At 43.5% G+C, this 72,089-nt stretch overlaps 2 protein-coding genes across 3 annotated transcripts; both read left to right on the top strand.

Annotated features, from left to right (window-relative positions):
* Window positions 1-8,597: 8,597 nt before the first annotated feature.
* On the top strand, window positions 8,598-45,798 carry LOC311227045 (synaptic vesicle glycoprotein 2A-like; the record flags this gene model as incomplete). Its single annotated transcript, XM_084312560.1, has 12 exons — window positions 8,598-9,204; window positions 20,371-20,551; window positions 25,519-25,670; window positions 26,479-26,612; window positions 27,040-27,129; window positions 27,875-27,982; window positions 35,854-35,942; window positions 37,203-37,367; window positions 38,518-38,651; window positions 41,380-41,583; window positions 42,764-42,923; window positions 45,615-45,798. The coding sequence occupies 12 exons, from the start codon at window positions 8,598-8,600 to the stop codon at window positions 45,796-45,798; spliced, it is 2,208 nt and encodes a 735-aa protein (XP_084168686.1).
* A 9,696-nt stretch (window positions 45,799-55,494) lies between these two features.
* On the top strand, window positions 55,495-61,398 carry LOC311227483 (cathepsin S-like). Of its 2 annotated transcripts, none has more exons than XM_084313161.1 (8): window positions 55,495-55,813; window positions 56,034-56,205; window positions 57,382-57,501; window positions 58,325-58,474; window positions 59,167-59,391; window positions 59,711-59,876; window positions 60,662-60,764; window positions 61,225-61,398. In XM_084313161.1, exons 2-8 carry the CDS (start codon window positions 56,086-56,088, stop codon window positions 61,322-61,324), a joined length of 984 nt encoding a protein of 327 aa, XP_084169287.1. In that variant the 5' UTR covers window positions 55,495-55,813; window positions 56,034-56,085; the 3' UTR covers window positions 61,325-61,398. The 2 variants fall into 2 exon arrangements, with proteins under 2 accessions (XP_084169287.1, XP_084169286.1); XM_084313160.1 differs by having other exon boundaries at window positions 55,495-55,802.
* Window positions 61,399-72,089: the final 10,691 nt, after the last annotated feature.

Here is a 72,089-nt window from a genome sequence, read left to right on the forward strand (position 1 = left end):
GGCACAGTACTCTGCTGCCGAGAAGACCAGGGCTTGGGTGGATATCCGAAGGGTCTTGGCAGTGGCTCCCCAGGTTGTACCTGCGAGGCGTCGGATCAGCGCGTATCGGCCACAATTTTCACATCGGTGCATCACTAGTCCTCTCCTCTGATTATTTCCTTTCAATGAAACGTCCAGATTATAAACTCATATCTCTTCACTCATGGAAGTAGGGAAGCCCCGCCACCTGCTTTCTTTCTTAACAGTAGTCACTGAAACGATTGTAACGAAATATTGTGACATGGAACTTAATTTCATTTTAAACCTTTATTTAGACTGGTGGGCGGCTGATTGGCGCAGTGGGCAAGGCGCTCGCCTCTAACGCAGGAGACGCTGGCTCGAGCCCAGCTCTCGGCGTTGCTACCGGCTGGCCGATCGTTCATACTAACACAATTGGCAAGTGTTAGAGGGTGGGAAAGCCGGTGGGTGGGGATTTGACGTTGTGGACAGCGACTCCTACAGGTCAGTTTGGTGACGCCGGTGCGACGGAAGCAGGAAGTAGCGGGGGCAGCGTGAGCCTCCCACGCGTTACTCCTCGCCACTGAGAGCTCGAGCTGCTGCGGTGAAAAGATGGCTGCCTCCTCGTGTACCGGAGGGGACACGTGATGCAAGGCTTCTGTCCTCACTACAGCCGACCTGTAGGAGGCATAGTCTAGCAACGATCAAGACAGGGGAGGGATGAATTGGATAATACGAAATTGGGATGGGAGAAAAATTTTAAAATGGGGAGAAAAAGTGGACACAATCTTTTTATTTAGACTGAGGTTTCCCTCATTTAAAGTGATGACGGGTTACATACATAAATTAACTTACATAATAATAAGATACATACATACAGTTATTACAGTATATACATACATAAATAGCAGCATTTCAAATCACACAGTGGTTAGAGATCAAGGTCCTAAACTCTGCAACAGAGGGGAGAATGTCAACATTTAGAGTGCATTGGAGATCATTCCATGAGCTATAGGGGCACCAAAGGAAAATGCAGATTTTCCAAGTTCAGAGGCAAACTTGGGGGACCTTAAGAACTAGCCAGTCACTGGTCACAGGTTCAATTCCATTCCAACAATGTTGTGATATTAGGAGGTAGCTTACCAATAAGGGCTTTGAAAATAAACAAAAAACAATGTTTGCTGGGCCTCTGTCTCAGCTAGAGAGGGCCAACCAACTTTATCATAAAGGATGCAATGGTGAGTATCATATCTATCACCAGTAATGAATCTGAGGGCAGAGTGATAGACCGAGTCCAGGGGTTTAAGAGTTGAATCTGCAGCAGGCCTATAAACAACATCACCATAGTCCAAAACTGATAGGAACACTGCTCCGCCAATCCTCCTCCTATTAACCAGAGGAAAGCTGGTTCTCATTCTGTACAGGAAGACAATTTTCTGTTGCAAACCCGGAGGCGGACTTCACAATACAAAAGAAAATATCGATATGCATCGTGGAGATGAAAGAAAGTTGGCAGAGTCATTTAGCTGCCATCTGTTTCCCCTCAACGCCTCAGCCTAATATCTACAACATGTCATCATTCTTTCAAAGACAAGATTTGGTATCTTTACTATATTTCCATGGGCCGCCACAGTCTAGGTAATTAATGGGAAACCCTGGAAGGGGAATGCATGGGCGTTATGTCACATAAGCAAATAAGCAAATAATATTTTTTTAGACGTACTTTTTCTATATTCAGATTTTGTTCGAAACACATTGGTGTATTGAGCCGAACCCTGAGCCCAGAGTGTATAGTTACATTCACGTAGGAAAATTTTATTAAACCTTGAAATTACAGTATGTCTCATCTCCTCTCTGGCTATAACTGAATGCTTTCTGTCTCAGGGGACTGGTTGCAAGTTACTCACCAGGGAGTGGCACAGTGTTCTGTGAATCTATTGAAGCCAGTCATTCCTTTCTGAGTCCAACATTCCACCACTAGATAACCGTCTCATTACAGTAGCCAAGTTGTCCAGCAGGAGGGATGCTTCTCGTACGGTTTATCCACAGATAAATCACTGTATTAATACAATGAAGAATAATGTAAATGTTTTTGTATCCATTCCTTTGGTCAGTTTAAATCCTTGATCACCAACCATTCCACCATAATCTGTAATTGTTGTGTGATTGTACACTTTTGTATTATGATTGCACTTATTGTATATTGTATATTATATAGTTTATTGTATTTTCCATTGTATTTATCATGTCTTTATTATGTTTGTATGTTCAATGTCATTGGAAATGAGGGATTGATTGATTGATTGATTGAAAATGTTATTAACAGATTGCAGAATGGGTACAATACAGCAGCTCAATACACACAATTGTTAAGGGGATGCAGACCAGAGAAAGACTTTCGTCTTGTTTACATCGGGGTCCCCCATTTTCAATTCATCATAACATAAATGACATACATGACACAGATAGACAGTACTTGTAGCTAAGGGGCTACACAACCTGACTGTATTGAAATGCTAGATTAAACCACTACTAAAGAATATTAATTAGCCAGACAGTATAGGTACACAAAATGGCGGACACTCTATTAATTGCGAGGGGACAGTGATACAAAGTTGAATAATCACTTTAATAGTAATAGAAAGATACATATTGACCATAACTGTAGATTTCAGGGGAGAGAGGGCGGAGCTAGGCGATCATGGAGTAGACGTGTTTCACGTGAGCTCCCTTCTATCGTGCGAAATATACTTTTCTCCCCATTAGTCTTTATTTTATTTGTTATTTGTCTGCTTGTTGAGTCGTCGAGTTTCAACTACTGTCGTCGACTTTTTTCAACTTTCTGCGATGTCGGTGGTGGAGACCAGATCCATGAGCACCCCAGCCGGCAAACTGCCTCCGGGCATAACCGCGCCGTCGCCCGGTATCAGTGAGATAAGCGAAGCTGTACTCTCGGTCATGACCAAACTCCATGCAGACTTTGAGACACGCTTCGCTGAAACACAAAGAAAAGTGCAGGCGGAATTTTTAAAGCGTCTTAAAGCGCCAGACGAGGCCCAGAGTCATCTCTTGCGCTTCGCCTGGGGTGTGCGCCATCCAGGTCTCGCTGCAAGCGGCCTTAGTCTCTGGAGGGAGGTGCAGGAGAACTTGAGGGTCGCTACTGGCCCACTGTCGGAGGTCGAATCCACCTTTGGCTAACGAAGCCCGTAGCTTCATTAGGATGCTCTCTGCTTCTTCTGGCGTTGATACGCTCTGTAGACAGTTGTCCACGTAGAAACTTCGTTCAACGCTGTGTCGGACATCATCGTCAGCTCCGGGGTCTTCGGCCACGTGCTTCTGTAACGCGAACGTGGCGCAGCACGGGCTGCAGGTGGTGCCGAAGGGGAGTACCTCCCATTGGTATATCGAGGGTTGTTCGTCGTCGAGCCTCTCCCTCCACAGAAACCTCAGTAAAGGCTTGTCTTCCTCCATCAGGTCGAACTTGTAGGAACATCCCCTTGATGTCGCCGCTGATGGCCACTTTGTCCTGACGAAAGCGTATCAGGACGCCGAGGAGGGAGGGTCCAAGTGTAGGACCGGGCAGGAGTAGGTTATTCAGATTCTGCTGTCCAATCTGATGACTGCAATTGAACACAATGCGGTTCTTTCCGTTGTGGGTGACCTTGTGGTGGGGCACGTACCAGGACTCTGTCGTCCCTTCTGCCTCGTGGTCATCGATTTTCTTTATGTGGCCGGCCGTTACCAGCTTCTCGATCTCGGCGCGATAGATCGTTGCTTGTGGGGGATTCTTGGCGAGGCGCCGCTCAGTGCTCTGTAGGTAGTGGTGCGTCGCTCCCTTAGGCACGTGCAGCGTGGGCATCCCTTCCCGCCTCAAGAGTGGGGTTGCGTATCTTAGCGCTCCGTCGACCTCGACCCTCGTAGTCTTCTGCTCTAGTAGAGCGATGGCATACTTGTCCTCCTTGGACCGAACCATCTTGCGTTCGTTCTTGAATGGCAGCGCGTCTAGTGTCCATAGCCTCTCAACGTGCTGTAGGAGAGTGTTGTCTGTGTCGCTCGCCTTGGTGTAAAGGCAGCATGTGGACGTTGGTCGGCTGGAAGGCCCAGAGAGGGGGCCCTGGAGCGTCCACCCCAGTCGGGTCTTAACCGCGGCTGGGCATCCTCTAGGTCCGATGTGGACCGCATCATTTGGGACAATGAGGTCCGCGTGGTCGGAGCCAATGAGTATGGTCGGTGTAGCGCCGCTGATGAGCGGTATGGGCAGTTGCCGTAGGTGGTCGTACTTTTCCCTCAGCTGTGGGATGGGGTAATCGTAGCGTGACAAACCTATGTCATAGCTTGTGAACGCCTTGCTGATGGCGTACCGCTTCTCGGGCTGGTCGATTGCTGCAATGGTGAACGAGACGTTTTCACCTTTGATTGTCTTTAAGTCTCAACGAATGGTACGGAGGGTCATGGTTTCCTCTGGGCCCTGCAGGTCCAATTGAGTCGCGGCGGAGGCGAGGAGGAGTGTCTTCTCCGACCCGTCGTCGAGGAAGGCGTAGGTGTCGAGTACCTTGTCCCCGTGACTGAGGAGTACTCGTACCACTTTGAGGAGCACTCTGGAGCTCCCACTCTTCGCGGGGTCGATGTAGAGTACTTCTGCTCTCGAGTTGCTTTGTGGAGCTGGGTTTCGCTTGTTGCTCTCGTGCAGTGCTTCGAGGTGAGCGCCGTCACACTTGCCACACTTCTTCTTAAGGCGGCATTCTGCTGCCATGTGGCCGCGCGTGCAGCGGAAGCAGCGGCGGTTAGCTTTAATCCACTGACTTACTTCGGCGGTGGTCAGTTTCTTGAATGCGTCGCACTGTGACAGCCAGTGTTCGCTGTCGCAGTATTGACATGCGATCTTCCATTTCCCCTTGGCGGGGGGGTTGTGACTCTTCTGCCGTGACACCGACTCGGCCTGGTGCATCACTGTGATGGGCCTGCTTTGGTCTTTAAACCTCCTCGGTCCCTCTTTACAGTTCGAGCCACCCCATGCGAAGGTGTCAATCCTTAGGCTGCTAACATCCCTCCAGCAGTGACTGTTCTGGGGCATTCGGGTCACGGTAGTTTCGTTGCCGCCGAAAACGTTCTTGGCGGAATGGGGGGAGCTTCTCTAATATGCGCTCCACGTTGGAGTTGGCGTACAGCTCGTACATCCCCTTCTCTCGTTGGGACCCGAGCATCCCTACTAGGGACTGTACCTTGACGGATAAGTCATCCAGGGCTCGGTTGTCTTTAGCTGGGGGGAGGCGTTCGATCTCACGTATCTCCTGAATGACATAATCCCACGTACGTCCGTAACGTCCGTCGAGGGCAGCTAGGGCGTCAGAATAGGGAGTTTGTGAATTGGAGTAGGCCAGCGCAATGTTGTGCGCTCTAGTTACCTTGAGATGCTTAAGGAGAATGGCGTACTTGTATGGCTCGTCCTGTACTCCTGACATGATTGTCTCTAGGCACATACGCAGCTTGGTATACTGCGCTCGGTCTTCTCTTGTGAAGTCTGGGAATATGGGGCTCCCAATGTAGGGTGCCATAGAGGGCTGTGACACTGACACACGTGGGGGGAGAGGCATCCTCAGCGAGTCTCCCTGTGCGTTGGGTCGTTGGTTCGTGCTGGGCGGGAACCAGGGGCTGGGTTGCCAGACGCTAGTCTTCAGTACTGTCTGGTGCTCGAACTCTCCCCTGGGGCGTGTTGGGGGTTCATGACGCAGCGTGTCGTGACTGAGCCCGGGGCTGCGCTGAGCCTCCTGGTCTGAGATGGAGTAGTGCGGGTGGGCTTTCTGTCCTCCCTCGTCCTCGGTCAGGCTTTGTAGTCGCTCGGCTAGCTGCTCTGCAACGTAGGCAGGTTCTTCCCTTAGGCGGGTTCCCGTGTAGCTTCGTCGGGTCGGTGAGGGTGCCCTTGACCCTTGGCGTGATGATCTCCGGGAGCTCCGGGTGGAAGAATGGGGAGTTACATTCTGGAGTGCTTGCGCCATCATTTGGGCTTGTAGGCGGTCTCGCTCCATGGTTTCTTCAGCCTGGAGGCGCCTCTCTTCCAGTCTGAGATCAGCCTGGAGGCGTCTCTCTTCCAGTCTGAGGTGTTCGCGCTCACTCTCTCGTTGCGCCTGGAGGCGGTCCCTTTCGGCCGAGGCGGTTATCGTGGCGATCAGGACTTGCGCTAGCCTCCTATCGGCTCCGCTTGGGGATGACGCTGATGATGGTGATTTGGAGCTGACTGGGCTTGGCGGTGACCTGGTCTTCTCACGCGCTCCGAGGTCCATCTCGGAGGCGCTGTACTCTGTCTTCTCTCGCGCTCCGAGGTCCATCTCGGGGGCGCGGTACTCTTTCCTTTCATGCGCTCCGAGGTCCATCTCGGGGGCGCGATGCTTTCTTCTTTCGTGCGCTCCGAGGTCCATCTCGGGGGCGCTGTGTTCTGTGGGTATAGTCAAGTCATGCCCCGCTTGTCCCCCCCTGTAAGCTAAGTCAGTTTCACTTAAACTAGCTTGGGTCTCTACATCTAGGGTTGACTCCTCTGTAAGGTTGGGCATGCTTGAGCTACCAAGGCTATCCCTGCTTAGCATCCTCTTGGATAAGCTATGAGGTAAATCTACAGCGTAGCCCTCCAAGTAGGGAGGGGGCTGACGCTGGCGCCTAGGGCGCGCTAATGGGGGAGAGCTGGTTGGAGAGTGTCCGCCGCTGGCCATATTATCACTAATATTATTATTATTACTGATACCCTCCGGCTCGAAGGACCAATTGTAGCTAAGGGGCTACACAACCCTGACTGTATTGAAATGCTAGATTAAACCACTACTAAAGAATATTAATTAGCCAGACAGTATAGGTACACAAAATGGCGGACACTCTATTAACTGCGAGGGGACAGTGATACAAAGTTGAATAATCACTTTAATAGTAATAGAAAGCATACATATTATACATAGCGCAGATCTCCTTTAATACGATAATGTCAATGCAACAATGTCAGAAGTAACAATAGTCCTGAACTACGAGTACTCGACCATTGATGCTTGGAATGGAGTGAGAAGAAGCGAGCAGCACGGGGAAAGCAAGATGGCGGGTGGAGACGGTAATTCTCTGGAGCTCCTACTCCAGAGAGCCGCAGACAAACTTGGGATAATCCTGTCGTCGCTGGTGAGGAGGGTCTCGTACGAACCGGGTTCCTGTATTCCTAGCGCCCGATGGCAGGATTAATAGCTATTAGTCCAAAAAGCCTGTTGGCATGGTTGCTAGCTAGTTAGCCCTTGTACACTTAGGCCAACCCGCATGTCGTCTTCAATAGGTAGTTAAATCCAGAACGCCGCTGGGTTCAGCTATAAGTCTCTCAACGTTACTTCGCTCGAACAAGTCACTATACTGTGCCAATAATGGCTCGACAATATTATGTGGTATCTAATTAGCTGTACAGCTCTCTGTCAAGATACGTTGCTTGCCGTCCTGTTACTGCTGCCAAACATTTCTTCTATAACACACACTCTGTCCAGGCATGTCCCAAGCACCCCGCGCATGCGCTCACGCTGTCTACGGCGTTAAGAGTGGAACATATACAAATAAGGGGGGGAACTGTACATAGGAGGTGTTGGGTGGGTGGGGGGGGGGGGGTTGGGTAGGCGGGGTGGGCATTGGATTATCGACGAAACCTTACTTGGTCCCAAGAAGAGGGTCTTGTGTATTATTGGGTTAGGACATTTACTGTAGCCTACATTGGAGGGGGTTGGGTTATGACATTTACAGGGGCCAGTTTCGAATTGCAGTCTCCCGTAGGTGCTCTTTGAGAGAGGTTTTGAAAGTGGGTAGTGACTTTCATTCCTTTACAGCTGTGGGTAGTGTGTTCCACATTGATGTGGCATAATTGCGAAACCTGTTTAGTCCCTTGTTTGAGCCGAATCTGGGCGTGCCCTCAATGATTTTTTCGAGTTGAGATAAAGATTGAAAACGTATATATTTTACATTCATACAGTATACAGTGTATACAGTGAGTATATATCACACACACACACACACACACACACACACACATACACATACACATACACACACACACACACACACACACACACACACACACACACACACACACACACACACACACACACACACACACACACACACACACACATACAAACACACACACACAAACACACACACAAATGGCCCATGGTCACACAAGCTTCATTTTTCTCAAAGTAATTTAAAAGGTTAATATGGAAGAAAGGGAGATTTTATGAAATTTAGAAGAATTTGCAAAACATTGTTTTATTGTTTGCAGCATATTCCATTTTATTGTTAGCAGCATGCACTGCTCTTGGTTATGTTAATTTAATCAAATGTATCCATTCATGAAAAAATTTAATCTGAAATATTACTCCTATTTATAGCTGTATGTTTGTTTTGTTTTAGGTTTCCTCCTAGACACGAGAGGGGAACTTCTCATCGGTTAAGTGAATGAAATTCAACCCTTCAAATCTCCAAGGGACGCCCTGAACATCCTGAAACCTCACACCAACCACTCCAGATTCAGGGGGCTTTTCCGCTAACCCCTTTGACCCTCCAGCGTCTCCCAACAACCACCCGGAAAAATGGAGGAAGGCTACCAAAACCGGACTGCTTTCATAAAAGGTGCCAAAGACATCGCCAAAGAGGTAAAGCGGCAAGCCTCCAAGAAGGTGGGCCGCGGAGTCGACAAGGTGACGGACGAGTACAGCAAGCGCTCCTACAGCCGCTTTGAGGAGGACGATGACGACGAGTACCCCGTGCAGGGCAGCCAGGACGGAGGCTACTACCGCGGGGACAGCCAGGCCGCTAACGACGAGGAGGGCGGCCACAGTGACTCCACGGAGGGTCACGACGAGGACGATGAGATATACGAGGGGGAATATCAGGGAATCCCCAGGGCCGACTCGGGCAAGGACAGTCTGGCGGGGGGTCCGGGCTCGGTCAGGGCGGGTGGGCAGCAGCAAGATGTCGGGGTCTCTGAGGCGGAGAGGAGGAAGGACCAGGAGGAGCTGGCCCAGCAGTACGAGACCATTCTTCAGGAGTGCGGCCACGGGAAGTTCCAGTGGAGCCTGTACTTCGTGCTGGGGCTGGCGCTCATGGCCGACGGTGTGGAGATCTTCGTGGTGGGCTTCGTCCTCCCCAGCGCCGAGAAGGACATGTGTCTCTCCGAACCAAACAAGAGCATGCTGGGTAAGTGACTCCAGACAACTCAACGTTCTAAATGATGCCTAGAACGAGCTAACCAACCTTTACCCTGAAACCCGTTGACTTTCTCAATATGTTTCTGATAGAACAGGGGAAAAGCTTAAAGGAACACACCAACGTTATGGGAAATGCACTTACCGTCTTCTCCAGAGTCAAGACAAGAAGATAGATCCCAATCTTCTCTTTGTGCGTTCAGTAGAAAGTAGGGGTGTAACAATGCTACGGTCGAATTGCATAGAATCGAATCGTGGTCAAATTAATATTGAATCGTTGCCTGAAGAATCGTAATCTAATCGTAATCTAATCGAATTGAATTGAATCGTTGTGGGGTCAAATATTTACACCCCTATTATTGACCTATAGTCCATTCATGCTGAGTGAATCAGTTGCAAGCTAGCCTACCTTAACACAAATTAATGGAAGCGAATACGGACCACTAACCTAGCTTAAAACCATGCATGCAGTGCTCATGGGACGGGGTTGCACAGCGTACCAAACTTCTTTGAGCAGGAGCGTGCGCACGCACAAGAATGCGTTCCACTCGACTCGTGCGCCAAGTACCCACCTGGCACTTTGCATATCAATAGCTCAGGTCGCACCTTCTCCTGCTCAGGAAACATGGGGGGTTGATAGCCATATTGGCACTGAAAAGGGGACATTGATTGGTTGATTGAAAATTGTATTAACAGATTGCAGAATGGGTACAATACAGTACAGCTCAATACACACAATTGTTAAGGGGATGCAGACCAGAGAAAGACTTTCGTCTAGTTTACATCAGGGTCCCCCATTTTCAATTCATCATAACATATATGACATACATGACATACAGACAGTACTGCTACATCTATACATTTATGACATACCAGATTTACAAATACAGTACTGTTTGTGATACAAAAAGAGTTTAAAAAAGAGAGTATACATTTGACGAAGAAACTGTACATTAGATGAGGTGGGGTGGGGGGGGGTGGGGTAGGTGGGGTGGGGGAACTGTACATAGGATGTGGTTGGGTGGGTGGGGTGGGGGGGGGACTGTACATTGGATTATCGACGAAACCTTACTTGGTTCCAAGAAGAGGGTCTTGTGTATTATTGGGTTAGGACATTTACTGTACATTGGAGGGGGTTGGGTTAGGACATTTACAGGGGCCAGTTTCGAATTGCAGTCTCCCGTAGGTGCTCCTTGAGAGTGGTTTTTAAAGTGGGTAGCGATTCACATTCCTTTACAGCTGTGGGTAGGGCGTTCCACATTGATGTGGCATAATTGCGAAACGTGTTTAGTCCCTTGTTTGAGCCGAATCTGGGTTTTAACATGATCCCTCTGGTGTTGTGGTCGTGGTATTCACTGACCTTTGGGAAGTATTTTGACATGTACATGGGTACCTTAGTCGTGTAGTGTATCTTGTAGACCAGGCCCATTGCAAGTTGCTGTACTCTTTCGTCTACTCTAAGCCATCCTAGGTTGTCAAAGTGGGCAGGGGTGAGGTGGGTTCTAGGAGTAAGGTCAAGCAGTAGTCTGACCAGTTTGTTTTGTGATGTTTGTAATTTTGTTTTTAGCGCCTTTGAGGTGCTTTGGTACCATGAGGTGCAAGCATAGTTGTAGTACCCTTGAATGAGTGCCCCTGCCAGAGTCTTCAGGGTATTCTTGTTTACCAGAGAGGAGATCCGGTACAAGAATCTAGTTTGTTGGTTGACTTTTTTTTATTACATTGGATGCCATTTTGTCACAGGAAAGATTAGCCTCTAGGATGGAACCTAGATGGACAGGCCAGTAGACGAACACAGGAGGGTATTATGAGCATACTCTGCCCACACTACCTTTTTCAGCTTCTCTATTTCAAGGCAATATTTACAAAAACTAAACTAAAACTAGTAATTTCCTATACAAACATGCTTCCTACTATTTATGCACATAATAATCATTATAATCATAATGCTGGTCGGAACTGTTCTGTGCGCACGCGAGGGAACGTCCGCACACGTGATGTCATTAAAACATAGTAGTAGTAGTAGTAGTAGTAGTAGTAGTAGTAGTAGTAGTAGTAGTAGTAGTAGTAGTAGTAGTAGTAGTAGTAGTAGTAGTAGTAGTAGTAGTAGTAGTAGTAGTAGTAGTAGTAGTAGTAGTAGTAGTAGTAGTAGTAGTAGTATTAGTTTATTCAATCATCATCTCACACAATGCCCAATCATTTAACAATATTTGATTTTACAGTGACTGAAAAGGTACAGACTGAAGCATAATGCTTATACATGCCTGTCCTATATTGTTAACAAAATTAAGACTCAAACAGTATTCTAAAAGAAAATAGCAAAAAAGAAACAGTATTATTCACCCTTGTAGTGTTCTGAAATAGCTTTACAAACCATTTTCTTAAAAACCAAAAGCGAATTACTCATTCTTAACTGTATATTTGTTCCACAAGTTAACCCCAGTAATAGAAATACACCTCATTTTAATCCCTTTCTTAGCTTTTTCAACAGTAAATTTACAAATATCTCTCAAATCATATTTTCTTTCATATATTGAACAAAACCTTTGCACTCTGTCCGGGAGTAACTTTGCTTTAGCTCTGTACATTATTTGCATAATTTTATAATAAACCAAATCATTAAATTACATAACATGAGACTTTATAAACAATGGATTTATGTGGTCACAGTAACCAGCCTTAAAAAGGTTCAGAATGGCCTGCTTTTGCAGTAAGACTATTGGATTTACAGTATTTTTAAATGTCGACCCCAAAGATAAAATCACCACTGCACCACTGCTTAAAACTCTGTTGGCCAACAGCTAGGCTAGCTGGTCCATATCCGCTTCCATTTATTTGCTCTTAAACACTTAAACATACTGGAAAGCAGTAGGGCTGACCTTCGATTATTTTTTTAGGAATTCGAAGCTTCGGGCCGAGATTCGATTTTAATTCGAAGCTTCGAGAAAAAAAAATAAAAAAGATATATATATATATTTTTTTTTAATGTTGTGGGACTTGTACAGCATTTTGTTCAACTTTGTCAGTGCTGTAAAGTTTAAACCTTTTTAAATCTTAGACAAACAAAACACTTTGCTTTCATGAAATATTGTAAGCCGTCATTTGAGGCTTTATAAAAGCAGCACAATGAACACAAATCTGTCAGTGCCGAGTCCGACCTCATCTTAAATAACAAACAGTATTGCTTGTTGTAGTTAACAAAGAGAGGCAGAGTTGATTTTGCACACAAAAAAAATCAAATTTTTTTTAATTTTATTTTTTTATAATAGAATTTTATTTTCATATTCGAATCCCATGCCCATCGAACGAAGCTTCGAAGCTTCGAAGTATTTAAGACAGCCCTAGAAAGCATTGCTTTGGGTTCACTGTGGAGCAGATTTCAGTATTCCAGGGCTCATGGTGGCACAGGAAGAACATAATGTGAATTTTCTTTAATGTCCAGTATGTGATTGTTTTGTGAAAAAGTTGTATTGCACAATGTGAATATTAGGCTATACTGTATAAAGTTGAGACCCATGGCATGAAATACATTTTAGATGGTATTACTGTCCAAAATGCGAAATAGCATACCATGATATCAAATTGAGGTCGTATTGCTAGTTCAGAATATGAGTAAACTCTCTCCAGTAAAAATAAATAAATAAATAAAAAGTAAAAAGGATACTTCTTTATATTAAAGCTTCATAATGAAATCAGCAGTGATAAAGTAAGGATTTGAATACAAATATAAATGATTTCTAAGCTCATTTGATAATAATAGCATGTTGTTTTTAATTGTATCTGTCATTGCATTTGTCATTTTATACTCAACCATGGGTAGTATAAACCACCGCAACACTTCCGGTATTCTGAAATCATGGGAGAGAGAGCGGGGGCCGGGGGGAGAAAATGAATGAATGTGGATGAGAGCCTTGACGTAAGTGGTTGTAGGTTTTTTTTTTACATATTTGTTTCACATGTATGTGTAAGATTATAACTGTTTGTTGGTTTCCTTAAACATATACGTGAATGAACAAAATTAAGTAAAAAAATAAATATATATATTCAAAAAATTATTTGATTCCTATCAATCGATCTGGATTCTTCTTAAAAATGCCCATCCCTAGTAGCTACGGCTGTGGGAGTGCTGGAGACATGATTCAAATAGACTTTTATACACTAGAGTCTCCTGAACACGGAGATACCAATCCCAAGTCAATCGTAACTTTCGGAGTCTCCCTGGATTGTCCAGAGATCTAGGTTTATCAATCTGCGCATGCAGAGTTTGGGGAGTAGGTGCTAAAAAGTGATGGCACCCCGCTTCTGTCTCTTTCTTTCTATTTCACCCCGACGTTCGTTTTCATCCATTCTAGAGCTATCCAAACGATCTAAATCTCCCTGGTTTTGGCACCAAAATGTAGAATAACTACTTTCCAAAATAATACATTGTCCAAACGTCAGGTTCCAATACGATGTCCTTTATATCGAAGCTTTCGGCGCACGTTACAAATACAATACAGTTCTTGTCATCAGTTCATTCACAAAAAACGCTCGCTCCAGTCTGCAACTTAATCACTATAAATGGACACAGCTGGTTACTAGGTTACTAGGCGCAAGGCATTCTGGGACTTGTATTTCTACCAACTAATGTCAATAGACCACTACACTTCCGCGTTACATTGAAATCGGGGAGGAGATTGCGGGGGGGGCAAATGAATGAATGTGGACGAGAGCCTTGACATTAAGTGATTGCAGATACGGCTGTGGGGGTGCTGGAGACATGATCGAATAGACTTGTATGCGCCTGACTCTCCTGAACACGGCGCGAGACATTCCTAATCGATCAGAACTAAATTGGCAGCGAAAAAGACCGTTTTTAAGCATCGATTCCCCATGCACATGCGCAGATTGGCCACAGAGTGTGACGCAATGCACATCCACCATGGAATGTTCCATTAGAGGGGCATTAGAGGGGGTGTTGTGTTGTGAGAATGATAAGATAGAATTAAATATACAGTAAAAGGAATACAGTACAAATATACAGAATTCTACAGTAAGTGTAATATTGCACAGTGTTGTGCATTTATAATCAGTAGCTTAGGCTACATAGTAGGCTAATGACAGCCTATTCTAGTCTAGCAGGTGCTGGTATAGACGTATAATATATGACATATATGACATATATGACATTTTTTGCCTAGATATACGGTATATCTAGGCAAAAAATGTCATAGATGACTGAAAATCAACATTACTAGTCTATACCAGCACCTGCTAGACTAGAATAGGCTGTCATTAGCCTACTATGTAGCCTAAGCTACTGATTATAAATGCACAACACTGTGCAATATTACACTTACTGTAGACTTCTGTATATTTGTACTGTATTCCCTTTTTTTTTTCTTTTTTTTTTTCTTTTTTCCCCCTCCATTTTCCTCCGATTTTCTCCCATCCCAATGTTAGTCGTATGCCAATTCCCAGTCCCTTCCTGGTCGCTGCGCTTTACCCCCCACAGTCAGATCATTTGGGAGAGTGGAGGCTACCACGTGCTTCCTCCGACACACGTCCAGCCAATCACCGCTTCTTTTCACCTGGCAGCGCGGATTCTCATTGAGAGGGCGTAGCGTGTGGGAGGACCACACTATCCCCCTCACGTCCAATCCGCGCTTAGCAGGCGCCCCGACCGAACTGTAGGAGTCGCTGTTTACAACGACCCGGACCCACCCCGCCAGCTTCTCCCACCCTCTGATACAGCCAATTGTATCAGTGCAGACTGGCCAAGCTGGTGACAACCCCGGAGCTGTGAGCTGGATTCGAACAGGCGAACCAAGCTCACAGCTCCGGGGCTGGTGACGAACGCAATCTCCGCTCGACCACCTAACCGCCCCGTACTGTATTCCTTTTAATGTATATTTAATTCTATCTTAGCATTCTCACAACACAACACCCCCTCTAATGCCCCTCTAATGGAACATTCCAGTGTGGATGTGCATTGCGTCACACTCTGTGGCCAATCTGCGCATGTGCATGGGGAATCGATGCTTAAAAATGGTCTTTTTCGCTGCCAATTTAGTTCTGATCGATTAGGAATGTCTCGCGCCGTGTTCAGGAGAGTCAGGCGCATACAAGTCTATTCGATCATGTCTCTAGCACCCCCACAGCTGTATCTGCAATCACTTAATGTCAAGGCTCTCGTCCACATTCATTCATTTGCCCCCCCCCCCGCAATCTCCTCCCCGATTTCAGAATCCCGGAAGTGTTGCGGTGGTCTATAATAGTATCTCTGACTATAATAAACAAACACTCTTCCAACCTTGCTTTCAAATATATATATATATTTAACATATATGAAATATAACATAATATTAATCATGTAACCTGACCTGTTAACTCAATCAGCGCCAGGGGTCGGGGCGCCATGGGGCGCTAGAACGCCATCGCTTTAATCAATGGGGAGACTGCGAAATTTGCGAGTGCTTAAAATATAGCGACAGTGGCTCGGGAGGTAGAGCAGTCGTCTGGCAATCCAGAGGTTCCCGGTTCGATTCCCGCTCCTCCTGGGCAGTGTGTCGATGTGTCCTTGAGCAAGACACTTAACCCCTAATTGCGCCCGATGAGCAGGTTGGCACCTTGCATGGTTGCCTCCGCCATGTGTGTGTGAGTGAATGGGTAAAATGTGAGTAACAAATTGTAAAGCGCTTTGGATAAAAACGCTATATAAAAAAGCAGCCAAAAAAGCACCCATATATCTTATATTATAGCTATGGGTCTAATACACCCGTCGATTGTCAGTGAGTTGCTTCCAGTCAACATGCACAAAACAGATTGTTTTTTCATCTGTACATTTCCGTTTTATACCGTTTTGAATATGAGTATAGTTTTGGTGATTCTTAGTAATCCCAGGAAAAGATGCGACAATAGCGTTTTAGTGGAATACTTGGGATTGATCTCTCCGTGTTCAAGAGACTTGGGCATATAAAAGTCTATTGGATCATGTCTCCAGCACCCCACAGCTTTAGCTACAACCACCTACAGTAATGTCAAGGCTCTCATCCACATTCATTAATTTTCTCTCCCCACTCTCTCTCCCATGAGCTCAATGTAATGCGGAAGTGCAGTGGTCTATTGTGCTACTTGCTTGCCATCTTTCTTGACCAATGACAAGCTTGACATCATGCACTTGTTATGATTGGCAACTGCTTTACCTCTGATGATGGCGCTGCTCCGACCGGCTGCCTCTCTGTTCGCTCCGTCGAGACTGTGTTTACTTTTGTTAATATTTATAGTTTTTAGAGTTTTGTTCGTACCAACTGTTGGTGCATTTAATGTATATGACCGTCAGTCACTCATAGACATTGGATTATGGGAAACTTATCAACTGGATTACTCACTGGATCAGCTTTCCGAACCGCATCAATGGCCTGAAGAAATTCTCCGGAGATCAGGACCAGATCCTTTGTTCCTAGACCCCAGGAACAGAGGAACCAGACGGCGAGGGAAGAGGGCTGGGATCCGTAACAGGCTGAGATCCAGACGCCACCGTACACCACTGCCCAGTATATTGCTAGCCAATGTACAATCAATTGACAATAAACTGGATGACATCCGAGCAAGGATTCAATATCAAAGAGACGTTAGGGACTGCAACGTCCTCTGCTTCACCGAGACGTGGTTGACGCCGGACTTCCCAGACCACGCAATTCAACCGGCTGATCACTTCTTTATCCATCGCAAGGATCGGACATCATCAGAGTCCGGTAAACAACGTGGAGGAGGTATTGCCTTCATGTTTAACAAAAATTGGAGCGACCCAACTAACGTGAAGGAATTATCCAACCACTGCTCCCCAGAACTGGAATATATAACCATCAAGTGTCGTCCTTTCTTCCTCCCGAGGGAGTTAACGGCGATCGTCCTGGTCGGAGTGTATATTCCACCGCAAGCCAGCAACAAGGTTGCGCTCTCCAGACTACACGACGAGGTAAATAGAATCCAAGTGGCGAATGTTAACGCCGCCATTTTAGTTCTGGGAGATTTCAATAGCGCCAATCTGAGAAAGGTATTGCCTGACTTCTATCAGCATGTGACTTGCAACACCAGAGGCGGTAACATCCTAGATCACTGTTACACGCAATTTAAAGGTGGCTACAAGGCTCATTCTGATAGTGGCTTTGGTAAGTCAGATCACGCATCCATTTTTCTTTCACCAAAGTACAGACAGAGAATTAAAAGTACTCCCGTAGTCTCGCGAGAGGTGCAGAAATGGGATGTGACGTCAGAGGAGACGATCCGGTCAGTGTTTCACCACACAGACTGGATTGTGTTCCGCGACACAGATAACATTAATGCCTACACGGAGACAGTGCTGGACTATGTTTGTACTAGGGTGAAAGAAACAATCCCCACTACCAAAATGAAAGTTTACCCAAATCAAAAACCCTGGGTAGACAAATCTGTCCGTGAAGCTCTGAGAGAGCGCACCAAAGCATACAACGATGGCCTAGAGGCAGGAAACATGAATGACCACAAGGTGGCGCGATACAACGTAAGGAGGACAGTGTCAGAGGCCAAACGACGCTACAGGGATAAAATTGAACTCCAGTTTGAACAAGCTGACTCTAGAGCTATGTGGCAGGGGCTCAAAACGATGACAGACTACAAAGGCGCCTCCCTCAAACTGAACAGTGACATCTCCTTAGCAAATGACCTCAATACCTTCTATGCGAGGTTTGATGCTGGTAATAACAACACCAGCTCACAAGCCTCGGCAATGGGGGGGGGGGGGTCGGCTGCTGATGGAGGCGCAGTGTTCAGGGTAACAGAGCATGAGGTGAGGCGGACCTTTAAAAAAGTGAATATCAGGAAGGCAGCAGGTCCAGACGGCATCCCCGGCCGCGTCCTAAAAGTCTGTGCCGACCAACTGGCCCCAGTATTCACTGACATATTTAACCTGTCCTTAGAACAGGCTGTCATCCCCACCTGCCTGAAGAAGTCCACTATTATCCCTGTACCCAAAAAATCCAAGCCTGCTTGCCTCAACGACTACCGCCCTGTAGCTCTCACCTCCATAGCCATGAAGTGCTTCGAGAAGCTAGTAAAGGGCTACATCTGCTCCTCCCTCCCCATCAACATGGACCCCCTGCAATTTGCATACCGCCCCAACAGGTCCACGGAGGACGCCATATCCCATGTGCTGCACACAGCAGCATCACACCTGGACAAGAGGCAGGGGAACTATGTGAGAATGCTATTCATCGACTACAGCTCGGCATTCAATACCATAGTCCCCTCCATACTCATAGCCAAGCTCAGGGACCTGGGCTTGGGCTATGACCTCTGCCAGTGGGTCTTGGACTTCCTGACTGGCAGACCCCAGGTGGTGAGAGCAGGCAACTGCACCTCCTCATCCATCACCCTCAACATAGGGGCCCCCCAGGGCTGTGTTCTGAGTCCCCTCCTCTACTCCCTGTACACACACGACTGTGTGGCTCAGCGGAGTAGCAATACAATCGTCAAATTTGCTGACGACACAGTGGTGGTGGGCCTGATCTCTGCCAACGATGAGAGGGCCTACCTGGAAGAGGTCAAGGTCCTGGCGGGATGGTGCCAGGAAAACAGCCTCTCCCTGAACGTCAGCAAAACAAAGGAGATGATTGTGGACTTCAGGAGGTCGGGGGTCAAGGACTACAGCCCCCTCAGCATCGACGGGGCACCGGTTGAGAGAGTCAACAGCTTTAAGTACCTCGGAGCCTACATATCCGAGGACTTGACATGGACCACACACATTAACAGTGTTGTGAAGAAGGCACGACAACGCCTCTACTTCCTCAGGCGCCTAAGGAAGTTCCAAGTCAGCCAGAAGATCCTTAAGAACTTCTACTCATGTACAATAGAGAGCATCTTGACCGGCAACATCACCTCCTGGTTTGGGAATAGCACTGCACAAGACCAAAGCAGACTACAAAGAGTGACACGTTCAGCCGAACGCACAATTGGAGGGGGGCTCCCCACCCTCCAGAACATTTACTACAAGCGTTGCAAGGGCAAGGCTAAGAGAATCATTAAAGACTCCAGTCACCCGAACAACTGCCTCTTTGAACTGCTGCGGTCAGGCAAGCGATACAGGAGTCTCAAGGCGAGCACAGAAAGACTCAGAAGAAGCTTCTATCCCCAGGCCATCAGGCTGCTAAACGAACAATGAATGAACACTACACAACAACAACCACCAAACGCACATAGCACACACATCCACACGCACACACTCACTTTAAACAAACACACTGTAGCACCCACTCCACACACTTATAGCACACACCCACTTTAAACAAACACACTGTAGCACCCACTCCCCACACTTTATATTTATGGATGAAGGATTGCACTACAACTCGTACACCTTACTGTAAATTGTACCTAAAATTGTACCTCATCCCATTTCTGCTTTGCACTAGATAGTACTGTACATTAGTACACTGCATAGTATTGTGTATTGTATATTATATGGTAACTCAGAACATTGTACATATGTCTATACCGAACACTGTGACCTCATTTTCTTCTTCTAAATTCATGCTATATTATGTTATTATGTTATTTGATACTATCTTGTCTAGCACAGTCTCTGGAGCGTAACAGTAAGAAGCATTTTGTATGAAAGTATTCTGTACTTCTGTATGACAACTATTAAAGAACTTGAACTTGAACTTGAACAAGTGATGATTCTTTTTAAAAGCATACGTAGGAAATTAATTCATATTGAATTCTAAATGCAAATAAATTTGGGTTAGAATAGCATTCCATTCCAAAGCGGTAGAATTTCTCTATATTACATTTTTTACTGGAATGGAACATTCCTTTGTGGAACATGGTGAAAATCATATGCTCTAGCTTCATGTGATGCTGCCATTTTGTTTTATGTTTTATGTTTTACGTGTGTGTGTGTGTGTGTGTGTGTGTGTGTGTGTGTGTGTGTGTGTGTGTGTGTGTGTGTGTGTGTGTGTGTGTGTGTGTGTGTGTGTGTGTGTGTGTGTGTGTGTGTGTGTGTGTGTGTGTGTGTGTGTGTGTGTGTGTGTGTGTGTGTGTGCGTGCGTGCGTGCGTGCGTGCGTGCGTGCGTGCGTGCGTGCGTGCGTGCGTGTGTGTAAGTATGTCAGTGACTCACAGTGTGTTCTCTCCCCCCCACAGGCTTGATTGTATATTTGGGGATGATGGTCGGGGCCTTCCTGTGGGGTGCTCTAGCGGACAGGATCGGTCGTCGGCAGTCTCTCCTCATCTCTCTCTCCATCAACAGCGTCTTCTCCTTCTTCTCCTCCTTCGTCCAAGGCTACAGCACGTTCCTCTTTTGCCGTCTCCTCTCGGGCGTCGGGTAAGTCAAGACAAAACTAAGAAATTACATGTTCATCACAGACCCATCGTGTTGTTATTGGTAAGTCCTATATGCCACTTGTTGATTTTGGTTTCCAAGGCCACTATATACTCGTCAATGTAAAGCTTAGCACGGCAGCGCTCCAAATTAGCACTGGGCAATAATTCAATGTTATCGTTTAGTCTTCTTGTATAGATCTCACGGGTGAGGTATTTCTGGCTGCTCCAGCATCTCCTGCAGCTTTGGGGAAATTAATGGTCTATTAATAGATTGCTCATAGCTTCCTCTGTGTTCACGCAGGCTGTGGTTCTGTGAACAAGGCCTTCTAATATACATTCTCTCTCTAATAAGGCATGAGATTAGGCAGTTAAAAGCACTAGCCAGAACTAGCTCAGCATTAACAAAGAAACAAAACTGTACATTGGAATATTGACAAGACCATACTTGGTAATTTACTGTACATTGGAGGGGGTTGTGTTAGGACATTTACAGGGGCCAGTTTCGAATTGAAGTCTCCCGTAGGTGTTTTTTGAGAGTGTTTTTGAAAGTGGGTAGTGATTCACATTCCTTTACAATGATAACATCAGGCTGGATGGATGGAAAATGAATGGATATAGCGAATAAAATAAATAACGATTAAAACCAGACTTTTCTCGTGATTGGCGCTCAACGTATGCCGAGTTAACCTGACTTTTCTCGTGAATGGCGCTGAATGAGTTAAGCACCCCCCACAGCCCAAATGGAATGATAAAAAAATATATATGTATACTGTATATATATATATATATATATTTATTTTTTCGACTGGGAGATTGCCAGTTGACTACGGCTCCTTTCGATCGTTTAGTCAACTATTCGTCTAGTCGAGGTCAGCCCTAGGAATGAGACTGTGATATTTAGGTAGACACATTTTGTTGTCTCTAAATGGATGACAACAAGCACCTACTACCTCAAACTTCTCACTAGATATGAAATATTATATAAATATAAATATAAAAATTGTTCAGCTGCTGGGATTCAGCGCTGCAGTTTACTGACATTATACAGAAGTGTCTGGGGAAGCAATTCATGGGCATTGAGCCTGAAATAGCAGAGAGGACAACCTAAAGTGTTATAGAATGCAGCTTTAATCCATGGAGGGAATAATGACAACCAGTGTAACTGAGGGGTACAATTCCCTGACTGTATTGATAAGTATGGTATCATTAAACCACTACCGCTTTATGTACTTTAACTACTGGCCATACAGTACACAATATATGAATATGATGAACACTTCCCACAATGAAATCGGTTCCAGTCAAAGGTATTAATCACGTATTTAATGGAGCAAAAGGTACATATGATACTTATATTACATTTGATTGCACTTGTAAGGCAAATGAGTATTCGTAGGCAAATCAACACTGAATGTCCATTCTCTGGTTACGCAGGAGGCAAGTATACAACCTGGCTCTTAGGGAATTATATCTATGGTACACTTAATGATATAGCGGGATATACTGGAAGGGGTCCTCCCGGTTGTAAGCCGGCAGGGGGGGTAGGAGAGCTGTCGGTAGTAGAATGTCTGGTCAACGATATCTAGGGAGACTTCGAGTACAGAAGACAGTGCGATAGACTCTTGATCCGCAGACGAATACAGCTTGGTTCTCTTGTAGGCTGTAGCTCCACAGTGAAGAAAGCTAGGCGGCCTCAGGCTCTCTGAGCGCCGACTCGACCTTGACTCCTCTCGGGGGTAAATCCAACACTCACAGGCGTCGGCGATTATCCGCTCCACAAATCACAGTACCAAAGCAAATATATATTCCAGCCGCACAGGGCTATGCAGACGTCGGGTAGGTAATCCAGTGTACATGTCCATTCGGTCCTCGCCTAGATCTCCTCGGATGAAAGCGCCATGTGGTCGGCCCAGCCTGGATAAGAATCTAGCTAACACGAGGAAGCGTTGGAGATGCTGGTCACTTTAGAACTCTAACCGCACGATGCACCATACACAATAGACTATTATTAACTTAATAGAAATACGTCGCACTCGACGGTACAGTGCCAAACTCTGACAATTCAGTTATTAATTCGCACGCGGTCTCAATGCTATTCTGGGGCCAAACAGGCCATACTTCACCGCACGTCGTATCGTGGGTGAGGCTTCACGTTGGTTACTAAGTTTCTGACTAAGTGCCTCTGTATTCACTTGCGCCATATTTATATGCACGGTGAACAAATAGTGCCACTCTCATTTCTGTCGCCGTATCCCTGGGCAGGGCCGGGGCTAGTACAGACATGTCTTGTCGGTAACTTTGAACTTGACTCCGGGGGCTGGTCCCCTGGCGCCTGGTCCTTTGTCCAATAGGAGAATGAACTATTATGGGCTATAGTAGGCTAAAGGGATATTCCGTGTATATGTACAAGGAATATACAAGGGATATCAAACGATATACAAATACTATTCAATATATATCAACAAATAAATATATATACTCGGTTTAATCTGATCCTTCGTAACAACCAGCATATATAACGTATTGCAGGATCTGTCAGTCAACATTAACAATATAATATGGACAGTTCATCTAGGGCTGGAATGTGTGTATTTTTACTATACCGTCGTCCACAATATATATATATATATATATATATATATATATATATTGTAAAAAAAAATGAAAATATATATAATAATAATAATAATAATAATAATAATAATAATAATAATAATAATAATAATAATAATAATAATAATAATAATAATAATAATAATAATAATAATAATAATAATAATAATAATAATAATAAAGAATATATTTATATATACAAACTGTATATTTTTAAGAAAAGATTCCTTGCCGCAGTATTAAATGTAAAAGAAAATAGAGCATTTTGAATGAAATAGGACCACGACAATTGCATTACAAGATAAAGACGTAAAAAATAAAAATAAATATGTCATATCCCGATGTCATTTGCACTGGAAAACTATACAGTCACATACTGTTATACCATCAAAACTAAGAAAAATATTGTGATATTAAAGGGGACATGCATTGCTATTCCTAGCACTATTTGGGCAACTTTACACAATTCCTGTGAGTCTATTGAAGACATCTGTAAGCTTTTATTCAAGAAAATGCATTGTTTTATATTTCTAATCAAATCAAATCAAATTTATTTGTAAGGCCCGACAACACACGGTAATGTCCCCATGGGCCGTACACTTCTTCTTTAAACAAGTCAAGAAGAAACATCACAATAAGTCAAGAACAAAACAAGAACCATAAGGTCCAATTTCTTTTTAAATAAATGCAAAATAAATAAATGCAACACTCCCAGACATACCCCACGCGAAGGTAAGGAAAGACTCACTAAAACCTAGCAATAGGAGGGGGTTAGAGAGTTCCCATGTTTGTAGTGGGCGGAGATGGAGCAATAAATACATGTAGTGAGCACATGCATACATGGTGACAGTAGAATCATATATATAAGAAAATTGTGAAATAGAGTAATAGATAGAACTACTGCAAGCATATGGATACAGGATGAGATACAAGACAATAGCTCAGGGCCGTATGCCCCGTGGGGGCAGGATAAGTCACTCAGAGGGTTCAGCACTGCAGGCCAGACAGAAGACGGTATGAAGCTGTTCCATGGGACCGGTTGAGACAGAGACAGAGGTTACAAGGTTCTCCTATGTCTGCAGAAATGCAGACAAGGGAGCAAATAGACATCCTAACTAAACTAGACAGATTAATCTAAGGGTCAGTCCCCAACCAGGTGAGATCAGGGTAGGTTGAGGGAGAGAGAGAAAAGATGGGTCTTAAGCAGGGATTTAAAAGCTTCGACAGAGCAGGCGCCCCTGACGCCCCTAATCAAGTACTCAAAAGCCACATTTTTCTCACTTTGGATTTCAGGCTGTGTTGGCAGGGCTCCGCCCATAAGCACTGTGTAAATGAGTATGTGCTACTGCTGCTTCCCCGCAAGGTCCAGGTTGTGTGTAAATGAGTATGTGCTACTGCTGCTTCCCCGCGAGGTCCAGGTTGTGTGTAAATAAGTATGAGCTACTGCTGCTTCCCCGCGAGGTCCAGGTTGTGTGTAAATAAGTATGAGCTACTGCTGCTTCCCCGCGAGGTCCAGGTTGTGTGTAAATAAGTATGAGCTACTGCTGCTTCCCCGCGAGGTCCAGGTTGTGTGTAAATAAGTATGAGCTACTGCTGCTTCCCCGCGAGGTCCAGGTTGTGTGTAAATAAGTATGAGCTACTGCTGCTTCCCCGCGAGGTCCAGGTTGTGTGTAAATAAGTATGAGCTACTGCTGCTTCCCCGCGAGGTCCAGGTTGTGTGTAAATAAGTATGAGCTACTGCTGCTTCCCCGTGCGAGGTCCAGTCCAGGTTGTGTGTAAATGAGTATGTGCTACTGATGCTTCCCCGCGCGAGGTCCAGCCCAGGTTGTGTGTAAATGAGTATGTGCTACTGCTGCTTCCTCACGCGCGGTTTGTTTCCCCGACAGAAGCTCCTCTCTCTCTCTCTCTCTCTCTCTCTCTCTCTCTCTCTCTCTCTCTCTCTCTCTCTCTCTCTCTCTCTCTCTCTCTCCCTCTCTCCCTCTCTCTCTCACTCGCTCGTTGTCTGCCTCGCACTGAGGAAATGTCGGGTTACACTATCTGCCTGCTCTGTTTGCTGTCGCTGTCAACCATAGAGGGGGCGTTAGTTATGCAAATCAGTGCTATATTAACGTCACAGAAACCATCAAATCAGAACAGTTTAGTTGAGTGAGGGAGGATCTCGTGAACTCGAGACTAGACTGATGAGTCAATATGGTAATTAGAGACACAGACCCATTGATACTAACCTGTATTACTATAAAACCATGCTAAACACAGAAAAAGGCATTTATAATGCATGTCCGCTTTAAATTCTGGTCATATCGAGTCAAGTTCGAAAAGTTCACCCTGGACTCTGTTGGTCTCTGGTCTCTGCAGGATCGGGGGCTCCATCCCAATAGTGTTCTCCTACTATTCTGAGTTCCTGTCTCAAGAGAAGCGTGGAGAGCACCTCAGCTGGCTGTGTATGTTCTGGATGATAGGAGGAATATATGCATCTGCTATGGCTTGGGCCATAATCCCTCACTATGGTAGGTACAATACTCACTATGGTAGGTACAATACTCACTATGGTAGGTACAATACTCACTATGGTAGGTACAATACTCACTATGGTAGGTACAATACTCACTATGGTACAACAGCCCACTCACCTAAACGAACATGTTACCATTGTTTCTACCTGGCCGATTGGCACTTACTTGGCCTCTTGGTGCACCTAAAAAGCATGCAATATTTTATACTGATTTAAATTAAATGAACTTACCCAATCACGCATTTGGTTTGATTCAAGAACTGTCTTAAAGGAACCCGCCAACATTTTGGGAAATTAGCTTACCGTCTTCCCCAGAGAGAGACAAGAAGATAAATACTAGTTTCCTCTCTGTGTGTTCAGTAGAAAGCTATCTGGCTATACGTTAGCCTAGCTTAGCACAATGAATGGAAGCGGACAGTGCCAGTTAGCCTAGGCATTGTCCAACTAACACCTCTCCCGAAGGCTAACCTGCACTGTCCACTTCCATTCATTGTGCTAAGCTAGGCTAACGTGCAGCCAGATAGCTTTCTACTGAACGCACAGAGAGGAAACTGGTATCTATCTTCTTGTCTCTCTCTGGAGAAGACAGTAAGCTAATTTCCCAAAATGTTGGTGTGTTCCTTTAGTAAGATGACACGTAACACATGATCGAAGGGAAATATGTGTTTATGTCCAGGTTGGAGTTTCCTATTGAAATGTAATATGTGTTTATGTCCAGGTTGGAGTTTCTTATTGGAATGGAATAATGTGTTTATGCCCAGGATGGAGTTTCTTATTGAAAGAGAACATGTGTTTATGTCCAGGTTGGAGTTTCCAGATGGGCTCTGCGTACCAGTTTCACAGCTGGCGTGTGTTTGTGCTTGTTTGTGCGTTTCCGTCTGTTGCTGCCATCTGTTGCTTGAGTGCCATGCCCGAGAGCCCCCGCTTCTACCTAGAGGTGAGCAGGTGTTCCCATTACACTGCTTGTTGTCTGAAGTATGATCACTGTCCACAATTGGAAGAAAAAGAACATCTGCACACAGGGAGTACAATGTCAACTCCCAATACTTTTATTTGTATGAAGTGCCTGCAATTAATTATTTCATTCATTTCTGGTAATTTTGCTGTCCTAGTGGTTGATATTTGCACCCATGTGTTTCATTCTCCTTAATGTATACAGTATTTGTAATGTGCACGTATTTGTAATAAGTGCGCTCAATTCTCATATCACATCATCAGCTCATGATGTGTGGTGGAGAGGATCAATATTTATTTTTGTTTAATTTATTTTCTACAAAAAAGCAGTTAATGAATAAACATCTGGGAAATACGGAGAAATCTTGTATGTGACACGATATGTACGTACACTCGTTCTCTCAAAACAGAATGGCAAGCATGACGAAGGCTGGATGATTCTGAAGCAGGTTCACGACACCAACATGAGAGCCAAGGGATACCCAGAGCGGGTGTTTTCCGTGAGTATCTCTCGAGACCCAAAGCACTGCTGGCCGCTGTGTTTTCACCTGAAAGCAGACATTCAAACACACAGTACACGGTTTAGTGAAGTCATTGTCGAGAAGTCAATACTCCCTGTCGCCAAGTGAAGGGATGATGGTTAGTGATGTGCGATTTGCCGTTTATTTGAGTCGGGCACTAGTAGCGATTCTTTGGATTTGGATTAGGCGGGGTCCGTTGAGTCCCTTCACTTCATTAGCTAGCCGCGAATAGAAACTGGATCGATTTTCCACTCATTTAATCAAGTGAAGGGAGTCAACGGGCTTCACTTTCCCCGGATCACCTCAAAGAATGACTACTAGCGCCAAGGAAATTACAGTTTAAAAGGTGATTCGAACTAATCCACTCTTTACTGTCAAGCACGTGCACACATAGAGCCCAAGGGGTGCTTGAGCACCTGCCTTTTTGAGCCTCATAAAAAAGTGCCATTTTTGGAAAAGAAATTATGAAAAAAGAAGTTAATTTTAAATTTTAAATTTTTTTACCATTACGCATATAGACTGCCCTTCCAACTGAAAAATGTCAGGATAGAATCAAAATATTAGGTAAAGAGAGAGAGATGCCCCATTGACACTTGGAATGCAGCTGAGGGGAGACGATGAAACGGGGGGGGGGTTGTAGAAATGTGCATCAGTGTTAATGATAACGCTTCATTTGACTGTGACATTTTCCACTTCAAAAGGAAACATGCGTTTGTCCTCACAGGTCACCACTATCAAGACTGTGAAGCAGATGGATGATCTGGTTGACACAGGGACGGACACGCCCGTCTGGCAGCGCTATAAGCTGAGGATCATAAGCCTGTCGCAACAGGTGAGCATCGTTAAGAGCGGGTGGGGGGTGGCGTGGTGCTGGTGTGTGTGTGTGTGTCAATAAACACATCATTCATGTTAGCCACAGTGGGGTGAGGGGTCTAGACCTCTCACGACTCCGAGTGACGTATTTCCGGCTGCTCCCATCCCATGGATCTCCTGCAGCTATAGGAGAATGAATGGACTATTAATAGACCCCTTCTAGCTTCGTCTGTGGTTCATGCAGCCTGTGGTTCCTGTGAACAAGGCCTTCTGATGTACATTTCTTTCTCCCTGATAAGGCAGGGGATTTAGAATTTCGAAGTGGCTATTAAGATCGTCGGCCATACATAGCTTAGCATCGCAGAGCAGGTCACCCGACGTCACCAGCGTCAGTGCATTCTCGGTAATATTCGGTCTTTTAGGGTTAGCAATTTGGCTTTTGGAAATTGGAATGTTAACAACATAAAATCATTTGGTGAAATGCAATATCCTGATTAACCCCACATGCAGCATCAAGGACAACATTACCGGTAAACAGGAAAGGAAAATAACATTCATTGTTCGCCATAGGTGGGAAAGAAGGAACCGGGGGCTTGTTAAGATAAGATAAGATAAGATAAGTTAAGATAAGATAAGATATTCCTTTATTGATCCCCTTGAGGAAATTCAGGAATGACAAAAGATGATGACAAAGATGACAAAGATGACTAAACATGTCTGTAGGTAGTTTGGCTGTTTACTTGTACATATATTTCTGACAAAAGTAAGAAGACTGCTTGCAAGTATCCCTTCTACTTTCAGCCACGATAGACTGGCATGTACTGTATGTTATCTACACTACTAAACACGATATAGTCTAGATGGAAACATAGGTCCACCTACATGGTCTGGATATTTTTTTCGCCACCTGTTTTTTCTTAATCCTTGAAGTGTCTATTTTAAGATTTTAACAGGTAACAGGTTGAAATAATGTCCCATGGGGTTTATTTTTAACCCTTTATTACACATATCCTGAACAAAAACCTGAAAAAGAAGAAAAAGAAAACAGCATAACTTTTGAAGTTAACAACATATAGAGACAAATTCAAACATTTCCCCAAACAATATTGACCCAAGGAATTCAGTAAAATTGTTATTTTTAAGATTCAAACACATCTTGATTCTATTTCAGGACAAGAAAATCCAAAAAAAGATGAAAATGTTTCCCACTTTACTCAAATGTAGTCCCATCAGATGAGATCAATTTGAGGTTAATATTGGAAATACAATGTTAATAAAGATTGTATCATGCTGTTATGCCCTACATATTGTAGATTTTGTGTAAATAAGGCCAAAAGTGGAAGACTAATGTGAAAAGACTAATTTGTCCTACATAGACAAATTAACACATTTTCCTATACAATTTGAAATCCAGTGAAATATGTTTTGTTAAGGTTCAATCAAAGTACTATTACAGTACATCTTCTCTGTTGGCACAACATTAAAACCTAAACTACTAATCATCATCATCATCATCATCATCATCATCATCATCATCATCATCATCATCATCATCAAAGAGATCGTCAAAGTCTATCTCTCCAATCTCCTTCCTCATCACACTCGTACTCTCCATCCTCCTCATCCACTTTATATTTTGCATAATCTGCCTCCTTATTAGCACTTTCAGTGCCAGCGACAAGAAATCTCGTTAGTTCATGCCAACCGTTGAGTGCCAGCGACAAGAAATCTCGTCGTTTAATCGTTATTTTTTTTATTATCGATTTCCATTCATTTTACATTTTTCATCAATCTAGCCTCACGTTACCATTGGGGATATGTCTGAGCTTGAACAGGGAAAATACCGCCCTCTATCGTCTCTCCGGATGGTACTGCACCCCATTGGATTGCACTGAATGAAACGCATGGGGAAAAAAGAGTCCGGAATCCACATTTTACTTGTCAGGCAAGTAACCGGAGACGATCCCAGTCATCGCCCACCATCAGAACAGCGTGGAATATGTCTTTCGACCACCCAGCGTTGGATCAATAAACGCGATCGATATTTGGAATGGCGATCAGGAATTGGAATAATCTTTTTGGAGAACATGTATGTAGTATATGTATATATTTACAGATAATTGAAGGTACCTCAAAACATGAAACCAAGCCATGTCACACATATTGTGTGTGTGTGTGTGTGTGTGTGTGTGTGTGTGTGTGTGTGTGTGTGTGTGTGTGTGTGTGTGTGTGTGTGTGTGTGTGTGTGTGTGTGTGTGTGTGTGTGTGTGTGTGTGTGTGTGTGTGTGTGTGTGTGTGTGTGCGTGCGTGCGTGCGTGCGTGCGTGTGTGTGTGCATGTACTAGTCTATATGCATGAAATGTGCATCTCTATGGCATCTCTAGCCTTTACAAGTCAGGTTCCTTTCTCCACAAGTGTACACAAGTATACCCACATACCCCCCTCCCACGACATAAGGTTAACCTTTCACTACCACACTACAGAAGGTTAACCTTTCACTACCACACTACAGAAGGTTAACCCTTTCACTACCACACTACAGAAGGTTAACCCTTTCACTACCAGACTACATACGGTTAACACTTTCACTACCACACACACACAGAAGGTTAACTTTTCACTACCACACTAAAGAAGGTTAACCTTTCACTACCACACTAAATTAAATAAATTATCATGACTTTTCCTTCATGGTGTTGTGTTTACAGTGCCACAAGACAGAATCATTGACATAACAAAAGAGCCTGACTAGAACGCAGCAAGGTGTTAATTGCCCCCAGAGAGAGAGGGGGCCATGGAATACAATGCATTCTGGGTAGGGTTGTAGTTTTTTAACACTGTAAGTGTAAAAACTTCAAGGCCATTTTCTCTGATTAGGTTTTGTGATAATCACCATGATTCATAGGAAGTAGCTTGAAAATAATCCCACCAAAATGTTCAAGTGATGGCTTATTTTGAAGGTATGAATCTGTACTTTCATAATATGTAAAAAAAAAGATTTGAAGAGGCCTCAACAAGTCCCTACTGTCTACGGCTAGTCACAGCACATGCGTGGGAGCGCGCGCAGCACGTGCACGTGGCGTCATTAAAACATAGTGCAACCAGTCGTCCCATGAGCAACGCATGCCTGGCTGCGTGTATCACTTCCGCAATGGATTTTGTCGGATTTCGGTTTCCGGGTTCGCCTGATTGGCCGCGACGGCCACGTGACACGCCGTGGCACCGCCCCGCGGCAGCGGCAGACTTCACTGCCGCTTTCCCACTTCAACGCCAGAGCAATATTGTCGCGCCATCTTCTGAGTGCAGACGCGCTGCTGTGCTGTTTAATAATATTGTCGCGTTGTGGAAAGCAGGATGAGAGAGCGTAGATTTCAGTGTGTATCATTTAATCATTTATCATTTAACATTTGAAAGGCATACATTGTTGTCATACAGAAGTACAGAATACTTTTATCCAAAATGCTTCTTACTGTTAGACTGTGCTAGACAAGATAAGTATGAAATAAAATAGTATAGCATAAAATCTACGCTCTCTCATCCTGCTTTCCACAACGCGACAATATTATTAAACAGCAGCTCTGTCATTGAAGTGGGAAAAGTGAGCCGTATTGTATATTAGTACATTGCATAGTATATTGTATATTGTATGGTAACTCAGTTACTTCTATTCTGCATCGAACATTGTACATATGTCTATACTGAACAGCGTGACCTCTATTTTTACTTCTATTTTACATGCTATACTATTTTATTTCATACTTATAGCACAGTCTCTAACAGTAACAGTAAGAAGCATTTTGGATAAAAGTATTCTGTACTTCTGTATGACAACAATGTATGCCTTTCAAATGTTAAATGATAAATGATTAAATGATACACACTGAAATCTACGCTCTCTCATCCTGCTTTCCACAACGCGACAATATTATTAAACAGCACAGCAGCGCGTCTGCACTCAGAAGATGGCGTGACAATATTGCTCTGGCGTTGAAGTGGGAAAGCGGCAGTGAAGTCTGCCGCTGCCGCGGGGCGGTGCCACGGCGTGTCACGTGGCCGTCGCGGCCAATCAGGCGAACCCGGAAACCGAAATCCGACTAAATCCGTTGCGGAAGTGATACACGCTGCCTGGCTATAATGTTAAGAAGTGTAACTTAATGTTACATGCATGCATTTTTCCGTTCTCTCTGCGATGATGAAAACAGAGCCGTGTGTGTTTCAACACCTCTCTCAAGTACCTGTAATGAATGAATGCCAAGCCATTCAATTTCACGCCAGACCACACCTCACTACAGCCCGGCGCTGTAGTTCTTTTGGGGAGCATTGGGACACAATACTGTCGGACAAATAACAATAATTAACTCATTTACAAGTTGTATTAAGTTTAGCAAATAAGGGAACAGATAAGTAACATTTCAAAGTAGTCAAAAAAGCAATATTTCGATTTTTACATATTTCTGAAGTGCGAGAAATTTTCGCGATTTCTGATGCTTGTACAGTATCTCGCTGCCACAAGTCAGGTTTGGCCACGTCGGGTCACAGATAAGATATTCCTTTATTGATCCCCTTGGGGATCAATACTGTTGGAGGCTGTTTCACTTTGCATAAATTCAAGACTACATGGTTTCAACGTACAGTGATATACAGAGCAATGCTAAAATGCACCGGGAGGCACAGTGGTGTAGTGGTTAACACTGTCGCCTCACAGCTAAAAGGTTCGATTCCCGCTTGGGGACCAGGTTGCCGCGTTGCCAGGTACCCAGGTGGGGTATCTCCCGGGCCTTTCTGTGTGGAGTTTGCATGTTCTCCCCGTGCTCACAAGGGAGCAGCGGTCTGCTCCCGGCTGCCCTTGGGGGGAAGGACGATGGGATGGGTCAAGCGTAGATTGTTTAATTGTAGATTGTTCAATCAATTTAATCTTAATCTTTAATCTTAATCTTAATCTTAATCTTTAATCTCAATTAATCTTAATATTCAAAAGGAATTTACTTCCAAATCATATTACGCAACATAATAATATACATGGTTTTAAGAAAAAAGATTAGGGCTCTACCGAATATAATTTTCTGGGTTTCTCACATTTGAATGTTCTGTTGAGGTTTTCCGCAGGTGTTCGAATGTTTGCTGTGGCATCATCCTTGGGGAGTAAGGTTACATGGGCTATCTATGTTGAATTCTATTTATCTATTAATTAGTTCATGATGGATTCAGTCGGAGCCTGTCTATTTGCTTTGTCTAATTGCAGTGTGTTTGTTTTGTTTAGGTGTGTTATTTAATATGTTTTGTAAATATATGGTGATGAGTGTGATTGTATATTTTTGTGTTGTCACCATGTAAGTTATTGGACCCCAGGAATAATAGCTGCTGCTATGCAAAAGCTAATGGGGATCTGAATAAAAGAAACAAACACTAATGTAGATCTTGTAATGTAGATGGGCAATTTAAGGCAAGCCTTGCTGCTTTATTCTGTGTTCATTTATCATTTGTACAGGTCTTTTTTTTGCTACGCCAGACCATTTAGCTGGATAGCTGGACAATTAGTCAAGGTGTGACAGAGCTAGAGCCATATTATCTTCACCCTAGAGCTAGAGCCATATTGCCTTAACCCTAGAGAATAGAATAGAAATACTTCAATCATCCCGAGGGAAATTTGACACTACAAATCGCTCACATTAAACATTTAGACATTTAGACAGAACAAAGTCACGAATAAGAATAACAAAACAAATTGCCTAAGAATAAGAATAGAATAAAATATACAGTATAAAATATACAGTAAAAATATACAGAAGTCTACAGTAAGTATAATATAGAACTGTGTTGTTTTAAAAGTAAAAGCTAGAGCCATATTACCTTAACCCTAGAGCTAGAGCCATATTACCTTAACCCTAGAGCTAGAGCCATATTACCTTAACTCTAGAGCTATAGCCATATTACCCTCAACCTAGAGCTACAGTAGGAGTGTGAGAGGAACAACATATTTTTTCAGTGTGACTAGCCCATGATATTTGCCCATCAAGAATAATACAAAGTAATTTAGTGTCTGCAACATGTTCTATGGCAGTGCCTTTGATCGAGATACATAATTGTTTTTCTTAATTCTTGGTAGCATGATTGGCACAGAAAGGAAATACTTTTCATTTTCAAAATATTTAAGACAAGTCTGTTTTCTCTCACCCATTCATTGTAGATACTAGCTGTAATTCTCAATCTCTATTGTCAAGCTGCCCGACTCCCAAGTACGCTGTGCTATTATCTTCCCAGCAAATTAGGTCACATCACATTTTCTCAGCGTAAGTGGCAAATCATTTGTATAGATTGAGAATAGCGATGGACCCAGACAACTCCCCTGGGGCACTTCGCGCTGCACACTAGAGAGTGGAGAGAGTAGGGAATCTACCATTATAAAAACACATACTATACTATACTATACTACCATATCTATTAGATCAATTATTGTTCATCCAATTGATTGCTGTGGGGTCGAAGCCATATGTAGTCAGCTTCTGTAGCAGCAATAAGATAAGATATTCCTTTATTGATCCTCTGGGGGAAATTCAGGTGTCATAGCAGTACAGAGGAGGGGAGAGGGGAGGTACGGGTATAGGCAGCGTAATAGAAAGACAATACATATAGGTAATACAAAAACTAGACAGTAGAGAGAGTAGATAATCTACCAGTATAAAAACACATACTGCTCTCTATTAGATCAATTATTGTTCATCCAATTGATTGGATGAACAATATGTGTGGTCTATAACATAAAATGCTGCATTAAGTCAAGCAACACAGCCTCTATATATGTATTTATTCTTACAGTATACATATATATATGTCTGTACATAATCCTTTTAATCTTTGAATCCATATATGTAGACAGTTACTATATCTATATCTGTACATATCTCTTACCTACTCTACTAGTTACACTGCTGGCCAGTATGACTACGACCATACTGCCTCTATACCTGTATCACTGTACATATTGGTATTACAACTCTGTATACAGTGACACTACATGTATCTGATCAATAGCCACTCTCTCCATGGGTTTACTCAATACTGGGAGAATACTGATTGGTCTGCTGTTTAGTCATGAACTCCAAGCTCATATTTGGGCGGCCTCTAATGAGAATTCGCTGTCCATTGGAGCCTGACATTTGGTCGGAAATCCCGCAGGCCGCGGTGGTGAATTTCACAATGGGTCACAGGAATAACAATCAATGGGAGTTGGCGGGACTGGATTAATGATTACATATAAATTCCAAATTGAATTGTTGTTGTTTACATGTTGACTGCATGTATCCCCTCCCTACTTCCCATTTCCCCACGTGGCATGCACCTAATTGGACATGCTGGTGCTCTAGTGCGACATCTAGTGGCTGAATGTTATCTATAACACCTTTAACCACACTGGAGAACTAAAAAGATTACAAATTAAATAAAACAAAATAAATAATAATAATAATAATAATAATAATAATAATAATAATAATAATAATAATAATAATAATAATAATAATAATAATAATAATAATAATAATAATAATAATAATAATAATAATAATAATAATAATAATAATAATAATAATAATAATAATAATAATAAAGTTTATGAATGGCAAGGTGTCAGTTAGGGGCCACCCTTTGTGACACTACATGAGATGTCTGGCTTTTAAACTAACCGGAATAAGATGAGGTGATGTGTGTCTCAAGGATACTATGACTTTACAAATGTCATTTATTTCACTGTAACTGGTCACTTATATAGATAAACAGTTAGGATCCTTACTTAATTACGTTATGTGTTCTAAGTGCATGCATTATTGCACCTCATCTCCAGAACATAGCACCCAAAAAGCGCGTAACGCTATGTTTTCTCATTGACATGTAGATGCGGAGTAACTTCCTTGCCTGCTTCAACCCAGAGTACAAGCGCACCACGTTCATGCTGATGGCCGTTTGGTTCACCATGTCTTTCAGGTAAGGGCACTAAAGATACACATCTTGCTCTGATTAGGTAATGGTCTCGGTATACTTGCTTTTAAATACACATTCCTGTGGAGCGTACTTTGTGCGCATCCTCATAAATTGACGCTACATGTCCGAAATATACAATGAAGCGTGTCAACAGTGGGATGTGACAGGTCAACAGTGGGATGTGACGCTAAAAACGCTAAAACTCAACATGAAAAGCTGCCAAAAGAACAGGTCTGAGAAAATGTTCTGCCGTGATCTCAACATAACCTCCTTGAGTGACACCATGTTTTATGTTTATGTTTATGTTGCAAATCTGGATAGTGGATAGTTCATAAGGAAGATATTCTTCTAATTGTATGTGTCGGCCAGGGAGGATTTGGCCCTGATTTGCCCCTAGTGGATAGACTTTTCAAACCTCCAGGTACATGCATAATACGCAGGCAAGTATGTGAACAACCAACACCGCAGCCGCTTGTCTACTCGCATGGTTCATAGCAAGTATACAGAGACCCATAGTATGCAGGAATGTATACTAAATGTACTTTCAAAAATGTATTCTGAATCTTGGTACTTTAAAGATAGAATTTGTAATACTGTCAAACAGTGACCTCTAGGTAAAATAAATCTACTGCTGGCCACACCCCAGGCTCTGCCAAAAGAGGTCTGGAGAAATTCACAATATAATAAGTTACTATATAGTTATTATCATATGATGATAATAAACAGGTAAAACAAATAAGGGGGTCAAAACATTTATATATCCTTCTTACCTGTAACTATATATTACCAACAATTTCAGACACCCCTACAGGACCGTACCATCTCAACCTTGCAGACGTGCCTCTTGTAAAATATACACCAGAATGCAAGTGTTTAATCAAAATCCCCTGGGGGAGGACCACCAGACCAAGTCCCCCCCCCCCCATGTTTCAACCAAACCTACACCATAGCCTAGAGGCCACTACAGATCCTACCTTTAAGTGATTAAAACAAACTTAACAATTATTTACAAATGCTATTTTGTACCAGGTCCAGTTATCTTGCCTTACTGTGGTTGAAATAACATTTTGATGCTCATCTACCCTTTCCTGCCCCCCCCCTGCACCTTTCCACACACACACACACACACACACACACACACACACACACACACACACACACACACACACACACACACACACACACACACACACACACACACACACACACACACACACACACACACACACACACACACACACACACACACACACACACACACAGCTACTACGGACTGACAGTGTGGTTCCCAGACATGATCAAGTACATCCAGAAGCAGGAATATGCGTCGCGCACAAAGGTCTTCAGCAACGAGCGAGTGGAACATGTGACCTTTAACTTCACCCTGGAGAACCAGGTGCATCGCGAGGGACACTATTTCAACGACAAGTAAGTGCTTCTCTGGATGCAAGCATTCTGGGTAATGTAGTTTAATATTGCTATCTCTCATTTACCCACTGTTAGGAAGAGACACTACATGCTGCTTTATTGTATAATATATGTATAACATGTATAGTATATTCAATTAATATATTACAATTGTATGTTTATGTTCATGTATTTTACAGGTTTATGACCTGTGGTCATTTGAGATAGATAAAACAAACAAACGACAAACACAAGTTATTCCATTGTGTGGTGCCTGTCAAGCCTTTTTGGAGAGCTTTAAACTTTAAACTTGGAAAGATCCAAACAATGTGTACCTTTTCTAGTGATTCATTAAATGGGCACTTCACCAAAATACAATGTCGATTTATTTTGCACATAATCTCACACACGTTCAAAAACATTCTGAACAAAAAAAGTTTTGACAGTTACTGAGAGTACGAGTTTAAACTAAATTAAAAATGAGTTTGAATATGGCCACCGGTGATGTCATCGAGGACATTGAATCCTTGTGTCGTGTTGTGTCTATTATTATTTATAATAATCAATAATACCTTATCAGGGTAATTTGCAAACACAATGTTCACATATACCTATTCAAAGACGGAACACTTCAGTATTCCAGATATATGTCCAGATATGAATGGCATATTGGTTATGCATGTTAAAGGAACACGCCAACATTTTGGGAAATTGGCTTACCGTCTTCTCCAGAGAGAGACAAGAAGATAGATACCAGTTTCCTCTCTGTGTGTTCAGTAGAAAGCTATCTGGCTGCACGTTAGCCTAGCTTAGCACAATGAATGGAAGCGGATAGTGCCAGTTAGCCTTCGGGGGAGATGTGTTAGTTGGACAATGCCTAGGCTAACCAGCACTGTCCGCTTACATTCATTGTGCTAAGCTAGGCTAACGTGCAGCCAGATAGCTTTCTACTGAACGCACAGAGAGGAAACTGGTATCTATCTTCTTGTCTCTCTCTGCAGAAGACGGTAAGCTAATTTCCCAAAGTGTTGGTGTGTTCCTTTAAACCAGACACGCTGGTGGATGTTGCATTGTGTGCGTCCATCTTGCTCCACTGAATCATCAAAATACATAGATGTGGAGCGTCACTCTTACCCCCCCCCCCCCCCCCCCGATGTTTCCTCCCATCCAGGTTCCTGAACCTGAAGATGAAGTCCATGGTGTTCGAGGACTCTGTGTTCGAGGAGTGCTACTTCGAGGAGATCACCTCCACCAGCACTGTGTTCAGGAACTGCACCTTCATTGCGAGTCTCTTTTATAACACAGGTAAAGAATAAGGTTGTTTCTGTGACCTGGCGAGGACTTTTAATACTCAAAGGTATCCAACGGAGTCTTTGACCACTATTTGATGATTAGTGACGCAACAGTGGATCAGGAGGTAGAGCAGTCGTCTGGTAATCCGGAGGTTCCCGGTTCAATTCCCGCTCCTTCAGGGCAGCATGTCGAAGTGTCCTTGAGCAAGACACTTCATACTGTAACCCCTAACTGCTCCCAATGAGCAGGTTGGCTCCTTGCATGGTTGTCTCTGCCATGTGTGAGTGAATGGGTAAAAATGTGAGGAACAAATTGTAAAGCGCTTTGGATAAAAGCGCTATATAAATGCAGCCATTTACCATTCATGATGACATTGGTGCTATAGCCAATTTCGGGGGTTCCCCTAGTATGCACAAGCACGCACGAGCACGCCACGAGAACACAAAGAAAGAGTGCACTGGAGGCGTGTAAACATGCCGTTGTGCTTCAAAGTGATTGGTCTGTATACGATCTTCCTTGAAATCCTAACAAGCTAACTTGCCTGTCAATCAAAACAGGTCGGACTTATTACAACATTGCCAAACTGAAAGTGAAAGTTAACACGGGTGGGAGATAAACAAAGATACTCTAATGAAGTACGACTGTAAACCAACCAGTACCTGCTAACGGGTCAGACCCTTTGGCTCAGTTGGTTAGTGCAGCTGCCTGTGGATCCTATGGTCCCATGTTCAAATCCACTTGGTTACATTAGCGACAGCGGTGGGATCTCACTGCCCTGTGGATCTGTATCCAGGTTCACATAGCAATGGGGGTGGGATAGGGTTAGGGTTAGGTTAAACAGTTAACCGTCTGTAGTGTGGTAGTGAAAGGTTAACCTTCTGTAGTGTGGTAGTGAAAGGGTTAACCCCGGGAAAGTGCGAGCATGGATGAAAGAACGTGTGAGGATGCCCTTCTCAGGGGGAGGACGACTGTAAACTACTGAGTCAACCAGCACCTGCTAACCGGTCTGACCCTTTAGCTCAGCTGGTTAGTGCGGCCGCTTGTGGATCCTATGGTCCCAGGTTCAAATCCACTTGGTTACAATGCAGTCCAATATTTACCTCCATTTCTATGGTGAAGAAAAGAATACCCACATTCAGTCAAAACCTCTACATCTGTCACTGGGGTGAATGGAGCACTTTGGTCTCCTAGGGTCGTTGGGGGGGGCAGTAAGCGCCTTATGTCACGTGACGCGTTGCAGGAAGTGAGAAGGACCTGGTTTCTGATTGAACCACTGACCCTCATCGGCCAGCCTACCGTCCTGCTGTGAATCAAATATAACACAAATCAATAAATAAACAATACCTGTATAGCTACGTGAGCTGAGACTTGAATCACCACTGACAGCGTCAGCGATGTAAGTGAGCAGGTCACCAGCAGGTCTGTGATGTAAAACCCTTTGTGGTGGTCTTTGCTCCGACGTCGGCAGTATCTTTGTCTCTTACATCTCTCCTACGCAATTAAATAGGTCTTCTTGTTTTGATATGGATTTCCTGCTTGAATGAATTCAGCCCGTCATGGTGTGCTGCTTCCTGTCAAAACAACCTGCACAGCGTATTGTCTTCCAGTGATGGAAAGATGCAGTCCATATTTTCTGACGTGTCTTAGAAAACTACTGAAGCAGTTACACTTTTGCAGCTCTGGATCCAACGCTGTGAGATCAGATTTAAATACCCAGGAATAATATGTTTACATCCCAAACAATGTTGTTGTAATTGATTAAGTGCTAGAGAGTGGTATTATTATCTGACTTACTTCAAGTCAACAATGCGTCTAATTCTTTTGTCTTGCTCACATTTAACTTTGGAATCAAACCTCGCCCGTCTCCCCATAGTTGTACCGTCATTGTGTTACGGTATAACAAAAATCGCAGAGGTGGAATCTGACGACTCAATAACACAGTTAGTGCGACGCTATGTAGTCAATGAAGCATGAAGCAAATAGTGGGCTTTGTACGCACAATAAAAAAATAAATGTTATCCTCTTTTTCTCCGCTTGATTTTCTACATGATGTACTACAAAGCTATACTACTGAGACCTCACTCTTTATTATATACTGTATATGGTAATGAGGATGATAGTGGAGGTGAGTACACACAGGGGTGACAGTGGCTCTAGAGCAGTCATCTGGTAATCGGAAGGTTCCTTGTTTGATTCCGGCTCCTCACTGCAGTGTGTCCCTGAGCAAGACACTTAACCCATAACTGCTCCTGATGAGCAGGTTGGCACCTTGCATGGTAGGCCTACCATTGGTGTGTGAATGTGTGAGTGAATGGGTGAATGCGAGGCATAAGTAGTAATTAGGATAAAGCACTATATAAATGCAGCCCCATTACCTACAAAAATAAGTAGTTATACGGTACCTGTGTATTCTGAATGAATATCTCCCTGCTTCAAATTCAGTGTGATGGAGCAATAATGTGTTCCCCTTTTCTCTCTCTCTCTCTCTCTCTCTCTCTCTCTCTCTCTCTCTCCCTCATCTCTCTCTCTCTCTCTCTCTCTCTCTCTCTCTCTCTCTCTCTCTCTCTCTCTCTCTCTCTCTCTCTCTCTCTCTCCATCTCTCTCTCTCTCTCTCTCTCTCCTCTCTCTCTCTCTCTCTCTCTATCTCTCTCTCTCTCTCTCTCTCTCTCTCTCTCTCTCTCTCTCTCTCTCTCTCTCTCTCTCTCTCTCTCTCTCTCTCTCTCTCTCTCTCTCTTCTCAGACTTGTTCAAATACAGGTTTGTCGACTGTAAGTTGATGAATAGCACCTTTCTGCATAACAAGGAAGGTTGTATGCTGGACTTCAGCGACGACAACAATGCCTACATGATCTACTTTGTCAGCTTCCTGGGCTCGTTGGCTGTGTTGCCAGGCAACATTGTGTCAGCTCTGCTCATGGATAAAATTGGCCGTTTAAGAATGCTGGGTAGGTCACTGTTTGTAATCTCAACACGAGTTAAGAAACCATAAGCATTCAAGTCCGACTGAAGTGAGATTCAGATAACCAATGATAATATAGTCAAATGTGCTGAAGATGGTTTGCTGATGAAAACATTGTTATATTTACACTTTTTGGGTTTTTTACAGAACTTTTGATGTGTACATGTTATGTGGCTTCACCTCCTGAGCCACGACTATGTCACCGGCATTTTCTATTTAATAACATTTTCATCGTTTATCAGGTTACCATCAATCTTTGTATCCAAGCTGATATAATCACTGCATTAATGGAAAGAGCAGGTGCTAGGTCTTATCAGCCAAATTTCCCTATAAAAGCACCACTGGGGATCTGGTGTAGTCAAGTGTTAATCATGAAATATTCCATAATATTCCTATTCCATTAGTAGATGAATACCCAGTTCTTTATTTGTTTTATGTGTAAGGAACACGCCAACATTATGGGCAATTTGCTTACCGTCCTCCCCAGAGTCAGAAAAGAAGATGAATACCAATTTCCTGTCTGTGCGCTCAGTAGAAAGCTGTCCAGATACAGATACGGATAAGTTAGCTGTTGGACAAAAACACCTCTCCCTGAATTAATGAATGAATGATCATTACATTTATATAGCGCTTTTCTAGACACTCAAAGCGCTCCCCACAATGTAGGGTGGAAATTGCCTCCTTCACCACCACTGGTAGCACCCAAAGTTGGGCTACGCAGGCTCAATGGCTGCCATACACTGGCACCAGGCACACAACACACTACACAATGGTTGAACGGCTTAGGAGACAGGGATTGATATCAGCCAATTAAGGGGAAGGGATCATTAGGTGGCCTTGATGTCAGAGACCTGATTGGGAATTTGGCCAGGAAGGTCAGGGAACCCCCTACTCTTTGCGATAGGCATCCTGGGTTCTTTAACGACGGAATTCAGTCAGGACCTCGGTTTTAGCGTCCCATCCGAAGGACGGAGTTTTAAGCTAGGCTAGCTGATCCGTATCCACTTCCATTCATTTGTGCTAAGCTAAGCTAGTTTGCAGCCGGATAGCTTTCTACTGAACACAGAGAGGAAATTGGTATTATTTGACTTTAATATCAATCATTAAAACATTAAAACTATTATCTCTAATCCTATTATCTTCTGTTCTCTCCTCACCACACATAGCGGGATCCAGTGTCATATCGTGCATCAGCTGTTTCTTCCTGATGTTTGGCAACAGTGAATCAGGAATGATCGCCCTCTTGTGTCTGTTTGGTGGTATCAGCATTGCCTCCTGGAATGCCCTGGACGTGATAACGGTCGAGCTCTACCCTTCGGACAAAAGGTAACATACTGATTAAATTAAAACATACTGTCGTTGTTGTCCTCTTAACAGTTAAAGGCTTGGGACCTCATTCATATACATACATTATGCCGTGACAATTAAAACTCTTGACTTGACATTCTCGAAGAGTTTGATTTGTATATGGAAAATAACAATTTAGCATTTTACACAAACATTGGTGATTAGAGCTCCACAATAGAAAATACAATCAAAAACGTGTTTATCTATTGTCTAGTGCAGAGGTCACTAATAGGTGGACAGTGGCCTGGGTCCGGACCCAGACGCCATCCTATCCGGACCCGGTATTATTGAGACATCATTTTGGACAGAGCGTTTCTATTTCAAGCGGCACAGCTTTTCTAGCCTTTACGGTACTGGTTTATCGGCCCAGGAAACTCCACAGACCAAATCATCTCACATGACTCTGCTCAGCCAATCAAATCTGTGCATTCCGATAAGCATTGCGACTCAAGTCAGTGTGATACACAGGCATGGGAAAGAAAGATAGAGAAAAGGAGGTGTTTAGATTGTTTATTATAAAACTGGTTGAAACTGTTTTATTTCATTTTTATAAAATGAAGCACGTATTTAAAGAAAATTAAAAGCTCTCTATTATGTATTTTATTTCTAAATGCAGCCTTATTTGACTTGAAATTAGAAAATTACATTTATTTATTATTAGTGTACTTCAGTCCCCCCACTTCAATGTAAAAATCGACTCAAATATTGTTGAAATATTATTGAATTGTACTTTCTTTATTCAATATGACAGTCAGTTGTCGCCTACATAGAGACGCTGATACAACTACTAGGCTACGTCAATATATATATGGCACTGAATCATAATGCGAGTTAGACATTATGATGTTTCAGAGCTTTACTTCAGGACATTTTGTCTGGACCTTTAATTGGAATTTTGAATGAATACCCCTGGTCTTGTGTTAGTCCCTGTATCAAGAACTCAGTCCTCTAAAAGTGAACAGTCCCCCAAGGCATCATTAGTTGTTCCCCCTGGAGTCAAGTGTTCCTAGAGTAGGGAAATCTAGGAAAAGAGAGAGAGACGTTTGCGGACGACTCAGCCCTGCTGGTCTCTGACAAGAACAAGTTACAGGTTGAAAAAGCCCTCAGCTCGGAACTAGGCAAAATCTGCATATGGCTCGCCGACAACAAACTATCATTACACATGGGCAAAACAGAGTCCATTCTCTTCGGTTCAAATAACAAACTCAGCAAGACCGACGGCTTCTCGGTTGCAGTGGGTGACAATATTATCACAAGGAAAGATGAAATTACCTACCTGGGTTCCATCCTAGAGGCTAATCTTTCCTGTGACAAAATGGCATCCAATGTAATAAAAAAAGTCAACCAACGAACGCGATTCTTGTACCGGATCTCCTCTCTGGTAAACAAGAATACCCTGAAGACTCTAGCAGGAGCACTCATTCAAGGGTACTACGACTATGCTTGCACCTCATGGTACCAAAGCACCTCAAAGGCACTAAAAAACAAATTACAAACATCTCAAAACAAGCTAGTCAGACTACTGCTTGACCTAACTCCTAGAACCCACCTCACCCCTGCCCACTTTGACAACCTAGGATGGCTTAGAGTAGACGACAGAGTACAGCAACTTGCAATGGGCCTGGTCTACAAGATACACTACGCGACCAAGGTACCCATGTAAATGTCAAAATACTTCCCAAAGGTCAGTGAATACCACGATCACAACACCAGAGGGAGCTCCACAAATCATGTAAAACCCAGATTCGGCTCAAACAAGGGACTAAACACGTTTCGCAATTATGCCACATCAATGTGGAACGCACTACCTAAAGCTGTAAAGGAATGTGAATCACTACCCACTTTCAAAAACACTCTCAAAAAACACCTACAACGTGAGACTGCAATTCGAAACTGGCCCCTACAAATGTCCTAACCTAGTTGTACAGTAAATGACCAAGTAAGGCTTTGTCAGTATTTCAATGTACAGTGTAAAATGTGTGTGTGTCCCCTATTCCCAACCCCCCCCCCCCCCCCCCCCCACCTACAATGTACAGCCCTCACCCAACCCACCAAACCCCACCCCACCCACCCAACCTCCTCCAATGTACAGTTTCTACGCCAAATGTATATACACTCTTTTTCTGGACACTTTTGTATCACAAACAGTACTGTATTTGCAAATCTGATATGTCATAAATGTATAGATGTAGCAGTACTGTCTATCTGTATGTCATGTATGTCATATATGTTATGATGAATTGAAAATGGGGGACCCTGATGTAAACAAGACGAAAGTCTTTCTCTGGTCTGCATCCCCTTAACAATTGTATGTACTGAGCTGTACTGTACTGTACCCATTCTGCAATCTGTTAATAAACTTTTCAATCAATCAATCAAGAGAGAGAGAGAGAGAGAGAGAGAGAGAGAGAGAGAGAGAGAGAGAGAGAGAGAGAGAGAGAGAGAGACATTATTGCTCCATCACACTGAATTTGAACACGGCGATATTAATTCAATAATACACTTATTTCTGTAGGTGGACTGCATTTATTTATTTTTTATTTAAAGTTCAATAAATGCATGATGTTTCCAAAGTTAATGAGTAATCGTGTTAAATAGTTGTAATCTCAATATTGACCAATATAATCGTGATTATGGTTTCCTTTCTTTCTTCCTTCCTTCCTTCCTCAGGACCACAGCGTTTGGCTTCCTAAATGCCCTCTGCAAGCTGGCTGCAGTCCTGGGGATAAGCATTTTCCAGTCACTTGTCGGCATCACCAAGGCCGTGCCGATCATACTCGCCGCAGGTGCTCTCGCGACAGGTAGTTTTCTCGCAACAAAGCTTCCTGAAACACGGGGCCAAGTGTTGCAGTAAAGCCGGCCAGCCACCAGTGGGAAGCAGAGTATCGCTGGAGTGGGCACATCTCGACTAGAGCTGGACCATCCCTGGCTGAGAGCTCCCAAACTGACAGACTGCCACCCCCTCCAACCCCACCCCCACCCCCCCTCAGTGTAGTAATAGTCCCAGAATGCATCAGCATTACACTACAGACCCACCACATATAAACACAAATAGGAAAATAAATATTTGCATTAAGGCAATACAGCAACTGATTTGTCCACCATAGACAAGTTGAAATGTCCAAATGAAGATGAGTAATGATTATTTATTTAAATAAAAATGTAAGGCACATTTTTATAGGGAAATATGTCTATATTAAACTAGTCCAGGGAACCTTTTCCCATATTACAATTACCTTTCCAAATGGATCGATGCTGACAGTATTATTTGTAATTGTGTCTTATTCCTTGAAAAAAAGTATCTTCCATTGAAACCCAGTCTAAAAGTCAAGTATGTATTCTCTAAAACCAGGCCCCCGAAACAATTCGTCAGCCACTTCCAAAGGAAACAATACAATACTCATGCTGCCTAATGACATCACTAAGAGTTACTACTGTCTGTCTACCAAATGAAATTACCGCAAACATTCCAGCACATTCAACTCGGCTAGGTTTGTGCAGGATTCATGAATTTAGATGTTATTTTCCTGTAGAAATCCAGCCTAACACACGACCTTAGCCTCAAACCACGCAGATAGAAGTAGAGATGCATTCCAGAGGATTCTATCTTGTAAATTGCTATATTTTGATCCAGTTCTTGAGTGTTAAGTGTTTTCTTTTCTTTTTTTAAGTATTGTTATTTTGATCCTTATTTATCGTTGAGACCACTAAGACTGAAAAGGTGTGACCATGTAACAACTCTTGCTCACTTTATTTAGATGTTAGTGAGATAGCTACCTAACGCTAGCAGTTCTAAGGGATGCATTTCAGCCTAATGCTAAATGAGATCGTATTCACCCTAACGTAAAGTTTACCTGCTACGGCCAAGAGAAGGGTGAATATATTTGTGAGTATAATCTGGTGTATGCATGTATGTGAAGGTCTGTGTGGATATGTGTGTGTGTGTGTGTGTGTCAGGCAAGGGAATGTGGCTTATGGTAATTATTTTAATATCACCATTTTTCTGCCACTGGTTTTCCTCACTATTTTATTTTACTTATTTATTTTCAGCGGGACCTATGCTAACATTGGGGTGCAGTAGTTTAGGTTAATTTCAAAGAATTGGGAGCCTATCAAAAACCATTTCATGTCATGTCTACAATATACCTTTTTGGATCACACAGTAGCTCTGGTAGTAACTCACGACAGTCAGTTCATATATATATATATATATTTGTCAAGGATGGAAGTTATAGCTTTTTGCTAATTAACTAGTTTAGTCCTTGACATATTGCATTATGCAGTAGTTCCATTGCACCGTATTCTACAAGATGATTTCTGATTTCAAGGATACTGAAATATCAAGTTCCGGTCTATTACGTGTGCGTAGCCATAGCCTGTATGAGCCTCAATGTCAAGAGACATCACAGATAAAAAACCATTCGGTTGCGTTATTTATTCATTAATTCATGAATACATTTTCTTTCCTTCTATTTGAATTAATTTCAAAATGATCAATATTTTGTCAATTTTGACTGTTAGCACTTATTTGACTGTTACCCCGTTAATTTAAGCTTGAGACAGTATACTGTATTCATGTATACCTGTCAGTCAGTGTGTTACAGACACGTTGAGACAAGTGGTCCCTTTAAAGGTACAATCTGTAATGTCGTCAAACAGCAACCTCTAGGCAAAAGATGACAACATAGTATTGCGCTTTGTTTAATTTTTTTTTGTTTTTGTCTGATATGTGGGTTGGATTTCAGTGAGGATTGGGGGAGGGGTTTCTACTAAGAGAGGTCTGGAGAAATTCACAGTAATACGTTACTAAACTCCTACCCATCAGACCAAAACAAAAAGGTAAACAAATATAAACATGTAAAACAAATATAACAACAAAATAATATGCCTATACGACTATGCACACAAGTTCGGCACTGCTAGACGAACAATACCACTTACCCTTAGCCACCAGATGTGCACCCCTCCTGTTTACTCGCTTTGGATAAAAGTGTTAGCTAAATGTAAATGTGAACAAAGCGCAATTCAATCCGGGGCTCTTTTGCCTAGAGGTTGCTGTTTGACGACATTATATATCATACATTTAAGTCCCGCCATGATGTTCAGATGCAAATATTCTGACCAAGCACAAATCAAAATGTCGCTGAAGACATTCTCAACAGGTCCCAGTGCAAACGGGAAAATAATAACACTACAACCTAATTAGCCTAATTTTAAGGGCTCCTATTCAGTCAATTCTTCACTGACTTCCTGTTCTACAGTGCAGCATATAGGCCTAAACATACTCACACAAATATATATAAATTCCAAAGTTGTGATAAGCTTAGCTGTACTATTGCGGAACAACAAAATATTAGGCCACGTAGGGTGAAATGTTATTACCGTGAGATCCCAGTTTACAGGTAAAATGCCTAATTGTGACTTTAACACTTATCGTGACTTTAATATCAATGGAATAGAAGCACAGCAGGGGGATGGAGGGGGTCGTCTCAAGAGTCTGCCCTTTGTAGTCATTATCACCATCAGAATTCTTATGTTACAAGTGTGTCACGACAATCAGTTAGTGATTTAAGTGGGTGATTCTGCCAGCAGCACAAATGTGATTGAAACAAGTGAAAAGTGTGTGTGTGTTGTGTTTGTGTGTGTGTGTGTGCCTGTGGGTGTTGTGTTCCATGTGTCATTCATGCTAGCAAGCATGGCTTCTCCTGAGCACGATTTAGCGGCCACGAGTACCAATCAGTCTAATTCGATAGTGCTCTCTTGAATTGGTTGAATAGTGTTTCACCCAGAGGAGTGAGCTTGACGTCTATTACACTGGACTGGACCCCCTCTAAATGATCTCCCAAAGACATACAGTATATGCTAGCTGCACTCCTGCCATTGCCCTTGACCCGAGGCGATGGCGTCACAACTGGAGTCGGTCCCCGGGCTCACGTCTGTCCTGCTCCTAAGTGGTTAGGAGGGGTCAAATGCGGAGAATAATTGTTATTTAATGAAGTATAACTTAACTTAGAGTTAGATATTGGACCGTATCTTACCGGTTGAAGGTGTTCTGAATTTCGTTTGTCTGAGACGGATGTCCAGTGATATCACAGTGTTAACGATAGTGCCTGTGTAAAAGTCCTGCCCACTTAGGAGACACAAACTGTTCCATTTTCATCCCATCGGTGCGGCTTTTGATGCGTTACCTTTCTTAGAGTGTCTTTGGTTACAGGTGTTTTCAGGCTAGGAAGGACTATACTATACACTCCACTCTGATTCCCACATTTAGAATCCATGGAATGAGGCTCGTTATTCTCGATTAAGCACACTTTGGATCATTTCAACTGGTCGAGTAGCCTATTTCAACCAGAGGAATGACTTGACCTTTTCAACTCTCTTGAGTGTGTGCGTGTGTGTGTACGTGTGAGCGAGAGAGAGATCTCTACTGTTGTCCGTGTTCAACGTCTTGTGTTTGCGAGTGAACTCGTTCTATCTCGTTGGGTGTCCGGGGGACGGTTTTGAACATTGTGTTCATGTGTGTGTATATTGGTATGTTGTACTTCCTGTGTGCCAAATATTTTTCTACTCTTTTATTTTGGGGTTCTGTTCTTTTCATCTTAGTTATGGATACGGCTGAGTGGGAGGAGAACATAGAACATATCTATTAAGAAAAAGATGAATGCAATACATGCAGTATATAGATTTAAATGTGATGTTCTTTGATATTAAGACTCGGGTGCTCTTTTGCTGACACGGCTCATACTACTATGACGACAAAAACGACAGGCGTTTCATATGATGAGCACAAAAAGAATCAAGATAACTTTGTTAACCATGTTACAGGAAGTAGTCAGAATTTTGTCCCTCGTTAGATTCACACACACGGTCCCTACATAGGCATTCCATAAGGGAGGTAGGAGAACAGTGTAGACCCCCCCCCCCCACCCTTTAGGCGGTTAGGGACCCAGCGTCTTGCTCAAGGGAATCCTCTGAAGGCAACAACAGCCACCCTCCGCACGCGCCATCTAACCGCTGCCATTCATCCTCATCGATGCCTGGGGATTGAACCAGCGACCTTCCAGTAACCGGTTGGCTTCTCTACCTCTCGAGCCGACCTGCCTGCGATCGATGTGGAAATTCCCCCACTAATGGTATTTTACGTAAAAAGGATCGTACGCAGAGACAACTTCACGCCTATTTCCCCTCTAGGGTTCAGCACATTGTTAAGCATGTTTGTATCGTGTCGTCTGATCTCTTGGATGTCCTGTATGCCAGATGTATTTGTCTAAAGCAAGAACTAGTCTTTTTCTTTGTATTTCCCCCCCCCTTAACACTTTGACGTGATGCTTGCAGTGGTTCGTTCTTGATCAAAAAGTTAGTGTTTTTGGAAGTCAGTGGTGACCGTGTGCTCCTCGTATACATTGGAACCCAGGAAAACGTTATATACATACACACATGACTCGACTTCCAAGGAAGACGTTTGCAGTCGTACGATTCATCTCATCACCGTAAGTAACGAGGTGTCGTCAGAGAATGCTGTGGCATCGAGGGAGAGGGAGAGAGAGCGGGTGTGATGTAGAAACATGTCTGTTTGGCGGGGGAGGCAGGAGCGTGTGACCCTTGCCCCTCCGCGTATCTCAGCAACTCCACCTATGACTCGTAAACTCATCAAAAGAGCGCCCTCTTGTCAATTGAAACTCATGTCCAAAATGTACATTTCTTTTGTATAATTTAAAGGTTACTATTTGCAGAATTGTACTTTTTGTATCACTTTCCAAAATGAGCTGTGGTTGGGTCATTTTGTGCTACATAGAATTATGACCATTTACAATGACGGCGATATAGGAAAGGGTCAGAATAAAGGAAACTACAGCATGAAGGCTTCTCTCGGAGACCTTTTTGAGAGTTTTCGATCCCTTCATCTAGAAAGGCAACGCTGATACGATCAAGTCAAGTCAAGAGTTTTATTTGTCACGGCATACAAGTATACAATGAAATGCGGGTGGTCTTGCCCGCAACGATGTGCAATACAGTGGTACAACATATAATAGAATCCAATAAAAAACAATTACTGATATTAATTTTGAGCGATCACCTAGGCCCTCTCTTTATTTATGGTGGTTGGTTTTTCCTCAATGCTCCATTGTGATCATATCTGCATGAGAAGTGCCTGTGCCTTGATGATAGCAGTGTTATTCTTGAAGGCAAAGCTCTTATCGAGAAAGAAATGCGATGTGGGATCATTCAGAACCGCTATGTTAGTAATTACAATTTGCCTAAATTGGATTAGATTGGATTGATTCGACGCAAGGAGACCCTCACACACACACACACTCCAGTGTAGAAACACATGAACTCTGCTGTGGCAAGACTGACGAGTTTCCTTTATTCCGACCCTACCCTGTATATTAATGAGACGATTCTACTCTAAATGTGACTTTCAATTTGACTTCAACGTGGTGTGTAGAAACTGTAGATGTTTGTATGTGCAAGTGTTGAATATGTGGAACAAAAAAGATCAAAGGAAAACAAGCTAAAAAAAAGTTCAATATGACACAAAACTATTGTATGTCGTCTGTGTTTTTGTAAATTATAAAAAAGTTTAAATAAAGGTGGTAAATTCTGTATTACTTCTGAATATTGGGAATATTTTAGTGATGCTGAAAAGGTGCTGTATTTATTTTATGTCAGAATTGTTCATTATGCTGGAATTTGCACTTGTGTGCCGTTTATCTATCCAGTGCTAAAAACGCCTAATGGAAATAAAACGTGAAGAAAGAGGACTTGTCTCATCTGGTTTGTAGTGAGAATGTGTGGCGTCTTCCCTGCCTTGCTTGTTGAATCCAGTAGGCAATGATAGGAGAAATCATACAGGAAGGTATGAATACAGAAGGCAGAGGGCTCAAGTGCCATACCACCTCTGGCCACTAGTTCATCCTCTGATCTTAAAGGCCAACCTCCAGCTTAAACCCTACTGATCAATTATGGGTAGTTTACATCATTGGTATATAATTTCATTATTTATTTTTTTCCATTTGACACCGGAAATGCCACTCTGAAAGAGTTAAAAAGGTCCACGCACGAATAACATGCACGCGCGAATCAAAAAAGCTTATCAAACGCCGACGTCACAACAGGACACAGGTGCATATTAATGAGCCGAATCTAATGTTGCTTTTCCACTAAAATAAAGTACTCAGTTTGTCTCCGTGTGGGGAGGCGGGGCTGCTGGTGATCAGCATGAGAGCTCCAGAAATGTCACGTGAAAAACTGCAGACCACTGATTGGTCAGAAGAAAGACGCGTCACTGTCTGGAGAGTCTGAACGAAAACAGAACGCCGCCATCTTTAATGTCTCGCGTAGGATGTCTTATGTATGTTTGCAGCACGAAACAAGTGCAATAAAAAAGTATACAGTCACTGTGTATTCTGCCTCATTTATTGATGAAACAAAACCGACATCAACACAATTTGCCACCGAGCGGAGAGTTTAGTCTGACAAAAAGATCGCTGATTAGTTACGCTTGTTGTTGGGGTTAGGGACGAGTGGTAACGTTAGTTAGCCTAATGCTAACGTTAGCAGATAGACACGAGAGGCTAGGTAACGTTAAAGCTTGTAGAATAGACACAATGAGGTAACGTTAGCGTTAGCATAATAGACACAACGAGAGCCTGGTTAATGTTGTTATTGATTGAATGAAAACTGTGTTTTACTCTGGCTTGCCAAGCTCATCATAGCCCCTTTCGTGACTGATGCACCGAGTGAATCCACAGTCACTTGCTCCTTAATAGGAAACCAACCTAGATTTACCATGAAGGACTGGTTCTGGCCGAACCGTTCGTTATACAAGTATCACAGAGACATTTCAAATATACTCACAGTTGCACGAGGGTTTCGGACAGAGATACGGGATGGTTTGAAAGCTCTGCGTTGCTAATAAACATTTTAAATATTTTTTATAAACTGCTCAAAACGGCATTATTTCCGGCGTTGGCTGCCTGGTGTGATCACAGCGCATGCGCATCATGCACCCAACGCCGGAAATAATTCTCCGCCTCCTTGCTACTGCCTGTGACTCACAGAGCCCCCTGGTGACCAACACCTGTTGTGACGACATTACACGCGCACGTTATGAACCATTGATTAAAATATGCACGTGCGTGGTGATTGTGTTGGGCAGACAAAATGTTTTGATAAAAACGCTAAAACTGGGTCAATTTCAATACTTTTTTTTCCAATTCTTCATGAAAGTCACTGTTGGCCTAGTCCACATTGTTTATTGAACAAAAATACAACGTGGAGGTTGACCTTTAACATTACCCATAGTTTAGTTATAAGATAATATATAAACACAGCGCTGCTGGCCAACTGAGACAGACGTTGCCACACGGTGGCCATCTTGCTGCAGGGCTGGTGGGCAGTATCATCAGTTCATCAGTTCAGACAGTATCATCCATCAACATGTTTTGCTCAATAGTTTTTATGTTTTTTATGTCTGCACCAGAGGACAATGAATCCATGTGTTGTGTTATTTACAACTCAGTGAAATGATGTAGATGGAAAAATTGCAATCCCTATTGCAATCACTAACACAATTTAGCTTTCTTCTGCATAATTTAATTGAGCTTAACACAATACAATGATTCAGTGACGTCCAAGTCAACAGCTTTAAGTACCTCGGAGCCTACATATCCGAGGACTTGACATGGACCACACACATTGACAGTGTTGTGAAGAAGGCACGACAACACCTCTACTTCCTCAGGCGCCTAAGGAAGTTCCAAGTCAGTCAGAAGATCCTAATATCCTGACTGGCAACATCACCTCCTGGTTTGGGAATAGCACTGCACAAGACCGAAGCAGACTACAAAGAGTGACACGTTCAGCCGAACGCACAATCGGAGGGGGGCTCCCCACCCTCCAGAACATTTACAACAAGCGGTGCAGGGGGAAGGCTAAGAGAATTATTAAGGACTCGAGCCACCCGAACAACTGCCTCTTTGAACTGCTGCGGTCAGGCAAGCGATACCGGAGTCTCAAGGCGAGCACAGAAAGACTCAGAAGAAGCTTCTATCCCCATTGCACTACAACTCGTACACCTTACTGTAAATTGTACCTCATCCCATTTCTGCATTTCTGCTTTGCACTATATAATATTGTACATTAGTACACTGCATAGTATTGTATATTATATGGTAACTCAGTTACGTCTATTCTGCATCGAACATTGTACATATGTCTATACTGAACACTGTGACCTCATTTTCTACTTCTAATTTACATGCTATACTATGTTATTTGATACTATCTTGTCTAGCACAGTCTCTGGAGCGTAACAGTAAGAAGCATTTTGTATGAAAGTATTCTGTACTTCTGTATGACAACTATTAAAGAAACTTGAAACTTGAACTCCAATGTCATCACTGGAGGACATACAAACTCATTCAATTTCAATAACTGTAAAACTAAATGAATGTGCTAAATGGTTTTCAAGTTTTGGGATATGTTACTTATAAGTAAGATTATGTGCCAAATAAATTAGCATTATTTGTCTGTGTAACTAGGAGGGATATGAGGACTGGCTGTGTGTATGAGGCCCATGAGGGATATGTGAAAATCCACATTTCAACTGCCTCGCGTCAATTAACAATATTATAGTAAACAGTGAATTCTTGAAATGGGTGCTGGTATTCTCCTTTCACTGACGCTTCTCTATGAATAAAGTCTATACACAGTCATACATATTTTATTGGTATGCTGTAGTAGGCCTGCATGTATTATTATTATTATTATTATTATTATTATTATTATTATTATTATTATTATTATTATTATTATTATTATTATTATTATTATTATTATTATTATTATTATTATTATTATTATTATTATTATTATTATTATTATTATTATTATCAATCATCAGGAGTTGGCAGCATAGACCACTACACTTCCGCGTTACATTGAAATCAAGGAGGAGATTGCGGGGGGGGGGGGGGGGGTCAAATGAATGGATGTGGACGAGAGCCGTGATGGAAGTGGTTGCCGATACGGCTGTGGGGGTGCTAGAGACATGATCGAATAGACGTTTATGCGCCTCGCTCTCCTGAACACGGCGTGACCCATAACTAATCGATCAGAACTAAATCGGCAGAGAAAAAGCCCATTTTAAAGAACCTATTCCGCTTGGACATGCGCAGAGTGCCCATGGAGTCTGGACGACGCGAGATGACGCTCGAATGAATGTGGACCGTTCTATCAGAGGGGGGAGCTTCGGTGGCCAGCCGAACAGGATAATGAAAAAATGATCCCACTAAATGGCCAGACGTGTCTTATGGCGACATCTACAATTACCTCATTGAGTCTCCAGGTAGACTAATGTTTATATTTAAGTGCAGCGGTCTGTAGCCACTTACATGACCATCGAAGCTCCCCCCTCTGATGGAACAGTCCACATTCATTCGAGCGTCATCTCGCGTCGGCCAGACTCCATGGGCACTCTGCGCATGTCCAAGCGGAATAGGTGCTTTAAAATGGGCTTTTTCTCTGCCGATTTAGTTCTGATCGATTAGTTATGGGTCACGCCGTGTTCAGGAGAGCGAGGCGCATAAACGTCTATTCGATCATGTCTCTAGCACCCCCACAGCCGTATCGGCAACCACTTACATCACGGCTCTCGTCCACATTCATTCATATGCACCCCCCGCAATCTCCTCCCTGATTTCAGAATCCCGGAAGTGTTACGGTGGTCTATTGCGAACGCGCATTCGATCTAATTGGCCGGACCATTACCGCAGGTGCGTGCGGACTGCGGATGTCGTTATATCAACCAAGGCTGTCACCTGTCACTCACATTGTCGAGGTCCTCGTTGTCAGGTGAGAAGAAGGTATATGCTTGGCGTGCTTATTGAATCTAAAAAAACAAGTCAAAGAAGTATTTCAAATGTCGCCGTATGAATATTAGGCTAATGCTGAACAATATTTGGTCAAGGCAATTGTTATCACCTGGTAGCAGCAGGTGTCGGCGGCACGTGCATTTAGATGGAAATGTTGTGAGTAAACAAGATGTAGTGTTTGGTTGGTAATAATTACATATTTCTTCTTAAGGTTGCGTGCTACTGTATATCGACCAGAGCGTCATACGGCTACATTTGGAAAGATGTTCGCGAGCCTGCTTTTCGCCCTTCTGTGTGGATTCGCAGCGGCCCAAATGAACCCTGTTCTGGATCGACATTGGGAACTTTGGAAGAAGACTCACAATAAAGTGTATACTCTTCGGGTAGGACATTTTTAACTGCCATGGGACCCAACAATGGGTCCAACATGGGTCTTGAAGTTATATACACTCGTAAGGGGGCATATTATTATGGTAAAAAGAGAACGTTGCCTCTGTATATGAAATGTTAGGCGCTGGGGGAAGATGACTTGTAGACCCCTTGCCGTTTGGATTAACGAGTCTAAATAAAATGTTCAGAATGATTGCCCTTCTTGATGTCACAAGGTGGACACAAGCAGTGACTTACATTTGGATTAATCTAGTTGTGCATGTTGGTGCCAGGAACACTCCTAATGTACTGTCTGCTTGTCATTTATCATTTTAGTTTTTTTGCATCTTTGCTTTGGGCTATAGCCAGGGAGGGAACGACATCATTAATGGACATTTTGATGTGTCCTATACCCACAAACTCATGTTGAATACAAGCGAAGGAGGAACATGATTTAAATTGCATTTAGTTTATTTCTTTGCAAAAAATAACATGCATAATATATCTGCCCTTTTTTAAATTGTTGGTTCAGAGTTAAAAAATTGTTTAGGTCTATAAAACTTCCATAGTCCTTTCTCAACACAATCGCTGTTCTAATACTTGATGCTCCGCTTGGTTGGCCTCAAACTAAGTCAATGGGATCTGTACAAGCCCTGATAAGTGCTGACACCTATTCACCGGTGCAGAGCCGGCCCTGACCGGTGCACTCTATGTATGTTCAGCATTGTTCTCTGGGCTGGAAATGAGCTTATCGGCTTCTCCAGAGAGACAAGAAGATGGATACCAGTTTCCTCCATGCGTTCAGTAGAAAGCCATCTGGCTGCATGTTAGCCTAGCTTAGCACAATGAATGGAAGCGGCCATGGCCGGTTAGCCTAGGCATTGTCCAACTAACACCTCTCCCGAAGGCTAACCGGCCATGTCCGCTTCTTCATTGTGCTAAGCTAGGCTAATGTGCAGCCAGATGGCTTTCTACTGAACGCAGAGAACTGGCATCGATCTAGTCTCTCTGGAGAAGGCGGTAAGCTAATTTCACAATGTTGACGTGTTCCTTTAACTTGCTGTAAATTACTACTAGTGTACTGTTGCAGCTTAGTTGTAATTTGATGATTAATGGTTAGTTTCCCCCCACACTTATGAACCTTTCCAAGTAGGTGGTCTAGATACTGTTTGTTACTGCTCTTCCTCCAGGTTGAGTTTGACCGCAGGCGTATCTGGGAAGAGAACTTGGCAATGATCAACATCCACAACCTGGAGGCCTCCTTGGGTCTGCACACGTATGAACTGGGCATGAACCATTTCGGAGACCTGGTGAGTGGGCTACTGAATGGATTACATCTTCTGTGTTTTCCTTTTTTTTTTTAATTATGGTAATTTGAAGTTTTACCGCCATGGTAATCGTACCACTTTTGTACGCACATGCATGGGGATGATGCAGAAAACGAGGCGTTTGGTTAGTTTTCTTGTAAACTGCTCTTGTTTTCACATTTCCGCCAGAATAGTCTACATGCTGAATACATTTCCTTACTCGTATAATCTTTTGCAATTGATGTTTCTTCACTTTCCACCCCCCCCTTTCCTCCTGTGCTTTTTAGCACCAATATCATCGGCTTGTAGGCTAGTCAAAAACTCTATTGGGAAGCTTTAACATTGAAAGACCCTCAAGTGGTTACTGAAGGGATCTAATGGTGATGAATACTGGCTAGAAGACTAAAATACATTTCCCTTGGATGTGTCCTTTTCACAAGTAATTCAAAAGCGTAAATTGAAACATTTTCCAAGCCAGTGGCAGTTAAAAACCTATTTCTGGGGACGCTCCAGTAGCACACCACATAGCGCGCTGAGTCGCGAAGCGGTCGCCCCGGGTTCGTTTCCCAGACCCGGTGGCCATATGCCGCATGTCTTCTCCTCCCGTTTCACCCTTGTCCGTCCTGCGCGACCAGAAAAAGCAAATAAAGATGCACTTAAAAAAATAATAATAATATTTCTGACATGTTCATTTTGAAAGTTTAATTTACTGGAACACAGCCAGGGCTACGCATGGTGTAGAACCGGAACACAGCCGGGGCTAACGCATGGTGTAGAACTGGAACACGGGCACAGCCGAATGTGACTTGTCTCTTCTCACCGGCAGACGATTGAAGAAATCAACGCTTCATTCACCGGCATCGAGTTGCCTACTGATCTGATCCGGTTACCCTCAACCCCTACCAAGCTCAACGCAACACTGCCCAAATCTCTGGACTGGAGAGACGAGGGCCTGGTAACCGATGTCAAAATGCAGGTAAGACTGGTCTCTGGATTACTTGTAACTTTCCATCAGCTATGTATTGACCATATTCACATGACTGCCGTCTTGCTCTTATGGGAGCATGTCTATGTTCCCCGGGTTCTATGTTCCCCGCATTGATTGATTGATTGAACATTTTAGACCACCAGCCCGGATTCCAAACTCTAACCTTAACCAGTTCGAAAGAGGGCCTAAGCTTAACCGTTCGAAACAAGGCGGACATTAATAACATTTTCACATTTTCAATCTTATTACAATCAAAGCGGGGAACATGGGACCCGGGGAACATAGGGATGATCCCGCTCTTATGATGTCATGCTCAGGGTGGGATTCCTTTCCACCCTGTTCCCACCTTGGATGGCAAGAAATAGTTGTTAGCGTTGTAGTCTGAATAAGGGAATTCCCATTTTCTACGGGTGAAAACTATTGGGTTTTTCAGGAGGTGGTGCAGTACACATCCAGCCAGTGTCTCCATATTTATTACCTACCAAACCTAGGTTTACCTGAGATTACTTTATTATGACTGGTTCACCGTAAGATTACTTTATTATGACTGACTACCATTTGTAAGATTACTTTTATGATTGGTAGATCAAAGATGTGCATCTTGTTGGCCTATACCTAAATTGGTGATTTAACAAACTACCCGTTTCCTTCAGCATTGACTGACTATGTGCTTGTTGTAGGGGTCGTGTGGCTCTTGTTGGGCCTTCAGTGCGGTTGGGTCTTTGGAAGGTCAACTGAAGAGAACCACAGGAGCCCTGGTGTCCCTTAGCCCACAGAACCTGTTGGACTGCTCTACTAAGTATGGTAACCACGGCTGCGAGGGTGGCTTCATGTCCAACGCCTTCGAGTACGTTATCCTAAACAAAGGCATCAGCTCCGACAAGGCCTATCCTTACAAGGGCAGGGTGAGTTTGTTTTTATGTGGGGGGAGGAGGCTCATACTGTACCTTTACTACTAGTAGTACTAATTTATATATTTCATACCCAGTTTAATCACCTGTACATTACTATTGTATTTAAAGGAACTATTGTCCGTCATGCCTTTGTGCACTGGGCCACATGTGTCTTTATTATATTGTGCAACTAGTGGGTTAATGTTTCTGCAACTAATTTGTGAATTTGATTCCGATAAATCTTTAAACCTTTTGTACTGTACGACTAAAGTTGAGGTCTACCTGAATTTCCCCAAGGAGAATAAAGGAATATCTTATCTTACCTTTTTAGTCTGGTAAGTGCAAGTACAACCCAGGGTATCGGGCTGCCAACTGTTCCGGCTATGCCTTCCTGCCGGAGGGGGATGAAGACGCACTGAAGGAGGGCCTGGTTATGGTCGGCCCCATCTCTGTTGCAATCGATGCTTCGCAGCCCAAGTTTGTCTTCTACCACCATGGTTAGTTAGTGTTTTATTTAGAATCTTGACTCCTATTGACCAGGCTCTCTAATATGGGCAGACGGAACCTGAGATTTTAACTACTTAATCCAAATTTATTCAAGACATTTTAACCGCAGGTTAATTTTGATTGTGTAATGGGTGAATTAATTAATGAATGAGAACTTTATTTAACAGATTGCAGAATGGGTACAGTACAGCTCAATACACACTTGTTAAGCGGATGCAGACCAGAGAAAGACGTCTGTCTTGTTTACATCAGGGTCCCCCATTTTCAATTAATAGTGAACAATATACATGTGATGGGACAGTTCAGTCGACAATAATTATAAATGCAGTAACTGGTTAATTCACAGCATTATAATTAAACTCAGTCATGCATGTAGGACTGCTGCCATGGGCTATGCGTGGCAAATTGTAGTCACTCAATTCACTCGCAGGGACGTTCTGTCAGACTTGTGCGCTGGTAGCGCCGTGGGTCTTTGTGTTTTTAACCCTTTCACTGCCACATGACAGAAGGTTAACACTTTACTATCACACACCAGTCTTTTGTGTCATAGTAAAGGGTTAACCTTCTGTCGTGTGGCAGTTTTAACCTTCTGTGAATTGTCTCAGTGAAAGGGTTAACCGTTTTGGTGGTGCGGCAGTGAAGGGGTTAACACAAACTTAAAAATGGACTTACAGTGGTGATTTCACATGATTTGGATCCAGGTACTGATTCTTTTATTATTTGACTTGCTACTTGGTGTGAAAGGAGGCTACATTTGTAACTTGTTTTCCAACAGGTGTGTATCATGACCACGCCTGTACGCAACGTGTCAACCATGGTGTGCTGGCAGTGGGATATGGTGTTGAGAGAAGACAGAATTACTGGCTCATCAAGAACAGGTGAGTTGAGGTTTTGGTGTATGTAGCAAGTCGGGACAATAAGATGGGATTCCGATCTCTGCTTTGAAAGCAATCTGGCTGCTTGCTAGCCTAGTTCAGCACAAATTAAGGGAAGGGAAGTGGATATGGATCAGCTAGCCTAGCTGTTAGCCAAAAACACCACCTGGTGTTTTAAGATGGGCTAGCTGACTTCATATCCGCTTCATTTGTGCTAGCTTGCAGTTGGGATAGCTTTCTACTGAACAAAGAGGAAATTGGTATCCATCTGTCTGACTCTGGAGAAGACGGTAAGCGCATTTCTCATAATGTTGGTGTATTAAAGTTAAACTTATCGTTTTTTTAACCCCAAATGGGATGTCTTTCCAAATCTGATCATGGACATCCATAAGGCTTTTCAGGAAATTGTGTTGTGGCAGCTTTGTGATGGAATATTCATATGCCTCAACTTTTCTTGTTGTAGTTGGGGTAAACGCTATGGCCAGGACGGCTACATCAAGATGGCCAGGAATAAACGCAACCATTGTGGCATCGCTCTCTTCCCTTGCTTCCCCATCATGTGACCACCTTGTTGTGGAACTACTTTTATTTCAACTGTCATGAATAAATGTCCAAATAAAGCGCTTTATCAAGAGTTTGCATGTCTTGGTTTTTATTTTTAAGTGAAAAAATTACTTCATACTTGGCAATTGATTTGTCTATGCTTGACTGATGCATATGTTTTTGGATGTGTATACAGTGATGTACAAATATTGGCTGCTAGGCTTCTACATCTACCGGTTTGGTTTTATTTGGGACTGAATGTATAACACTGTCCCAAATGGTAAACTGTTGAGGCATGGTTCTGTACTGTGAGATTGTCTCACGTATATGCCAGCAGGAAGAGTACATCTACCGTACTTCGTTACAATACTTGGGTAAAGTACAAATCTCAACTGTACTTGGGTTTACTGAGGACTAAGAACTTTAAAATGCAGACCTACAAAGTAGAAATATTGCAGGTCCAAACTACATGTCAGCAGGAAGGGTACAACTCTATTCTCGAACCTTGAGTGCATAGGTAGTATAGGCAGGGGTGTAGCTTAGGATGATTCCAAGGGCCCAGCACTGGGGACATCACTCGGGTGTATTTGTTTCTGAAGTGTGTGTGAGATATATAGAGAGGGGGGGCTTTGGTAGACTATTGCATTGGTCCATTCATTGAAGATGAACGCAATGCGACATCCTTTACTAGGCTCACCCACCAACAGTGCAGGTGCTGAACTGCTGATCCGAATGTATAGGTAAAAACCATATGAGTTTTCATCAATAAAAAAATGTCAAAAAAAAATTCCGCATGCACGCTCTCATTCACTGGGGGCCTACAAATACATTCTTTCATGGGGCCCAGAATCTGGAGCTACACCCCTGTCTGTACATAGTTATTTACAGAGCATGTAGGACATGTTAGGTCCTTTGGTAGTGCAATACACTGTTACTGTTGCTATACTATTTTTAAAGTGACCTTTCCTTTGTGGCCATGAGTGTGTGCCTGCTCATGTTAAAGTGGCTGCGAGCGTGCATGTCGTGTGTGTGCTTGTGTGGAGAGTTCAGTGTTCTTTGGCACTCGGTGTTCATTGTTCAAGGCTCTGATGGCCTGGGGGAAGAAGCTGAGCCAAAGCCTCTCTGTCCTAGTAGCTGGGATTCGCAGGCGTCTGCCTGACCTCAGCAGCTGGAACAGGCTGTTATTGGGGTGGTGAGGGTCTTTCATTATTCTGCAGGCTCTGGATTTGCACCTCTTGTTGTATAGAACCTGCAGGGGAGGTAGTGCAATACCCGTGGTACGCTCGGCTGAGCGCACCACTCTCTGTAGGGCCTTCTTGTCCTGTGCCGTGCTGTTTCCATACCAGGCAGTGATGTTTCCAGTCAAGATGCGCTCTACAGCTCCGGAGTAGAAGGACTGGAGTATCTTCCCCGATACTCTGTTTTATTGATTAATTATACATTTGAAAGAATGCAGGTTATATATAAAACTACAAATGTCTGTCCCATTGTACCAATCAATGGGATATATTGCATGTTGGCTATAACCTGCATTCTTTCAAATGTATAATTGTAATTGTATGAGTGTAAAAAGTACCCAGAAATTATACTTAACTCTTTCACTGCCACACTACCAAAAGGTTAACCCTTTCACTGCGACAATACACAGAAGGTTAACCCTTTCACTGCCACACTACAGAAGGTTAACCCTTTACTATGTGTGATCGTACTCAAGTAAAAGTCAGAGTATCTGACTAAAAACACACTTGCGTAAAAAAGTTTCTACTTTTAAATGTACTTAAGTACTAAAGTAAAAGTAAAAACTTTTTTTCTGACTGTCTATTCTTCTGATAGCAGAGATCCCCGCTTTCTAGTCTTGCACAAGCACCAATCAGCATGGGTATGGGGCTATGGGCGGGTTAATTTTCCATTGATGGGGATTTGATTGGCTGTTTTTAAATAAAGTGGCTGCAGGATTAATAACGTTAACGTTAGTTCGGCCAGAGAAACGTATACTAATTAAAATGGTTGGACCTGCGAGATTTGTACTTTGTAGGTCTGCATTTTAAATGTAAGGAGTAAAAAGTTTTTTTTCTCTGAAATGTAATTGAGTAAAAGTATACAAACCTAATAATACTCGAGTAAAGTACAAATCCCCAAAAACAGTACTTAAGTATTGTAACGAAGTACAATTACTCAAGTACTTTACACCCCTGTCTGTCTCCCTCTCAGCCTTCCTACTGTCTCAATAAAGAACCTTCTCTCCTGTGTTACTCTCCTCTACTCTGTCTCCCTCTCAGCCTTCCTACTGTCTCAATAAATAACCAGAAGAACAAGAACCCTTTCTCCTGTGTCCTACTCTGTCTCCCTCCCCGCCATCCTCCTACATTCCCATTGAAAACAAATTCTTTGTTAAAACACCTGACTATTAGTGCAAAGTAATTATAACATTTCATATCCAATGGGTATAATGCCTTAGTGTGTGTGTGTGTGTGTGTGTGTGTGTGTGTGTGTGTGTGTCACTGTTCTTATTCTTTTGAAGCTGACCTCATTGACCTTACCTGAGCTTACGTTCCTGAATTTCACAAAGGGGATTAATAAAGGATCATCTTATCTTATCTTACGTCACTGACCAGTGCTGCATGCCTTGCAGCAAAATGTGATGCATTACATCACGAACGGGGTCTCCTCGATTACTCAAAGACGCATCATATGTACAGTAACCAGATTAGCTTCAGAGTGCAGAGCAAGCAAGAAACAACAGTGACTTGGCTGAGACTATTGTTTTTCTTGCATCACTGAGCTTTCACTGAGAACTGCTGATCAGGGCAGGTTCCAAAGAACCAGATGGTGCTCCTGACTGCGTGTTCACACCCGTTTCGTGTCAATAGTCGTGTTCTGTACCTGGCAACAGACTGTAATTAGGGATGTAGTGGAGGGTGAACCCACCTAACCCATGTTCACCCACCTTTTTCATTTTGAAATAGACTTTATCCAACTTTTTCAAGCTGATATAAATATTTATGATTGAAATTGATAGTAGATCATAGTAAGTATAATTGACACAAGCTTCTGTATACATGAAATTATATACATATATGTATTTTCTTTTTTCTCTCAACACAATTGCGAAATTCTGCTTAACCACTTGACTGATTGACTTTCTTTCTGACTGGATTTAGTGATTCCTATGTAATAAACCAGTTCTAAGGAGACACCGGTCCAAAACTGGCTTTACTTTACCACAGACCCTCCTTGTAAACAAGGATTTGAACTGCTTCGACCTGAAGCATCTGTTCCACTCTGCTGCCTTCACACAATGGAACAAACCTAAACACGTAGAAGACTTACTATTCATCACTCCCCTTGAAATCAATACAATAGAAAAAAAGGGCAGCAGAATAAAATGGATGCTTCAGGCTGAAATAGTTTTACTCTGCTCCCTTTATGCACTGGAACAAACCTAAACACATACCTAGTATTAATGACTCTCCTTGAAATAAAAAATATAATGAAAATAAAGAAAGGGCAGAAAATCCAGGCAAGGTTGCTCCATGATCAAGGGGCGATACTGGAGTCAAGTCCTTTTTACTTTTTCTTTTCTTTTTCTTTTCTTCATCTATCTATCTTTTATTTTGATATGTATGTGGGGACGAGTAGGGATGGATATTGGATGTATACTATCGATGGATGGATAGGTATACTAGTCCAGGATCAGTAACATCTATACTGGTACTCACTCTTTTGTTTATTGTTGTTTGTTCACTTATGTTTTTGTTTTTGTATGGGTGATATGGGTAAAAAAAGAAAAAAACAGTGTCAAGATTTTAAATATACGTATGTAGTATATGTACATTTGAGTGTGTACGTATGTATGTGTGTAGGTATGCATACATGTATGTATGGATATGTGTATGTGTGTACATATACTACACCTAAATGTAGAGTGACTTCATTGACACTGTTGACAGTCACCTGGGGAGCAACAATAATATGGTCATGACGACAAGGTCCTTCTTTAGCCTTTAACCGGCGTGGTTTATTTACATTGCACACAAGTACCACAAGACCTTCTCTCTGTGAGAGGTAGATGGGAAGAGACAGAGGGGGAGGGAACAATCCCTTTTATACCCTCTACCTGACGTCAACAAACAACAGCTGCGTCTCCTTACGCCTATAGCGCCCTCTTGTGGAACAGTTAAGCAGTTACATACAATCATATTAACACATATACTTAACAGACACAATAAAGTAAATTTGTTTTAAAAAAAAGATACTGGAGTCAGCACATTTAGGAATAATACATTTTCAGTGACAGTGGAGTTATAGCGGCAGCGTGTCGATGTGTCCTTGAGCAAGACACTTGACCCCTAATTGCTCCCGATGAGCAGGTTGGCACCTTGCATGGTTGCCTCCGCCATCGGTGAGTGAATGTGTGTGTGAATGTGTGAGTGAATGTGTGAGTGAATGGGTAAAATGTGAGTAACAAATTGTAAATCGCTTTAGATAAAAGCGCTATATAAAAAAGCAGCCATTTACCATTTACCATAGCAGTTTGAATATGTTAGGTGCATGGGTGTTTCTAGAACCCAGGAGCAGAAGACAGCCACAGGAGAATAGAGCGGTTTAGAATGTTTAATGGAAGCAGGAGGGGGAGAAGGGTCCAGGGGTCGTGAGAGGAGCTAGAGACGGGGAACAAGGAGTGGAGGAGTGACAGGCTGATGGTGTGTGTAGGTGAGGTCCATGGCTGGTGGGGATCCGTGGTCGAGGTGTAGGCCGGAGGGGTGAGGTCCTGGACATCGGAGAAGAGAACAGGGATTAGTATAGAGCAGCAAGGTCACTGAGCACACAAAACATAATTCAAGAACACTAAGGTCTAGAGAGAGTCCTATACCACAGGAGGCGTAAACAACACTCGGGAGTGGCAGGAGTACGTGCAGGCCTCTTATCCAGGTACAGTGATTACATGATAGCCGGCAGGTGAGCTTTATTATGTAGACGTGTTTAGTAGAAAGCTATCCGGTTGCAAGCTAGCCTAGCTTAGCACAAATTAATGGAAGTGGATACGGATCAGCTAAAGAATATGATATCTACATGTAGCACCCTGAAAATATGGCTATTATTCAGAAGTGCTGACTTGCCTTTTATCTCCCCTTTGTGCACAAAGACATGTTGACTAGTTTCCATTGATATTCTCACGAACAATGACGCGGGCTCCTCCTTCTTCTACCGGCTGGAATATGGATTATTAACAGTACCTCTGGATCATATTCACCCATCCTTTTCCCTGTGTGACTAGTAGGCGGTACCAGCAGGGGGCGGTGGCAGGCAGAGAGTGTACAGGAGAGAGGCAGGCAACGAGGAAGAGGGAATCACCTGGAGGTGGGAAGAACCGGAAGCTCTCTTCAGCTTGGGATGTAGCCGTGAACGGTCGCAGCTACAACGGGAGGTGCTTTGGAATAGCCCCGTTAAAGAATCACCAGAGAGCCCTGCCGGAGCGAGCGACGGGTGACGAGACATACTTGCTAGTGCCGGGTTATTCCAGAAGTATCCGTGATAGTGCGTGGGTAAGAGAAACTGAACCCAAAGACTAACGCCCATAGGTAGCGGGTTATAGTAGCAGCGTGACGGTATAAGTAGCATGCTGCTAACGGCTATATCGACTCCAGTGCACCCCGAGCGCGAGGCGCTGAAGAGGACCGGTGGTATAGTCAACCACGTTGCGCCACAGTATAACCGTGTAGCAGGTGGGCTGTTTGGGACCCAGAGTGTAGCTTCAGTGTGAGGTAGGGCCAGTGTATGGATGCGCGTCAACTCAGCTCCGGCTGTCAACAACCAGCCTTCGATGCCTGCTCTGCACCGGCTGTCTGCACCGGCTGTTTTCAGGCCAACACGGGAGTCCTTCCCGACCAGCAGAGGTCGCCATCACCCAGCACGCGCTCTCAGCCCAATACTGCCCCTCTGCTCCAGCCCCACTTGCTAGCGCCCGCGACGAGAGCGTTTGACGCCATCTTGCTACTTGGACGGTGGTGGCCCGGAGAGGCCGCCATTTTGGTTGAGTACAATCGAGCATCAATGCTCCGGATCTATTACACAGTACACAGTGTGGTGCAGCCTGCGGGCGAAGCTAATGGTTGCTAACTACAGTTCATAAGGGGTACCCCATTAACATTACATGCCGGCATTAGCATAGGACTTTTGTTTGGTAAAGTGGGCCCACATTTTTGGTTTCCTTTGAGTGTGATAACGTGTTTGTTCTTTAATAATATTTTCCCATCTAATTAACCCTTTCCCTGTGGGGAGGTTACAGACCTGGTGCATCATAAGTAAAGCCTTAGAGAGGTACTGTTCTTGCCATATAATTAAAGCCTGATAGCGGTATTACATATGGTACCGACCCAGACGTGGGTGATGAGTCAAACCCATTGAAGTATATTATCCCTGATAGTAACCCAGAGGTGGGTGTATAATATACGTGTCTATGAGGTATTGAGTTACAAACGGAGCTATAGTGGGACTTCAGTCCATTTGACCACTCCTATTAAATCATTGTAACTGAACAGTACAATTAACATTAAACATGAGATGGGATTCTGTGTGCGTGTCCATTCCTGTGCCCAGTATTAACTCTTTTGGTGTGGGTAACGTATATATGATTAACCCCTTCCTACCCAACTCTCCCCTTTTCATTTTAAGGTTTCTAGTGGTCATCAAGGGAGGGTACTGCTTGCGGGAGGAGCGAATCTATTTAGGCATATCAGTCACTAGGTGTGGGAGGGCCCACGGAGGTAATCAGGGAGGTGAGAGCGAGTTGGGGAGTACTGCTGACCGCCCCGGAGAGGCGAGGAGGACCAGAGTACCAAACCAAGTTGGTAAATCCCGGGCCCCATTCACTCCCACTGCCGGGTCCCAGTTTGACGCTCCAGGCCCAAAGACGAGGGTGCAGTCAGACGGAGCTCTACTGTGTCCAGCTACCTTGTGACTGCCAGCAACCGTTCCCACGAAGCAGGGATAATCCACCCTGCTACATTTGGCGTCACGAACAGGATCAACATCCTACCTTACTCCCTTGACCGAGACCCGTAGAGAGACCCACGATGTCCGGGGAGGAGACCCACGCCGAGCAGGAGATGGCGGCGAAGTTTGCGGAGCTGCAGGAGGAGTGTCGGACTCAGGCGGCACTACAAAAGCAGCAAGCCACAGCGATGAAGGAGTTGACCGAACAGGCACTCCAAGAGAAGCGCTACACTCAGGCGGCCCTACAGGAGCAACGAGAGGGCCGGGACGCCGCCACCGAGGTAAAGAAAGAGGAGACCCACACCACGCAGGAGAGGGCGGCGAAGTTGGAGGAGCTGCAGGAGGAGTGTCGGACTCAGGCGGCATTACTAAAGCAGCAAGACGAAGCGATGAAGGAGTTGACCGAACAGGCACTCCAAGAGAGGCGCTACACTCAGGCGGCCCTAAAGGAGCAACGAGACGCCCAATGTATATATTCCCCAGTGTGTGTCTCCATGTGTGTGTGTTCTCCATTTTGTTTCCTCCCTCCAGCCATTGTTCCCTTCACCATTGGTCAATTCTTCCATTATTGCAATACAGCACCGATTGGTGGATGGCTTTCCAGACTCCAACACTCAATCCACACCACCCAATCATGGATCACCCCACACCTGTTAAAACATGGCTTCTCACTTCAGTCTTTCTCTCTCTCTGGCATGAGGCTAGGCATGTTGTGTTTTTGGTAAACCTGTAACTTTGACAGTATTGCATTTCGTTTATTGGCCTTTGGTGCTTAGTAGTAATTTCATTGTGTGTGTATGGCCACAGAGAGAGCATTGTTAGTTATAGTTTGTTTTTGTATATATTCTGCTTTTGTTTCTGTATAATTAATGTGTTTTTCTCTCTTTCTCAGGAAGCACAGATGGGGTGAGCTGCCATTTCCTTTGGACATGTGCTCCCTTTGCCTCTATTCAATAAATATCATTGTTGTTTACAAACCTGGTCCATCTTTTCTGTCAACCAACTGTTATGTTACAGCCCTTTACCCTTAGACTCACAGGGGTCGTAACATAAATGGGGGCTCTGCCTGGATTTTGTAACCCGTGTTCAATTGTTGGTTGATGGATTTGGTGAACTGTGTTTGTTTACACTTGTATAGTTATTAATTAATTTGTGTAAAAATGGCATTTGTGTAAAAAAAAATAATGGCAGTTAGTACTTTTGATCTGGGGAAATTCTTGAGCAATCCTACTTGGGAAGCGCTAGATAGCTGCCGCAAGGCAGACTTAGTGGAGATTGCCACACATTTTAAACTCTCGGTTCAACAAAAGCATCTTAAGCAGGATATCAGGTGTCTTGTGGTAGATAAGCTGTTGGAGCAGGGGACGCTTGTTTTACCTGCGGTCTCTGATGAACATGCAAGTCCTCCTGGTGAACCTACGGAAGCACAGCCTTCTGAGGGGCAAGCCCATGGTGCTGAAAAGGCAGGTGTGAACGTCACATTGCCACATTTTCACTTGACCTCTCCTGTGTCAACTGGGTCTCGAGAAGGGGCCCAGGTCAAGGTTAGAATAGCACGTCTCCAGTTGGAGGCTCAGGAGAAGGCACTAGCACGTGAGGCGGAGTATCGGCTTCGTAGAATGGAGCTTGAGGCAGAAAATGAAAGGGCTGTTAACATTCGTAGGTTGGAGCTTGAGCATGAAGTGGAAAAAGAGCTCAGACTGCGGAGGTTGGAGCTGGAAGTCCTAAGGAGTGAATCCAACTCTGCTACACCGACTCCTCCACAAGGCCCGGGTATGTCCTCCTCCACAGCTTATTCATCACACACTTTTGATATAAGTAAACACATTGCTTTGGTGCCTCCGTTCCGAGAGACAGAAGTTGATACTTATTTTAATGTGTTTGAGCGTATTGCTGCTTCGTTGCGCTGGCCAAGAGAGGTCTGGCCTTTGTTGCTTCAATGCAAATTGACTGGTAAGGCCCAGGAGGTTTGTTCAACACTTTCCCTAGAGGATAGTCTATTGTATGATACTGTGAAGGCTGCCATCCTTCGTGCATATGAGCTTGTGCCCGAAGCTTATAGGCAGAGGTTTCGCAGTCACAAGAGAGCTGTCAACCAGACCTTTGTAGAGTTTGCTAGAGAGAAGGGAACTCTCTTTGATAAATGGTGTGCAGCAAGCAAGGCCTCAGATCTTAACTCTCTCAGAGAACTCATTCTATTAGAAGAGTTTAAGAATCGTTTGCCAGAGCGTATTGTAATTTACCTGAGTGAGCAGAAAGTGTCCACTCTGCAGCAAGCTGCTGTATTAGCTGATGAGTTTGCGCTAACCCATAAAACTGTGTTTGTAGATAGGCGTGACTCGTTTCTCCCCCATGATTTCTCTCAGAGACCTTCTGTCCCCAACCATTCAGAATTCACACACCCCCGACCAAAAATGTCACCTCCACGCTCAAAAGAGGAGCGGACATGTTACTACTGTCATAAATCTGGTCATGTTATTTCTGACTGTTTAACATTGAAACGTAAGCAGCAACCGTCCTCTCAGAACTTTAGGCAACCCAAAGGGGTTGGTCTGATTAAAATGGCACCTGATTCCGATCAACAGATGCACAATGATTAGGATGTTCTCGATCCTTGTTTCAGGCCATTTACTTCCAAGGGTTTAGTTTCCTTGACAGGGGATCCAAAAGATCAGTGTACAGTTCAGATCTTACGAGATACTGGAGCCTCACAATCCTTTATCCTCTCTGATGTACTACCTCTGTCTGAGAAATCTTCCTGTGGTTCTAGTGTCCTAGTTCAAGGTATTGAGATGGGTTTCGTGCCAGCCCCGTTACACTGTATTCATGTACAATCTGATTTGGTCACTGGTTTCTTTAAAATAGGGGTGAGACCTTCCTTGCCAGTTAAAGGCATTTCCTTTATCATGGGAAATGATTTAGCTGGAGGACAGGTGAACGCTGTGCTGGAAGTGTTGGATCACCCAGACACAGATTCTCTGCCTGATGACTTGTCACAGAACTTCCCTGACGTTTTTTCTGCAAGTGTTGTCACTCGGGCTCAATTGAAAAAGAGAGGTGATGAAATTAATTTGTCTGACTCTGTTTTTGCTTCAGCCTTTGTCAGGGAGGAGTTACTGGCTCCAACTTCTGATACCGCTGACAAACCACCGACTCATAGTAAGGTACCCCCACAGACAACTGTAACTAGTTCCGACGCTTTGAAGTTACCCGTTACTCGTGAAATGCTAATTACTGCCCAGAAGGCTGACCCTTCTCTTGCAAAATGTTTCTCTTCTCTTGAAACAGAACAGAGGAGAGAGTTGCATTCTTATTTTGTGGATGAAGGAGTTTTGATGCGTACATGGAGGTCCCATGGTACTAGACTGGCAGAGCATGCACAATCGGAGATAGGGCTACCAGATCAGGTACCAGACTGGAGCACTGTTTATCAGATTGTTGCCCCTGCAGTTTATCGTCAGCATGTACTGTTCTTGGCCCATGACCACCCTTGGTCTGGACACTTGGGAGTCACTAAAACATACAACAGAATACTTCAACATTTCTTTTGGCCCGGTTTGAAGTCCGATGTAGCACAGTACTGTCGTACCTGTAGTACTTGTCAGATCACCGGAAAGCCAAACCAGGTAATTCCACCTGCTCCCCTCTGTCCTATACCAGCGGTCGGTGAACCATTTGAACATGTCATAGTTGACTGTGTTGGTCCGTTGCCAAGGACCAAAGCCGGCAATCAGTTTTTGTTGACAATAATGTGTACCGCCACCCGTTTCCCTGAGGCTATCCCTCTTC

This window comes from Notolepis coatsorum (genome assembly GCF_963971535.1).
Source record: "Notolepis coatsorum genome assembly, chromosome: 4".
Taxonomy (NCBI): Eukaryota; Metazoa; Chordata; class Actinopteri; order Aulopiformes; family Paralepididae; genus Notolepis; species Notolepis coatsorum.

What these genes read in the sequence shown, in the direction of transcription:
- LOC311227483 (XM_084313160.1), top strand. Translation starts at nt 55,741, where the DNA reads ATGTCGTTATATCAACCAAGGCTGTCACCTGTCACTCACATTGTCGAG. An exon ending in GTCGAGGTCCTCGTTGTCAG is followed by an intron (nt 55,803 to 56,033) that starts GTGAGAAGAAGG and finishes TTTCTTCTTAAG; the next exon opens with GTTGCGTGCTACTGTATATC. An exon ending in GTTTGTCTTCTACCACCATG is followed by an intron (nt 59,877 to 60,661) that starts GTTAGTTAGTGT and finishes GTTTTCCAACAG; the next exon opens with GTGTGTATCATGACCACGCC.